We start from the raw sequence: 72089 nt of genomic DNA on the forward strand, positions 1-72089 counted from the left end.
GTGATATCATCCTACAATGCTCAAATAATATTATCAGACAATTACCAAGTAAGGAGAAAAAAGTGGGATCCAGCTTCCAAGTATAGTAGAAAAAAAGGTTTTTTTAGATTTAAAATACATTTTATTAGAAAAAACATTAAAAACTAGGACGTCACTAATAATGAGTCTGACGCGTTTCGAACCGAAGGCTTCTTGGTCGTAGCCTAGAAGGGAGTAAATGGAGATTGGACAATTACCAAGTAAGGAGAAAAAAGTGAGATCCAGCTTCCAAGTATAGTAGAAAAAAAGTTTTTTTTAGATTTAAAATACATTTTATTAGAAAAAACATTAAAAACTAGGACGTCACTAATAATGAGTCTGACGCGTTTCGAACCGGAGGCTTCTTGGTCGTAGCCTAGAAGGGAGTAAATGGAGATTGGATGAGATCACTGTGATCATGTGAGGCCATGTGGATATTGCTCTTACAAACACGAGCTCCAAATGGCTTAAACCCAAAAAAATGATTTGATGCACTTATATTAGTCTTATACACTATTTTTACATCCCTGATACACATGAGTCATATATATTGCTGTATTGTCATGTCTTTGTATACTTCATATAATTACTGACGTACTTCCGGGGGTATCAATCTCATCCGCATATGGCAAATCACCACATAAATAGCTCGTCCATTTACTCCCTTCAAGGCTACGACTAAGAACCCTCCGGTTCGAAACGCGTCAGACTCATTATTAGTGAGGTCCTAGTTTTAAATTTTTACTAATAAAATGGATTTTTAATCCCAAAAAAATTTTTTCTACTATACTTGGAAGCTGGATCCCACTTTTTTCTCTCTTTGATGACTGCTTCCCCAATCCAGACATCCGTGTTTTCCTTGTGTAGATGACAAGTGATCCAGGAGGAGAGCTGAACCCGACATAGTGTTTTTTTTCTCTACAATTACCAAATAATACCGCCATACAATAGTAATAATGCCATCCTACAGTGCCCAGATTACACTGCAGCACATTACTCACATACAACTCCTATAAACATCATTCTACAGTGCCACATAAGGGAGGTCGCCGAGTCTTTTTGTCTAATTGTCCCCTAGCAGGAAAAAACAAAGAAACATTATCTTCATTCTGAGCAGAAATATATATATTTTTTTGTTTTTTTGTATTTGCACATTTTTTGCAACTTTTTCATGCGTTCTCCGAAGCTCATGGCACATTGGCTTTGCGTCAGTTTTGAACTGAGCCTGGAGGCAGATGTTGGCGCATGATATATCCCTAATTTGCACCTAAAAAGTCTAAAAAATAAAGGTGCAATACACTCCAGCACCTAGACAAGTGCTTTGTATAGCTTGTGTCAAAAATAAAATGATCCCATAGTGCTGTTGTTTTAGTTTCTGTATTTTTAATTTGGTTAAACATGAGTTCACTGCAAAGGGGCCTACTGAGACTCTGTCGCCCAGGGGCCTACTGAAACCTGGAGCTAGCCCTGTATAATGTGTTGAAACAATGTTAGCATGTACTGCCCAAATACTACTGTCATACGGTGCTCAAAAATATTGCAAAATACTGTTGTACAGTGACATAGTAATAGTCCCATGTAATGCCAATAATAAAATAAGAATGTTAATAATAATAGAGTGCCTACTTATAATAGAGTGCTCAAATGATACTGCCACACAGTACCAATATAATGCCACCATTAAGTGTAAGCTAATAAACGATAACCTCTGCAGGACCCACAGTTATTAAAGGGGTCGGACACTTTTCAATAAATCTCTTCTATTAGATATGTCTCTGCATTTATATGTACCTGTGTATTTGTCTCCTTAAGAGAGCTTTAGCCTTTCCCTGTTGTCACCATGCTGCCCTGCATATATACAAAGCTTCCTCCCTCTTACTGCCCCAGCACGTCCTGGTGGATATCGGGTGCACAGACCTTAGTGAATCCCGACATACCCGAAGCGACGTTGAACAACGCACCGTGGGATCGCGACTGGACCAGGTAAGTAAATGAGCCCCTGTATCTTTTGTCTCATAGTCTATCCTCACTGACAGGGAGACAGGGAGAAGGGGAGGAAACAGTATGAGACATAACTTTCTGGCTACAGCTCATCCTATTCTTTAGAGCTCAGACATGTGAACAAAGAATCACAGAACGTCTGCACACAGTAAGGAAGTAAATAGCAGTGCTACTAGCAGTAAAGGCACATGAACAACTTATGTAAAAGAGTGTCCTACCCCTACAGGGCCTCAATTTCATATCCCCATAAAAGAATAGGCAACTAAATATCCAAATCTTACAAATATTCCATCTACATCCCTCATGGCTTAGGAAGTTCTGTGCATGGGTATGTGTAGGGTGTGTGTGTATGTGTGTGTGTGGGGGGTGGGGGGTATGAAAATTATGTTTACAAGCTGCCAGGCCTGGTATCAGGGCTTACAATCAGGTTTTATAGGGAAACATTATATGTTGGAGCTAAATAAATAAATGGCTTGAATAATAAAATTGTAATTTATTATGCTGTAAAAAGTAAAGCTGTTATACACCTACTATACAGCATATACAGCAATGCGAAGGCTGAGAAAGTAGAAAACTTTGCAGCTTCGGACTAACATAAAGCATAACTAGTCTACATACCTGGTATAGAGGGCATCACTATTCATACCTTACATATGATCACATTCAGTTTTCTGGCCTATTGTACCTTATAATACACAATAAAGAATACACATATTTATATTCAATGATGCTTGATCCGTATCTTCACTAGTATCTGCCATCAGGAGAAAGTCAAGAGGCACCCATATAAAATTGATGGGTGAGGACAATAGGGCAGTAAATATTTAGCTGTACATCAGATTTGCCAAGGAGGTTGTCCTAAATTTAAAGGGAACCTGTCAACAGAAAAAGATCAAATAAACCACAACCTAAATGTTGTCAAGTATCTTAACACCATCAACATTATGTTTATTTCCTGGCTCCAGAAATTCAGCTTTGAAGTGAGCTGTAAATTAGTCGTATAAAGTCCTGGAGCTGTAGAATTTATCACTGAAGTCAAGCTCTCCCTCCCAAGAACACCCCTCTGGTATGATTGGCATCGTGCACCAGACTTCAATAGTGCCAGTTAGGAGGAGAGCTTGACTTCAGTACAATGCACTAAACCTCTTATCCTTCGTGGCTTTATACTAACAATTTACATCTCCCTACAAATTTGGTTTTCTGGATGATTCCACCACGCTGGCCCATGAAAGAAACATGTATTGAAAGGTGTAAATCTGCTGGAAAACATACTGTAGGCTGTCTTTTTGGTCAATTGCTGCTGACAGGTTACAAAGAAAAATACATGTTCTCAAGTCCCTGTGAACTAGTCCCTGATACATCCAGTTGTCGGACTGAGAGTCATAACATCATGTTAATTGCGTACATGATCACTGAGCCAGTCTCAGTTATATTCCATCCAACTACATGACTACTGAGGCTTGGCTCAGTGATAAAGTCTACATTGAAGTTCATGACTTCACGTCATGACTTCCAATGCAATGTATACTGTAGCGCCAAAGCAGTGTGTGCAGAACTTTCAGAAAACGGTAGTCCAGTTTACACCCATGAGGAGGGGAATTTTTCTGGACATCATATGAAAAGTATTGTTCATTTTCTAGCAGCTTTTCTCTCTTCAGTCTCTGTGAATTTGAAAACCCTCTCTGTGAAGACCTAGCTGCTGTGACTCACTTCTCCCCCTCCCCTCTGCATAGACTTCTAACTAATCTGACACCTCGGTGACCTTCTGTCCATCTTGCTAGCACAATGGAATTCAGCAGAAATCTGAAAGTGAACAACAGATTAGGAAGGAAGAAGGGAGGATGATAAGAGCAAAAGTAAGTGCAGAAAGAAGCACTTTTCTAAGATACAATAAATTACAAATTGTCTTGCATTTATTTGTATTTTATGGAAAAATAATGTGAATTCCTACCCACTTCGCGGCAGCAAATGTTATTCGAAATGATAAAAAATAATAATAATTAGTATTTTATGTTTGAAAATTTAGAGATCGCTAAAGATTCTGCCTTGCCCCCATTTTTTCATCAAAAAATCGATGTAAGTAAAGTGTTAAATTAAGGAAATTTGCCCAAATAACAAATAGCTACACACGCTTTCCTATACCGGCGATCCCCTACTTACAGACGACCCAACTTACAGACGACCCCTAGGTAAAGACTGACCCCTCAGTCCCCTGTGACCTCTGGTGAAGCTCTCTGGATGTTACTATAGTCCCAGACTGCAATGATCAGCTGTAAGGTGTCTGTAATGAAGCTTTATTGATAATCCATGGTCCAATTACAGCAAAAAAAATTTTGAAACTCCAATTGTCACTGGGGCAAAAAAAATTTTTTTGCCTGGATCTACAATGATAAAATATACAGTTTCGACTTACATACAAATTCAAGAACAAACCTATGGAACTTTGTATATAACCCGGGGACTGCCTGTAAAAGGTCACAAAAGGCATCGTAAGTTGGGCGGTAACTTTGCGCGGCGGCGCGTGCACCTGCGTGTAATATACGTGTACGCTCTGCTTCTCCACCACTCCGTTTTACAATAGCATTAAATGAGCAGTAAAACTCATACGAGCTGCCAAAAGAATCTGAAATGACTTGACAGGAAAATCTCTAGGCTACAGAATGCTATTATAAGTGGAATATTCTCATTAAAAACTCTGTGCTTTCTTTCCTCCCAGAGGGCAGAGTCCTCGTGAGACTGTCCCTCTGGCATAACATGTGATAGAGCTAATCTGTCTTCACTTGGACTGCGCTCTGGATATGCAAACCCAGGTGGCACTAATAGGTTTACTGTAATAACTGTGGAATTGGATACAGTATGTTACACAGAGAGAAATTCCCACAGATCCTTTCTGTCTGCGGAAAAAAAAAAACTTTAACCACCAGGCAAAGCTGTTTCACAAAAAATGAATGGAAAATGTGTCCACACTGCGCTCCATGTAGAAGGGGCCATAATATAAAGACATCCTTGTAGATAGTATACAGTAGAACAGCAGATATAACGGCTCCTTTAAGAGTCTAATTCGCATCTTCCTTGTGATCATCTTGTGATATAGGCCTTGGGGGTTGTAGGCTACATGGAAAATAAAATATGCAAATATCTGTGTGTTTATTGTATGCGGCTCCCAGCAGCCGTGTATAATGTATAGATGCCATAAAATATCTCTATAGATCTAAAGTTCATGTAAGGTGAAGTATGGCTTTTTAACATGAGAAAATAACCCACAGGGGGCAACAGTTTTTTCCCTTTTGGGTATATACTTTATTAAATTTTCAATATTTTACACAAAAAAAACAGATCTACATTTGTACATTCCTCAAATACAATAAGAATATTTCCACAGTAGCATATATTCTCCCCCTATTCCCTACCCAACCCACACCCATGAGGGGGAGGACACTAAAAGGATAGAGGAGGGCAAAAAGAGAGAAAAAAGAAAAGAAAATATGGATTAATCACTTATTTGGAAAACCCCTATTTCAGTGGCAGCTCATTGGTTTCCAGGGCTTCCAATCATGTTGGACAAGAAGTCACATCTAGTGTGCACATGAGCCAATCACCTTAGCAGTCACATGATAACAGCATTTGACCAATCAAGCTGTCATGTGACAGGACCAAAATTTGTGGAAAAACAGCTTTTTTTTCTCATTTCATACTATGGGAGTAATATATCATACGCTGGCACATAGTGCATCAGCGTATGATGTTCTTCCCAAAACTCCGGCACAGTGGATACACCAGGAGGCCCTGAGCTGTGTCCATAAGAATTGCGTCTTAGCTTGTGCAAATTCAGGGTGCAGGCAACAGTTAGGCGGCCAACTCCACCACCAAACACTTCATTTTCCAGGTGCTGGCAATAGCTAGGTGCCCACTCCACCGCCAAGCACTCCCGTTCCAGGGTGCAGGCAATAGCTAGGTGGCCCACTCCACCGCCAAGCAATCCCCTACCAGGATGCAGGCAATAGCTAGGTGGCCCACTCCACTGCCAAGCACTGTCCTTCCAGGGTGCAGGCAATGGCTAGGTGGCCCACTCCACTGCCAAGCACTGTCCTTCCAGGGTGCAGGCAATAGCTAGGTGGCCCACTGCACCGCCAGGCACTCCCCTTCCAGGGTGCAGGCAATAGCTAGGTGGCCCACTCCACCACCAAACACTCCCCTTCCAGGGTGCAGGCGATAGCAAGAGGGCCCACTCCACCACCAAACACTCCCCTTCCAGTGTGCAGGCGATAGCTAGGGGGCCAACTCCACCACCAAACACTCCCCTTCCAGGGTGCAGGCAATAGCTAGGTGGCTCACTCCACCACCAAACACTCCCCTTCCAGGGTGCAGGCGATAGCAAGAGGGCCCACTCCACCACCAAACACTCCCCTTCCAGTGTGCAGGCGATAGCTAGGGGGCCAACTCCACCACCAAACACTCCCCTTCCAGGGTGCAGGCAATAGCTAGGTGGCACACTCCACCACCAAACACTCCTCTTCCAGGGTGCAGGCAATAGCTAGGTGGCACACTCCACCACCAAACACTCCCCTTCCAGGGTGCAGGCAATAGCTAGGTGGCTCACTCCACCACCAAACACTCCCCTTCCAGGGTGCAGGCAATAGCTAGGTGGCACACTCCACCACCAAATACTCCCCTTCCAGGGTGCAGGTAATAGCTAGGTGGCACACTCCACCACCAAATACTCCCCTTCCAGGGTGCAGGCAATAGCTAGGTGGCCCACTCCACCGCCAAGCAATCCCCTACCAGGATGCAGGCAATAGCTAGGTGGCCCACTCCACTGCCAAGCACTGTCCTTCCAGGGTGCAGGCAATGGCTAGGTGGCCCACTCCACTGCCAAGCACTGTCCTTCCAGGGTGCAGGCAATAGCTAGGTGGCCCACTGCACCGCCAGGCACTCCCCTTCCAGGGTGCAGGCGATAGCAAGAGGGCCCACTCCACCACCAAACACTCCCCTTCCAGTGTGCAGGCGATAGCTAGGGGGCCAACTCCACCACCAAACACTCCCCTTCCAGGGTGCAGGCAATAGCTAGGTGGCTCACTCCACCACCAAACACTCCCCTTCCAGGGTGCAGGCGATAGCAAGAGGGCCAACTCCACCACGAAACATTCCCCTTCCAGTGTGCAGGCGATAGCTAGGGGGCCAACTCCACCACCAAACACTCCCCTTCCAGGATGCAGGCAATAGCTAGGTGGCACACTCCACCACCAAACACTCCTCTTCCAGGGTGCAGGCAATAGCTAGGTGGCACACTCCACCACCAAACACTCCCCTTCCAGGGTGCAGGCAATAGCTAGGTGGCACACTCCACCACCAAATACTCCCCTTCCAGGGTGCAGGTAATAGCTAGGTGGCACACTCCACCACCAAATACTCCCCTTCCAGGGTGTAGGTAATAGCTAGGTGGCACACTCCACCACCAAATACTCCCCTTCCAGGGTGCAGGTAATAGCTAGGTGGCTCACTCCACCTCCAAACACTCCCTTTTCCGGCTGCAGGCAATAGCTAGGTGGCCCACTCCACCACTAAGTATGTGGAATTGAGATATTTCAGGGATAACATGCCAAAAAAATATTGTACAAGGCCTGAAAAGGAGTCTAAATCCTTACACTGATGATTTGAATGGAATGTATTTATAAAGTCGGCCAAGAGTTCCTGAACTTAATGTGAGTGGATTATAGATTATAGATAACCATTGATTGCATTGTATCAATTGTAATCAGCTGATTGAGTTGGGACCATATGTATAGGGAGCCTTGTGAGGAAACGATGTGGGGGAGGGTCACTTTTACAAGCAGGCGACCTAGATGGAAACATGTTCCAGGAGAAGTAATCAGTTTTCCTGCTCAGAAATCTTAAAAAAACATCAATATGTTTCCTACAGTTCTAATGACTGCAGTGAAAATGTTTTGTGATAACATTTCCCCCCATCCAAATAATAAAACTAAAAAAACTAAACTAAAACTGTTTGTACAGAAGGGATGTTTTTCTCCTATTGTGTAATAAGTTTTCCAAAAATATTGATAGCCATATCATATATCCACCCAGGCACCTACCTACAAATACAGCGACTATGTGCTTTTACGTCTATGCTTTTTAATATGAAATATGTTGTTGGTTTGTAATCTGTATCGTGTGTCCTGGAGCTACTCCTAAAAATGTTGTCCAAATGGTCCCCTGATTATTGGTCTTCATTGCAGGGAACCTATGTACTGTATATTCTTGGAAAAGACAGCTAACCCAGTAAACACACCAACTAAATGGACTGTCAAGGAAGTGGACAGAAGTCCAGCCAAGGTTAGGGCAGACAGAGTATGTGGATTAAGGTAGGTAGTGTAGGGTCAGGTCCAGGACAGCACGAAAAAATAATAAAAAAAAAAATGTATACCTACCTACCTGCACTCCCTGCAGCATCCTCCTAGCTCCTGTGTTCTTCTAGGGAACCGGTGGATGGTGGCGTACTCCCTATGAACCAGGCAGCGCTCTTGCCTAAGCAATGATGTTGGCAGCGCCTGGGTCACACGGAGGGTGCATGCAACGGTAACAACACTACCTGATTCCAGTAACCAGTGGTATATGCGTTTTAAATACACAAATACAGCTGATTGCTATTGAGAGCTGGGATGGCGGCACCCCAGGGTAAAAGGCGACGGTGGCACCCTAGGCAATCAATTTCCCCTCGTCCTGGCCCTTGGTCAGGTCTGATAGAGAGATCGAAGTTCAGGAAAGATAGGTAGTCCATGGACACCTTTTTGTTTATGCAACTTCCTCTGGAGAAAGCTTTTAACTTTAGGAAAACCACAGAGGGAGGAGCATGGCAGGCGCATACTGCAAGGTTATAGGTTATTTAAGGGCCGATAAACCAGGCAAGTACTGGCAAGTAAAACAGTCAGAGTGTCGAGCACCTGTCCAGCAACACGTGCAACCACAACCAGACTAGGTAAGTGGTGGCGAACTCACCCTGCGACGTCCCTGCAGGCTAAGGCCCTGCCTAAAGCAGATAAACCGCCCTGATAAGGGCAAACCCACTATCAGGAACCTAACTGACGGTCCCTGAGCAAACCTACAAGATGACAGGGAAAACTTGCTTCGTCTGGCAGCTGCTGGATGGTGGAGCGGACAGGTAACCGGAATACAGGAATAGACCAGTGTTCACACTGGTGCACAGAATACTAACACAGGACTAAAACAGGGAAAGTGGGATAACACTAGGAGGTAAACGATACTGAGGGACAAACAACAGATACAGGACTTCAGGCAGGTTATACACAGGTCAGGTCAAGATCAAGCGGGTATATACAGGTCAGGTCAAGATCAAGCGGGTACATACAGGTCAGGTAAAGATCAAGCGGGTACATACAGGTCAGGTAAAGATCAAGCGGGTACATACAGGTCAGGTTCAGATACAGGCAGACAAGTGGAGACAAACAAACCAGGTAAAAACCAAGATGGCTGCAAAGGTACAGAATCGGATACAAAACACAGAACACCAAACAAGATAACAAGAGCACTAGATACACAGGTAAGACTTGAAGAATAACCAGCAAGGTATGATGGGAATAGGCAGGTATATAAGGCAGTTCCCGGACACGCCTCCAGCAGCACACACTGGGGGAACAGTCCATCAGGCTAGTAACCCTTGCTGGGCCGGGCTGAAATGCAAGGAGCAGGGTGTGGCTCAGATAATGAAAACAAAAGCAGAAAGCCACAGTTCACACACAAATAAACATCATCTATTCTGCCAACTGCGACATTTAGGCACGAACGTTACACAGAGTCTTAACATCCAAATGCACAAGACAAATCCCTGGTCAGACCACACATGGAATATTGTGTACAGTTTTGGGCACCAGTGTATAAAAAGGATATAGTAGAGCTGGAACGGGTGCAGAGGAGAGCAACCAGGATTATTAGGGGAATGGGGGGATTAGAATACAATGACAGATTACAAAATTTGGGATTATTCAGTTTAGAAAAAAGACGACTGAGGGGAGACCTCATTACAATGTACAAATACCTGAACGGACAGTACAAGGATCTCTCCAAAGATCTTTTTATACCTCGGCCTGTGACCAGGACAAGGGGGCATCCTCTACGCCTAGAGGAGAGGCGATTCTACCATCACCATAGACAAAGGTTCTTTACTGTAAGAGCAGTGAGACTATGGAACTCTCTGCCGCAGGAGGTTGCTATGGCGGACTCTATGTACATGTTCAAGAGAAGCCTGGATGACTTTCTGGAGAGAAAAAATATCACGGGTTATGGGGATAAAACATTTATTTAATTCTTAAAGGTTGGACTTGATGGACTTGCGTCTTTTTCCAGCCTAATATACTATGATACTATGAAGACAAATTAAGCAGCTTCTAGACTGTTCCCCTAACTTAGGATCTTCTTTACCCATCGCTACCCTGCCGTTCCTTGTGTCTACTCAATAACACCTCATATTCTATATAACTGGATGTATCTATTCGCCATACCCAAAGGGACAAGGACACCAGACCTATATGACCTATATCTAGGCTATACTCAACATCACCCCACCACACACTCACATACACACTATGGCCAATGTCTGGTGCACTGCTGTTACTCTGTGTATGAAAGGGGCTTGTTACCACCCTTAATCCTCCCTTCTTACTGACAACCAACACATGCCTTGACTCTGTCAACCTTTGAAAAAATTGGTCCCTAAAACAACACAGACCCGAACCATAACAAAACATGACAGATTTACCTTGTGATTACACAGAAGTAGAGATGAGCGGATCCGATAGTCGGCGTCGGCAGTAACATGTCCCGTTCTGGTGGCCAAACCCAACCATCTGGTCTGCTAATATCTGCACCGACATTAGGCGCTAATAAATGTACTACGGGGGCTATTACATGACATAATCCCATCAAGCCAACCTCAGGTAAAACAAAATATTTTATATTTCAAAATAAAATAGTTTTTTGGTCAAATGCCAGCGCAAAATAGTCAATATTTTAACCTTCTTCAAATCGAAAAATAAATCCAACACATAAAAGAAAAAACTACCATGACCTGACATGTAATACAATCCTTATACAGAAGTACAATATGGAGATTGTACACTTCCTCAGCCCCTCGGAGATCTTCCTTTGTGCTTTATGAAGCATCATGGTGTCCAATAATATATTCCGTGCCCCGAGGGCTTTCACATCTTAAAGTGCCCTGGTCTTTCCTGATAATTTCCAGTAAATTAAATCATGCGATTAATTCATATTGGAGTGCCGAGCCAACAGGAAGTGTTTCGCTCCTGGCATATAGACTTAAAACATACCAGCCAGCACTTGTTCATGTTTTTGGAGACAAAGATAAGCAGCAGTTTTTTTCTTCTCTTTTTGTCTCATATTTTATCTTACTTTTACTATGCAATCTCCTGCTTCCCTGTGTTGCAAAATTAAAAAAAAGAAATCAGTTGTTTTTGTGAATTGTGTCAATATTATGTACAGATTAAATTTTTTTGTTTTTTAATGTAATTTACTCTTAAGCCTTTTAGGGGAGGAGTACACTTACCATCTTGTAGTAAGTGTTTGTTTTGTAAAAATAGTAAAGTCTTCTCCCCTTCTTTCGAACTTTCTTAATGGTTTTTACAATTTGAGCCTACATAATACCAACATACAGGAGCGGATTAAGACGGTCATGTGCCCTAGGCAGTATGAAAATGGTGTGCCCCACCATAAGTCTATACGTTTTTTAATGGTTTTACGCTAATTGCTTACCTATGGTACCAGAATTGGGAAAGGAAGGGGGAGGTCTCTATTGCCAGCTTTCAGTTCAGCAATTTTTAAGGATATTTGGAGTACCTTCAAAGGTCCTAAATGGCTCTCGTATACATGTATGAGGATTTCAGGGCTAGAGGTCCCTCACTTCATCTCTACAGGGCAGTATCACACTAGGTGAGTAGTTTGAGTGGCCATGGGTCCTCTAAAAGTCATGAGCCACCCAAATGCTCCATATTATAATCCACTAATGCCGCTATATTACCATGACGTGCTATGAGAACACTACCATATACAGCCAACAAAATACCAAAAAAATTAAATAAAAAATAGTATTTGACTAAAACTTGCTTAAGGAGCTGACACAGTATGGCCATATAGAGTCCAAACATGACCATAATTCAACTTCTTATTGATATGCCTATTAAATAATAGTGAAAGCTCTAATTTTGCTCCTTTGTCTCTTTTTTCAGCGGCCCCCCTATTAAACATGGGTCCTAGGCAACTGCCTAGTTGGCCACCCTCAATATATTTTACCTATGTCTTAGAATTAAAGTGGTCCTCTATCTATTGAGGTCATGTGATTAAAAGCCACAATTTATTTAGCTTTCCGTACACCAGAAGACAATTTTATGTTCTTATACCAGGTGACTAAAACTTGTGATTAACAGAACACTCATATGGAAAATCAATATGAAAGGCAGATCTGATCAAAAGGAGTTTATAATGGACATCCTAATGCAGATGTGACTTTAGCCCAATGAGTTGCTACAAAGACTGTCTTCCTTTCCGGAGAACCCTACATGTCTATACAACACAAAGATGTGAATTGTGTAATCAGAAATTGAAAAATCCAGAAAAAATGTCAAGTTAAAAATCCATTTTATGAAAGAAAAAAATTATAAAAATGGGACATCACTAGAGATGAGCGAACATGCTCGTCCGAGCTTGATGCTCGGTCGAGCATTAGGGTACTCGAAACTGCTCGTTACTCGGACGAATACTTCGCCCGCTCGAGAAAATGGCAGCTCCCGCCGTTTTGCTTTTTGGCGGCCAGAAACAGAGCCAATCACAAGCCAGGAGACTCTGCACTCCACCCAGCATGACGTGGTACCCTTACACGTCGATAGCAGTGGTTGGCTGGCCAGATCAGGTGACCCTGGGATAGACTAGCCGCTGGCCGCGCTGCTCGGATCATTCTGTCTCTGGATGCCGCTAGGGAGAGAGCTGCTGCTGCTCAGGGAAAGCGTTAGGGTGTTCTATTAGCTTACTGTTAGGCAGGAGTGATTCTCAAAGAACCCAACAGCCCTTCTTAGGGCTACAATAACGTTCTACTTTTTTTATTTTAATTTGCATCTTTTACCATTTTGTGAGGAATTAGCAGGGGGACTTGCTACCGTTGTGTTTAGCTCTTAGTGGCACACATATCCATAGCAAAGACCGAAGTGGGAAAATTCAGTAGGGGTTGGATTTCTATTAGGCAATAACTCAGTGTCATCTCATCTGGCATAGTACTGTGCTTCCTTTGATACTTGGCTAGAAAATAGCCATAGGAGAATACAAACAGCTTCTTGAAGCCTACAGTAGCGTTCTATATATTTGATTTCTGGTTGATCTGCTGGTGACTGTAGTTTCTGCAGTGCATGTACTTGCCAATTCTGAGCAATTTGTAGTGGGACTTGCGACCGCTGTGTTCTGCGCTTAGTGGCGCACATATCCATAGCAAAGGCTGAAGTGGCAAAATTCAGTAGGGGTTGGATTTCTATTAGGCAATAACTCAGTGTCATCTCATCTGGCATAGTACTGTGCTTCCTTTGATACTTGGCTAGAAAATAGCCATAGGAGAATACAAACAGCTTCTTGAAGCCTACAGTAGCGTTCTATATATTTGATTTCTGGTTGATCTGCTGGTGGCTGTAGTTTCTGCAGTGCATGTACTTGCCAATTCTGAGCAATTTGTAGTGAGACTTGCGACCGCTGTGTTCTGCGCTTAGTGGCGCACATATCCATAGCAAAGGCTGAAGTGGCAAAATTCAGTAGGGGTTGGATTTCTATTAGGCAATAACTCAGTGTCATCTCATCTGGCATAGTACTGTGCTTCCTTTGATACTTGGCTAGAAAATAGCCATAGGAGAATACAAACAGCTTCTTGAAGCCTACAGTAGCGTTCTATATATTTGATTTCTGGTTGATCTGCTGGTGACTGTAGTTTCTGCAGTGCATGTACTTGCCAATTCTGAGCAATTTGTAGTGGGACTTGCGACCGCTGTGTTCTGCGCTTAGTGGCGCACATATCCATAGCAAAGGCTGAAGTGGCAAAATTCAGTAGGGGTTGGATTTCTATTAGGCAAGAACTCAGTGTCATCTCATCTGGCATAGTACTGTGCTTCCTTTGATACTTGGCTAGAAAATAGCCATAGCAATAGGATAGCATTGTTTGGTTTTAAAAACTCAAAAAAAAACAAAAAACACAAAAAAAAAAAAAAAAACACAAAAAAAAACAAAAAAAAGTAAAAAAAAAAATAAAGTTATAACTCTCATTTTAAAAATGTTTAACCCGAGGGCTAGGGGTAGAGGACGAGGGCGGGGACGTGGGCGTCCAACTACTGCAGGGGTCAGAGGCCGTGGTCCTGGGCGGGGTGAGACACCACCTGCTGATGAGGGAGCAGGGGAACGCCGCAGAGCTACACTCCCTAGGTTCATGTCTGAAGTTACTGGGACTCGTGGTAGAGCACTGTTGAGGCCAGAACAGTGCGAACAGGTGATGTCGTGGATTGCTGACAATGCTTCGAGCAATTTGTCCACCACCAGTCAGTCTTCCACGCAGTCCACCCATGTCACCGAAATCGCCACTCCTCCAGCTCCTGCACCTCAGCCTCCTCCCCCCCAGTCTGCCCCCTCCCAGGAAAATTTGGCATTTGAACCGGCATACTCTGAGGAACTGTTTTCTGGACCCTTCCCACAGTCACAAACCACTTGTCCGGTTGCTGCTGAGCAATTTTCCGATGCCCAGGTTTTCCACCAGTCACAGTCTGTGGGTGATGATGACCTTCTTGACGTAGTGGAAGTGTGTAAAGAGGTGTCCGACGATGAGGAGACACGGTTGTCAGACAGTGGGGAAGTTGTTGTCAGGGCAGGAAGTCCGAGGGGGGAGCAGACTGAGGGATCGGAGGATGATGAGGTGACAGACCCAAGCTGGGTTGAGAGGCCGGGTGAACACAGTGCTTCTGAGACGGAGGAGAGTCCTCGACCTGAACAGGTTGGAAGAGGCAGTGGTGGGGCCAGACGGAGAGGCAGGGCCAGAGCTGGTGCATCAGCGCCACTGTCAACTAGTGAAGCTCCCGTGGTGAGGGCTCTTGCGGCGAGGGCTAGATCTTCAGAAGTGTGGAGGTTCTTTAAGGAAACACCGGATGACCGACGGACTGTGGTGTGCAACATTTGCCAAACCAGGCTCAGCAGGGGTTCCACCACTACTAGCTTAACTACCACCAGTATGCGCAGGCATATGAATGCTAAGCACCCCACTCAGTGGCAACAAGCCCGTTCACCTCCGGCCGTGCACACCACTGCTCCTTCCCCTGTGTCAGCTGCTAGTCAGCCCCCTGCCCAGGACCCTGCCACAAAAACCCCATCGTCGCCTCCACGATCCTCCACAGCATCCACCAGCGTTCAGCTCTCCATACCCCAGACGCTGGAGCGGAAACGCAAATATAGTGCAACCCACCCGCACGCCCAAGCCCTTAATGTGCACATCTCCAGATTGCTTAGCCTGGAGATGCTGCCCTATAGGCTAGTAGAGACCGAGGCCTTTCGCAACCTCATGGCGGCGGCCGCCCCTCGGTATTCGGTCCCCAGCCGCCACTACTTTTCCCGATGTGCCGTCCCAGCCCTGCACCAGCACGTGTCAGACAACATCATCCGTGCCCTGACCAACGCCGTTTCTGACAAGGTCCACCTGACCACGGACACGTGGACGAGTGCTGCCGGGCAGGGCCACTATATATCGCTGACGGCACATTGGGTTAACTTGGTGGAGGCTGGGACCGAGTCTGACCCTGGGGCTGCTCATATACTGCCGACGCCGAGGATTGCGGGGCCTACCTCGGTCCAGGTGTTTCAGGCCTACTATGCCTCCTCCTCCTCCCACCCCTCCTCCACCTCCTCCTCCGAACTACCATCCGTGGGCACGGCGCCATCAGTCGGTAGCTCTAGGCACAGCAGCAGTGCCGTCGCTAAGCGACAGCAGGCGGTGCTCAAACTGCTGAGCCTAGGCGACAAAAGGCACACCGCCCAAGAGCTATTACAGGGCATCACGGCGCAGACTGATCTGTGGCTGGCACCGCTGAACCTCAAGCCGGGAATGGTTGTGTGTGACAACGGCCGTAACCTGGTGGCGGCTCTGCAACTCGGCAGACTGACACATGTGCCATGCCTGGCCCATGTGTTAAATCTGATAGTGCAGCGTTTCCTCAAGACATACCCCAATCTGTCTGATTTGCTCACGAAGGTGCGCCGCATCTGTGCGCATTTCAGGAAGTCCAGCCCAGATGCTGCCACTCTCAGGGCAGCGCAGCGCCGCCTCCAACTGCCCGCTCACCGACTGTTGTGCGACGTGCCCACGAGGTGGAATTCAACACTGACCATGTTATCCAGAGTTTACCAGCAGCGCAGAGCGATTGTAGACTGCCAGATGTCAACTTCCACCAGAACTGGTAGTCAGGTCAGTCAGCTTCCTCAAGTCTACAATGAGGAGTGGACGTGGATGTCTGATATCTGTCAGGTGCTGAGTAACTTTGAGGAGTCAACACAGATGGTCAGTGGCGATGCCGCCATCATCAGCCTCACCATCCCGCTGCTTGGCCTGTTGAAAAACTCTCTGGTCAGCATGAAGTCGGAAGCTTTGCGCTCGTCACAAGAGACGGGGGAAGAATATTCCCTTGTTGATAGCCAAAGCACCCTGAGGTCTGTTTCTCAGCGCATATCGGAGGAGGTGGAGGTGGAGGAGGATGAGGAGGAAGAGGAGGAGAATGTTGGCGAGACACAAGAGGGGACCATTGTTGAGTCCTTCACTGTTCAGCGTGTATGGGCAGAAGAAGAGGAGTTGGAGGAGTTGGAGGAGGAGGAAATGGACAGTCAGGCCAGTGAGGGGAGTGAATTCTTACGCGTTGGTACTCTGGCGCATATGGCAGATTTCATGCTAGGCTGCCTATCCCGTGACCCTCGCGTTCAAAGAATTTATTCCAGCACCGATTACTGGGTGTTCACTCTCCTGGACCCACGGTACAAGCAAAATCTTCCCACTCTCATCCCTGGAGAGGAAAGGAGTGTGAGAATGCATGAATACCAGCAGGCCCTGGTGCACAAGCTGAAACAGTATTTCCCTTCTGACAGCGCTAGCGGCAGAGTGCGTAGTTCTGCGGGACAAGTAGCGAGGGAGAGTAGGCGAGCAGGCAGCTTGTCCAGCACTGGCAAGGGTACGCTTTACAAGGCTTTTGCCAGCTTTATGTCACCCCAGCAAGACACTGTCACCTGTCCCCAGTCTCGGCAGAGTAGGGCTGATCTTTACAGAAAGATGGTGAGGGAGTACGTAGCTGACCATACCATCGTCCTAAATGATCACACAGCTCCCTACAACTACTGGGTTTCAAAGCTGGACATGTGGCACGAACTGGCGCTGTACGCCTTGGAGGTTCTTGCCTGCCCTGCCGCTAGCGTCTTGTCCGAGCGGGTTTTCAGTGCAGCTGGTGGCATCATCACCGATAAGCGTACACGCCTGTCGACTGACAGCGCTGACAGGCTGACGCTTATTAAAATGAATAAAGGCTGGATTTCTCAGAATTTCCAATCTCCACCAGGTGAAGGAAGCTCAACCTGAATAATTGATCCACTCCTCCTCCTCCTCCTCATTTTCCTCCTTCTCCTCCTCTTTGTACAGTAAAGCAGAGGAAACTGGCTATTTTTTGACAGGGCCCACTGGCTCTTGCTATAGTACTTCATGCATTTAATTTTTCTGGAGGGCCACCTACCCGGTCCTCTGTTTGAAACAATTTTTGTGAGTGCCACATACAGGCACTCAATCTATTCCATTTTACTGCAGGGCCACCTACCTGCTCCTCTGGTTTGAACAATTTTTGGGACTGCCACATACAGGCACTCAATCTATTCCATTTTACTGCAGGGCCACCTACCTGCTCCTCTGGTTTGAACAATTTTTGGGACTGCCACATACAGGCACTCAATCTATTCCATTTTACTGCAGGGCCACCTACCTGCTCCTCTGGTTTGAAACATTTTTGGGACTGCCACATACAGGCACTCAATCTATTCCATTTTACTGCAGGGCCACCTACCTGCTCCTCTGGTTTGAAACATTTTTGGGACTGCCACATACAGGCACTCAATCTATCCCATTTTACTGGAGGGCCACCTACCTGCTCCTCTGGTTTGAAAAATGTTTGGGACTGCCACATACAGGCACTATCCAAATTAAATTGTCTCCATAGCAGCCTCCACACGTTGTCTCCATTGCTACCTCCAAAAGTCGTCCATATAGCTGCCTCCATACATCGTCCCTTTATCAAACGAGGTGTGTCAGGCAGAAATTTGGGTTGTTTTCATGGATTCCACATCAAAGTTGTTAACTTTGTCGCCACCCTGCTGTGTTATCCACAAAATATACTGGCAAACTTTTACCATTTACGGATATTATTTCAGCGCTTCTTGCGCAGATGTTTACATTCCCCTCACCCGGCATATCCTAAACTTATAAGAACGCTACTACACTTGATCTTATACAAAAGGTTCTTAGAAGTGCTGTTTGGGGAGTAGCCTAGAGACAGGGGCTTGGATTGGCGAAAGCTCGCCTGGCAGCGGAACGCCAGCTCCATGCGCATCATGCGCTTCTTGCGCATCTGTTTACATTCCCCTCACCCGCCATATCCCAAACTTATGAGAACGCTACTACACTTAACTTGGTGCAGGCTGGGACCGAGTCTGACCCTGGGGCTGGTCATATACTGCCGACGCAGAGAATTGCGGGGCCTACCTCGGTCCAGGTCTCAAAGGCCTACTATACCTCCTCCCACCCCTCCTCCTCCTCCGAATTACCATCCGTGGGCATGGCGCCATCAGTCGGTAGCTCTAGGCACAGCAGCAGTGCCGTCGCTAAGCGACAGCAGGCGGTGCTGAAACTGCTGAGCCTAGGCGATAAAAGGCACACCGCCCAAGAGCTATTACAGGGCATTCCACATCAAAGTTGTTAACTTTGTCGCCACCCTGCTGTGTAATCCCCAAAATATACTTGCAAACTTTTACCATTTAGGGATATTATTTCAGCGCTTCTTGCGCATCTGTTTACATTCCCCTCACCCGGCATATCCTAAACTTATAAGAACGCTACTACACTTGATCTTATACAAAAGGTTCTTAGAAGTGCTGTTTGGGGAGTAGCCTAGAGACACGGGCTTGGATTGGCGAAAGCTCGCCTGGCAGCGGAGCGCCAGCTCCATGCCAAGATCCAACTAACATAGTTTTAACTGCAGCACCTTTAATCTACTACTAGTTCACTGCCTCCATACATGGTCCCCTTATCAAACGAGCTGTGTCAGGCAGAATTTTGGGTTGTTTTCATGGCTTCCATGTTAACTTTGTCGCCACCCTGCTGTGTAATCCACAAAATATACTGGCAAACTTTTATCATGTACCGATATTATTTGAGCGCTTCTTGCTCACCTCCTTTGGTTCCTCTCTGCTACCCATTGGTTTGAAGCCTGAGTCCATTTAGGGTATGTCGCCATGCCACTCTCTAGCCTGCCGCTGCTGCCGCTGCCTCTGCATGCCGTCCCCTATAGTGTCAGGGTCAATTATTGGATGTTTTAGATGCTATCTAGCTTCATTCTGTCACTCTGTCATGGCCATGCTGTTGCCCATAATTTTGGCATAATGGTGCGATTATGCAGCCTCAGAGGCATCCATGCATGCTGCCCCTGCTGTTTCCTGTCCATTTCCGTGGTGTTTCCATCCTTTTCTGAGGTTCCCAGGTGTTTGGCCAAGCTTCCCTGTGCAGAGCCTTGGTCCCCTTGAAAAATGCTCGAGTCTCCCATTGACTTCAATGGGGTTCGTTATTCGAGACGAGCACTCGAGCATCGGGAAAAGTTCGTCTCGAATAACGAGTACCCGAGCATTTTAGTGTTCGCTCATCTCTAGACATCACCAATGAGTCTGACGCGCTTCGAACTCGTAGGTTCATTGTCATAGCCTAAAGGTTCTTAGCCGTAGAGTGAATTGTGTAATGCTTCTTTTCCCCAGTGGTGGCGCTGCAGTTAAACTGAACACGCCCTGCCAGGTTTAATTCTAATATCAAAATGTCCATTAATGACAAGCAAAATAAATGGAGATAATAATTTTTTTTTCCCATAATGTCGGGTTCACTTTAAACCTTATCTATAATGTCTGGGAAGGATGGAATTTATTTCATTTTAGAAATACTACAGAATATGCCGGCCAGGAATAATAAGAAATGGAAACTGACAAGTAGGGGAATAAGGAACCTTAGAAGGGTTTGCAGGCAGGCGGCTATCTCTCGAGACAGAGACTTCTAATGAAAGAGCGGACGTGCAGGGCCCAAGTGCCAGCCGGGAGAAGGAAACATAAAGAATTCTCTGGCATTTTCTCAAAGGGTATTCTTCTTCTGAAAACAAACGTGAACTTCTCCGAGATGAGGAAGCATATGCACTAGAGAGGAAACTCTGATAATGATTCGAGGTATACACCTGTCACAACCTAATGCCATGCGCAGGGTTTATTAAGTCGTAAAATATTACTATTCGGCAGGTGACAGCATAAATTCTCTGTTTGTTAGTAAATTAAAACAACGAGTGGAGACATATCTCATATCTCCATCTGGAAGGGGTCTCTGCGGTGCAGCCAGCGCTCTGCTACGTTTCCCGGTGCAACGTGTTGCGCTATGACCATGTGGTTTGGTTGTTAGCGAGGCCCAGTTTTTAAATCTCTTTTTACAGGATTTGTCATCCATAGGGAAAATCTTCTTCCCAGAAATAGTCTTAGTAAATGGAGATCTTTTAATATGGAACTGTCAGATCCAGTCGCTAGTGGGACGTTTTTCTCTCCAGATTTGCCCTAGATATATTGCATTTTCAGCTTGTATTTTTTTTCCTAAATTGTGCTTAAATATAGAAAATGGAAATGAGTAGTGACACATTTTCCTGAGTAGAAACAGGGGACATTTGTTCTACTATAAGAATTGTATATATAATATATATAGTAACATCTGTGCCTGTTCAGGCTTCAGCACCATCCTTGGTCCATAAAGTATGGAAGTGAATACGCTGCTGACTTTGATTTTGTACTTATTTTGCATTCTGCACCTGTCTGAAAGCCGTCCTATTTCACTCCCGCCACACCCATCTGTCTTCTGCTGATTTTGTTCTGGGCTGCAGACAGTTAAACTAATTGTAATAGACAGATGCTTTTTACCTGTTGTGAGTAGTTCTCTAGGTTGTCACCCATATTGGTGCAGCCTCCCTCCTGTGTTTTGTTTTGTCCTGTTTATATCTCTGTGTTTCACTTTAGAACAGGAAAACATAGTTACCAAGATGTCACCTACCATCTAGGGTTGGATTGGCAAGTAGGTAGGGACAGCTGGGTGGTTTTACCATTAGAGCTCACTGTTTTTGTCTTCCCTTACTTTTTTCCCTTGGTTGTATATCTTCTATAAGCACCATTACATATATACTACACTATATTATTATCACAAAGTGCCTTAATCTGTGTATAAATATATATTTTAAAGGTGTGCCATTATAGAATCTTTTTTTCTGTTAATACCTTGAGTGGTTATGCTCAGCTGATTCTCAATCTCATTATTAACTAGCAATGGCGCTTCCTTTGGACTGGCATTCCCTGCCACTGATTTGGTAACCAACCTATTTGTTTCATTAAACTTGATCACAATTGATCAACTTCGTCAATGTTTTCTGACCACGCTTCACCTTATGATTTGGTACAAATTTGCCTTCTGTTTGTGGATTCAGTGTGCAACTCAGACCATGATTTTGCCTCTGACATACTCTCTCTGTTGGACTCGGCTTGCCAACCTTGACTTTGGTTTTCCCTTCTCTCCATCTCTCACATTACTCAATTTAGGAAATGTTGTTCAGTTCAGGGTCATCAGCTAGGGTGTTTGTCAAACAGGCAGCGACTTTGTGAGGGATTTATAGAAGTTTTAGGGGTTTTGCACAATTTTGGAAGCCAAAATAAGAAATACTATAGAGGACGATCATTTAGGTTCAATTATATGTTTCGGGTATTGTTGACGCAGTTTTCTAAAGCCTATGTCAGGAGAAGACAAGCATAATTCAGAGAGGAGCATTATTCCTCCGTGACTTTTAACCTTATATGATCAACATCTAAGTTTTGCTTCAAAAATTGCATCAAAAAGGCATATAGATGCTAGCTCACACCCAAGTGATGGTGGGTTAACTATCCAACTAAATATAGGAAGCCAGCGGCACAAGACTATAGCATGATGCACATTACATCCTGGTTCCACAGATATGACACGCCATCAGCTATTGACATGAATGGTGTCTCTTTTGTCCAGTATCCTACTTCAGACTCACCGCTTTGACCCTAGCACAATCTAATCAACCTACGAGAATGTTTTGGAGTGTGGGAGGAAACCCATGCAAACATGGAGAGAACATACAAACTTTTTTCATATGTTGACCTGGATGGGACTTGAACCCAGGTTCCCAGTACTGCAAGGCTGTAATGCTAACCACTAAGCCACCATGCCTCCCTATAAAGAAAAAGACACAAACAAGGGCAATTGTTTTAACCTTCTCCAAGGTAAATCACAAATAGAAGATGTCTCTCTCTACAATCTCTGGATTTGAATGAGAACCTAAATCAACCCTATATTACTTCTATCATTATCACTGATTGTATCACTAGTCTCTTGATGAAACTAATTGTGGAGAGTGGAAAGACTTTTGGGAGATGATCATTTTAGGCAACGGGGCCAGAAAATATGCCAGATGTATATTTCAGGCTTCATTGACTATGGAGATGTTTATGTGTCTATAAAAGCCAATGGCTCCACTGACTGCTATTGGATCATGTTGACTTGCTCCGTAATTGGTCTGAAGTACAATAGTTTATTTTTGAATGTTTTTTCTTCCTTCATTCTCCTGCCTATAATACTGTAATGTTTTCTCCCAGGTCGCAGACCTTCCCATGCCATGGGATGTTTAATACCTCGCTTTTCAAAATGGAAAAATTATGTAGGTTACTCCGCTATTTTCTGCTCTAAATAATAGTGTAGCACGAAGAACATAGATGAATGAATGCTTCAAATTTTTGAACATAATTGTGCTTTTTCTTGCTTTTTGCTACATATGGCCATCGCCATATCGCCAATTTCTCGGTCCACCATTGGTAACCTGTTGCCCGATACCCCAGATGGAGGTCTACCTGCAAGAAGCTGCACACATTTTGCTTACCAAAGAACAAATAAAAAGCAAATAAGGAAGTAAAAATGTGTAGAAAATCAAGGTTTATGTTCATGTTGTTGTAGAAGATTGTAACTATTTCATGTGACAAGCAAAAAGGCAAAAGATCACTACAAATGTCATCTAAGACAAATGTTCAACATAAGCAATGAAAGCCAAAAAAAATGTCAAATGTCAACAATCTCCTGTGTTAAGGCTCAAGGCTGAAATTGCTTCAATTTGCAGGTAAGTTCACAGCATGGGGTATATCAGGAGCTCAATATCAAAGCACTGAGTATCCGACTAGGAATGAGAAACTACTCGTTCCTGGTGAGCTACATTCCTATGACTTTTAGTTTATCTAAAGACAACTTGTTTCCACCCCTGATATCCTGACATTGCTGAGAAAATACTTGACATAACAATTCTGGATCCTCTTATATCTCTGTGCTGTCCCGTCCTGTTATCCCTCCAGGATATAAGTGACAATTGGGTGATGCTGTTTTTGGGGGGAGGGGGGACCCTACACACTCTAATTAGTTCTACTTGCCATATTTGGGTTGCGGAAGGTATTTGACCCTACTTTGGGCCATTTAGCATCAACCTTGTAAGGTGTTTTACTCTCTTCTGGATCATAAGGTTGAACTTGATGGCCATGTCTTTTTTTTAACCTTATCTACTATGATGCTGTCCAATCAGGGCAGGGTTTTTCCCTCGCAGGTGTACAATCTTATTCATATGGCCGTGTACTTGGCTGAAACCAGATCCCGGGCATAGCACATGGCCAGGTGGAGAAGAGAGGAGACGTGAGAACTCCTCACCCCTCCCCTCTACAGTGAAAGCCGAGCGGCCTCCCGACTCAGTTCCGGTGCGGTGAGACACCTTTTGCTCCCAGCACCATGATCACAATTTGTGCGGTCAGATTACGGGCACAAATATGGTTGTGTTAATGTTAATAAGGCCTTAACGTGTAAAGTGGCTGTGCTTAGTATTGTAGATCAACCCCAGAGATACGGCATACCCAGATCACCACTGGGTGATTAGTGGAATTTTTAAACCCCCAAAAATCTGGTTTTCTCACAATATTCTATATATAAATCATATACATGTCTTATATGAAGATACAAATTTTAAGATTTTTTTTTATGTAATATAAGATAGAGAACTGATGTGTAATTTAATAGATTTTTCACCTTTCTCTTGTCTTAGTTTGAGAAGTAACTTACAGCCACTTTCCACACAAAAAAGTGAAAATGCCAATGCCCCATTACATTACCCTTAGTCCTCCAGCCTTATCCTTAACTGCTAAACTGTTAAATACATGAAGACTTTGAAGAACAAGATGCAATTATACTTAATACAACGCGTTATGTCAATGGTTATCATTCATTATAATGACTGCTCGTACGTAATGAGCGGGGCGCTGACGTCTGACACTGAATCGTGCTATTGTGTCGCTGGTGGAGCTGATCTCAGGTCAGATGTTGCAACCCTGAAATGTATCAGGGCTGCAGAGTGAGTGAGCGGGTACGTCGCCTTCATTGGGGAACTACTGCACTTCAATGGAAGGACATACTAGAGCAGCGTTTCAGGGATAGAAACGGTTAAATTTAATGTTTTGTCTATTTTACTAATAAAAAAAGATAAGTTATTTGCTTGTGTATTATAATTATTTTATTGTTATGTGTTTTTGTGTCACTGGAGCCAAGATGTCAGAGGGGAGTTTTGTAATGTGAAATTATAAATTTTGTTGGTCAATAAATATTTACTGTGTCCCCAATATAAAAAATATATGTTTGGGGGTTTTATTATAGAAGTTTAGGTAACATTGTAGACGACCGATCAAGTAGTACCTGCAACTGAATTCTTCTGGTTCATTCTTAAAAATCTGCACTTGCTTCAGGGCCTGGTAGATATCGCAGCTTATAATCGACACAAGAATGACAGCTACATATCACAGACGTCCTCTTAACTAGAAACAAGGAAATATAGTTAAGGAAAAAAGGAAAGTTGTAGTGTAGTAACTAAGAAAATACCAGTTTTATCTTCAAAGGGAATTTGTCAGTATTTTGACCATACAAAGCATCCAAAATATTGGCCCCAGAGATCTAATAATAATAATAATCATTCCTTTTTTCTATATAGTGCTCACAGATTACGCAGCTCTGCATAGAGTTTGCCAAATCAGTCCCTGTCCCCAGTGGGGCTCACAATCTAAACAACCAACCAGTATGTTTTGGAGTGTGGGAGGAAACTGGAGGACCCGGAGAAAACCCACGCAAACACAGAGAGAACATACAAACTCTTTGCAGATGTTGACTGGGACTTGAACCCAAGTCCCCGGCTCTGCAAGGCTGTAATTCTAACCACTAAGCCACCATACTGCCCTGTGTAATCATAACTTTGTGTGTGTAGTAGCAGCAGGGATGTGAAAAATTCATTTTGATTAATAACTGCTTTAACTGCTATAGTATTAAAACAGAAGCCTGTTATAGCAGTGACTAAGAGCAGCGTGGAGGTGCTGTGCTAGGTGCACCAGAGGGCTCTATATCCAACTACAATTCTGATATATAAATGCTTTTTTTAACATTTCTGCCGGCGGCTACTAACAACAAACACAAGGGTATGAATACCCAGAGCTCAAGGACTGCTACCTGACACTGTCTGCAGCTTTGTACTGTACAGTCATTATTACTGACAGCTTGCATTAAAAGGGAGGCTAGGGCTCCCTAATGACCAAAGAGTAGAACCAGCTTCATAACTGCACCTGATACAATATTCTGACAATCCTTTGGTTTTGTCCCTTTGGTTTGTAATCTGACAACCTCTTACTAGCAAGATAGAATTCAGCAGAGCGAAAAGCAAGTAAGTGTAGAAAGAGGCTGGCAAAGTCACCAGAGGCATTGAAATCACTGTGGCCATGTGCACCAGCATGAGCATGCCATCAGCGGCGGGTGTCACCATTTTTGTAAGGATCGTTGCTCCCAGGTGACGTCATCTTAGTGTTGGAGCACAGCGGCAGCAAACTGAATGCTTCTGGCGACTCTGTCAACAGGATTTAAACAATTAACACCTGCCATAATAATAATAAGAATTCCTTTAATTATACAGCGCCTACAGATTACACAGCACTGCACAAAGTTTGCCAAATTGGTCCCTGTTCACAATGGGGCTCACAATCTAATCAACCTACCAGTATGTTTTGGAGTGTGAGAGGAAACCGGAGGACCCAGAGAAAACTCTTGCAAACACGTAGAGAATATACAAACTCTTTGCAGATGTTGACCCTTGGACTTGGACCCAGTTCCCCAGCGCTGCAAGTCTGTAATGCTAACCGCTAAGCTGCCAAGTCAGTGCTGGTGCCACTGGTGGGGGGGGGGGGGGGTCAGGTTTGGTACCTGGACCTGAACAGATTTTTATAGCTTTAAGTTATCACTATCACTAATAACAAACTTTATTGTGATTGATTTATGTAAAGTTTGGTGAAAAGTTAGTTACTCATGAATGTTCATTAATTCGTCCACACGGTCCATTTTTCAGATGCCGTTTTTGAAGCCAAAAGCAGGTGTGGATGATAATGGGTTGCAGAGAAATAATTGAAAGGTTCTGCTCCTCCTCCTACTTTTAATGCATTCCTGGTTTGGACATCAAAAACTGCATCTGAAAAACTGAACGTGTGGTCCCACCCTAAAGGTGCATTCTGCAGTACACAGACAACACAGAGAGACATCTATGTTACATGTGAGCTCATGCAGGTGTCTGGCTAGTGAAGGCTGATCAATGTGGCTCTGGCACTGATCATCCCAACCGATGGTGCGGCCACACATTCAGTTTTTCAGAACCAGGAATGGAGTAAAAGTAGGAGGAGAAGCAGCATCTTTTAATTATTTGTTTCAACCCATTATCATCCACACCTATGTTTAGCTCCAAATACTGCATCTGCAGATGTCCTCCTGCTGTAGGTCTCCATCTAATCAATATACAGTAAGGGTGATGTCACACATGGCGTTTTTAGGCCATTTTTGGGATGTTTTTAGTTAAGTTTAGTGCGTTTTCAGATTGTAAAAAATGCTGGCGTTAAAAAACACGTCGGTTTTTTAAAAATGCATGCGTTTTTGTCCGTTTTTCACATTCGGAAAACCGGACAAAAATGCATGCGTTTTCAAAAACCGCATGCGTTTTTTTTAAAACAGATGCGTTTTTTTAACGCATGCATTTTTTACAATCTGAAAACGCACAAACTAAAAACGCCATGTGTGACATCACCCTAACAGTTTCTGATCTGGCTCATCCCTCCATTTTCACTAATAGATGTTCATTCTGTTCTCTATATACCCAATGAAAGGTACTGATCCCAGCAACCATTCAACCCTAAATGACTTGGCACCTTCCAAACCCAGTCTCAGCGGCTAACCTACACCGGGTTACACCCTTCTCTGTTCCCGGATGAGCCTTTTAATTTGCTAAATGTTCATCCATATTTTCCTGATTTTTGTAGAATCTCTTTGTTCTGGACTTTTGGATTTTTTGCACTGGCGAATGATGGATTCAAGTAAAAGTACTAGTTTAGCTTGAAGTTGGATATGTTTGACTCTTCATCTTGGAGACACGTCAGCCTTGTATGTGACAGTATCCTGAGGAGGAGTATATTGTATGGACGTCTAATCTGTGCTCACAGTGACCCGGCATCTTGCGTCCATTATCAGGTATGGGCGCGTTCATACGTCTGGGTGACACGACGCAGACATATGTTCTGCTATTCTCCTACTTCTGGAGTGATTAGTCAAGCTGCACAAACAGTTTTTTTTTTTTTCCTTTTTCCTCTAACAAAGTGGAGGTGTGATTTTCTCAGGTTCGGTGAGAATATACACACATATTTTTACAAACCAATCTGTTTCTCTGTAGATGAATGTCCGCAGGGTCTGTGAGCCAATGTGAGGTGTCAGAGTTATACCATGAGATTCTGAAAGCAGGGAAAGAAGAAAGTACGAGAGGGTGGAAAGCGAATGTCAGGCCTCTTATATAGGAAGGGATAGTCTACACATCCAACAGGCTATGTTATGGTAGCAGCAGGGACTGCCAGCTATAACTCTAATGGACTCTAATGAGTTGTAATACCTGTCAGTGAGAACACTATGGATGTCATTGCCAAGGTTTGCTGTTTATTGTTTTTCCCCATTTTTGGTCCTTCAGCAGAAGATCTAAGTAATGGGAGACAGACTGGATGCTGAGGATCGGCTGCTTCTTATCTCTATGAAAGTTGTACTTGTTAGGGAGTGTATCCTTAGATATCCTGGACAATAAATTAGTTTAGTTATAATCCGCACTCAGTGATCTCCGACAGCTCCATAGAGATTAAAAGAAATCTACCATTTGATTTGATGCATTATGAACTAAACATACCTTGAGAATGCTGTAGCTACACTGATGCAGGATCATATCTTGGTTAATCCCTGAGTTGAGTGGTTTTGCTGAAAAACAAATATAATATTCAGGACCTTGGGAAAGCTGGGTCAGCATGGATGCCAAGATAAATGTATTACACAAGGGAGCTTGGAATTATAAATGGAGGTTAGTCAAGCATGACTAATCAACCTGAGCTGGATCACTTATACTCAGCAGCTGGGGGATGGTGCAGCAATTGATTATTCTGTCTGGCAGGGAGAAAAGTAATTGCATCATCATCTCCTGCAGAGAAAAACTCACATACTAGGAGACGCGTGGAAGCAAGCGCTGAAGGAGCCATAGAAGGGGCAGAGCTTCATTATCATAATGTTAGATCTGTTTTGTCAGCACAGGGATTAACCAAGCTACAGCATTCTCAATGTATGTTTTCTTCATAATGCATCACATCAAATGGTAGTTTTCTTTTAATGGAGCAGAATGGTCATGCATGGCCGTCCGCTCCATTAGGCTGACAGAGCCGCGAGGGGTCAGCAGTGAGACCCACACTAATCAGCAAGTTAGGCCCTATTCCGTGGATAGGGCCTAACTTTAGTTTGCTGGAAAACCCCTTTAAGCTGGATGGATTTGCTAATGATCACCAGTTCCACCTTCCATCTAACATGTAATGGTATGGTAGGATGGGGTCTACCATACCTATTAACATGTTTTGGGAGAGATAAGGATTAGGCAGTTGCATTTTAGCTGTCCAATCTCTTTAGTCCTTACCACTCCTTACTCTTCCAGTTAAGTGCAGATACACTTTTAAGCCACGATGTAAACATCCGACCACCGCCATGGTTTTGGCATTTGTGATGGCCAAGGCAAAGTTAAGTCTTGCCAGGCCCGGTTTCCAGTTTCCGCTTCCTCCTTTTGATTGTCTTTATTTATTCCTTTCCAACATGAGATTTCAGGGAGGAGTTAGAAGCAAAAACATGAAGAGCATGAAGAGGAGAGCACGTTTCGAGGTGTTCTGGGTCACACTGTTATTTGAGTAACAGCTCTGGTGAACCGTAATCGATGTTCAGACCCAAATAATTATGGGTTCGCTCATCTCTACAAGATTGGAGCGATGTGGAGTGTCTAAAGACCAGAAGAGTGGGTCCTCTGGTCTTTAGGCGCTCCACATCTCTCCAATCCTGTAGAGATGAGCGAACCCATAATTATTTGGGTCTGGTGGGTCTGAACATCGATTACGGTTGTTAACCCTTCAAATGGGTCCATTCACCCACTGGTAACAGTGCTGGCAAAGATTGTGGTTGTTATCCTTTACATGCCACAAGCAAAACCATCACAATGAGTGATAGGATCCCTGCCAAAATGGTGGAAGCTACAACCTCAGCTGGCTTTGACCACAGCATATGAAGGATAACACTCACAATCGAGGCCAGCGCAGCTTGCGGGTATTACCATGGGAAGGGGTGTGATCCGAGCCCAGACTTCTGACTGAAGTATGGGTTTGTGTTCTGAGGACCCAAACGTTTGGTACAAATCTGATCGCTGTGGTTTTAAATTACTATTTAATGGCAAATCTTCCCTTAACCACCAAGTGTTTGGTGGGATGCAGTGTAGTAAGGATCAGGTTGTCTCCTTCATATATTTCAGATGGTGAAAGGATCCAAATACTGATCAAATTCCCAAGTAAATGTGGTCCTTCAAGATATGAAAGATTATACACCAGCTCCAAATCAAGGTTGAAAAACAGCTTTAATAACATATCTGCATTTTACAGATTTAAAATACTGTGATGGCCACAAAACTGTCTAGAAACATAACAAGCATTAATCAGTGTGTGGCCAGTATCATCCCCAGCATAGACCTGTGCATAGGTCATAGGACTGTTTTGACCATGAAAACCCCTTTAACATACAATTAAAAGATCAGACTACAAATGCTTTGTTTGTAGTCTGTAACCATGGAGATATAATTAAAAAATTCAATAATTTCATATTATTAGTCACCATTGTGAACAATGTTATGTATTTTCAGAGCATTGTTCATGTGTTCTGAAAAATATCGAAATAACAGGAATTTGGACTCGAATGACGGATCTGACACCTCCTCCCATCCCCCACAGAAGTCAGATGTGTTCACTAATCAAATCCAAGGCGGCTGCTATAGAAGTCCTAAAAATTAGGCATCTTCCTGATTAGATTTCAAGGTGTCTGGAGCAGATATGTTCCTCCTTGCGTGGCTGCTTGGTGCGATGCAGCCTCCATGTCATGTAATATTACTTCATTGCTTCTACAGCACTTGTACAGGGAGATTTAATTTTCCATCTGCACATTTTCCACAAGAGCAGATACTTCTTTCTCGTTCATATCTGATAAACAAGTTGATGAAAGTCTTCTTGCCCCCAGTGCACCTGTTATCACATCCTGCATTCCTGCTACTCCAATCTCCGAATGAGTCATGGAAGCAAACAAGACAAAAATATTGAAATCAAAGGTATCTGTGAAGCGCTTCTTAAATAAATGTCTTAGAGGAAAGTACAGCGTAGCAATGCGAGTCGCTAAGATGGATTAAAGTGCACACCTGTCAAAGATTCAGGATACCCAGAAAAATGTATAGGCGTATCCCATATAGATTATTCAGGCTAAAAGAAAATTTGTTGTCAGGTTTGACCGTTTGAAGTTGTAGACACTGTTAGGTATTGGCCCTGGAGATCTGTGCAACCATATGAGTGCGTGTATGTGTTGTTAGTAGCAGCAGAACTGTAAAAAAAGGAAAAATAGTTATATTCCAGATTTGTAGCTGGACTTGGAGCACTTGAGTTGGCTGGTATGTGAGATCTCGTAGTACAACCCCCTGCTGTAGCAACACTTGTGATGACACAGAAGCATTACTTGATATAAAGCCACCTGTGATGTCATAACACCTTTCCTAACTGAAGCAGTAGTGATGTCATAGGATCCTATTATTCCAAAGCCATTGCTTAGTGGGAATAAAAAAAAAATAAAGTTAAAACCAAAAACATAGCACAGTTACTAATAAACAAAAAGTGTAAAAAAAAAAAAATATTAAGGAAAAGAAAATTTCATCACTTCCATTCCTTAATATGGATGTTTTGAGGACCTGAAGCCCGGCCCTGGTAAAAGTGCACCCATATTTATCAGGGCTAGCACTTGTGATTATTAAGCCCAATCCGCCACCTTCACGCCAGTGCATATCTATCTATCTATCTTAAATAATTTGTTTATTTATATAACGCACAAAGATTAAGCGCACAATCTAATCTAATTAGGGTGTGGAAGGAAACCGGAGGACCCAGAGGAAACCCACACAAACACGGAGAGAATATACAAACTCTTTGCAGATGTTGACCTGGATGGGACTTGAACCCAGGACCTCAGCGCTGCAAGGTTGTAGTGCTAACCACTGCGTATCTTCTACCTATCTCTAAATATGACATCAACATGTAGCCAGTAAATCTACCATCATGACATGATATGTGCCCTAAATGCTATTCTGTGCTACACTACCTTGGGCTCTTATGAAAAAGGAAAACCCCTAGACTTCAGGAAGACTTGGAAGATCAAATCTTTTGAGGGATCCAGAAGATTCACAAAAAGTCAGAGGGCTGAAATATTGTGTCATAAGATGTAGCTCTAGAGCAGGGGTCCCCAAACTTTTTACATAGGGGGCCGTTCACTGTCCCCCTCAGACCATTGGAGGGCCGGAATAAAGTTTAAAAATAAATAGCAGTACATGTGACCGCATCCATAATACACTGGCACCTCCCTCAATTAATTATTTAATATACTGCACCCCCTTGTGAACTATTTTATATATTGGGCCAATTAATTATTAAATATACTGGGACTCCTCTCCATTAATTATTGAATATGTTGCCCTCCCCCACAACATTAATTACTTGACTGCCCCTCATAATTAATTATTTCCTATACCCCCACCATTATTTCCTATGCTGCCCCACACCACTAATTATTTCCTATGCTGCCCCCCATCATTAATTATTTCCTATTCTTCCCTCCACCATTAATTATTTCATATAATGCCCCCCACCATTAATTATTTCTTATGCTGCCCCTCATAATTAATTATTTCATATAATGCCCCCCACCATTAATTATTTCTTATGCTGCCCCTCATAATTAATTATTTCCTATGCTGCCTCTCACAATTAATTATTTCCTATGCTGCCCCTCATAATTATTTCCTATGTGGCCCTCATAATTAATTATTTCCTATGCTGCCCCCCATAATTAATTATTTCCTATACTGCCCCTCACAATTAATTATTTCCTATGCTGCCCCTCATAATTATTTCCTATACTGCCCCTCACAATTAATTATTTCCTATGCTGCCCCCCCACTATTAATTATTTCCTATGCTGCCCCTCATAATTATTTCCTATACTGCCCCTCACAATTAATTATTTCCTATGCTGCCCCCCCCCACTATTAATCATTTCCTATGCTGCCCCTCATAATTAATTATTTACTATACTGCCCCTCATAATTAATTATTTCCTATGCTGCCCCTCATAACTAACTATTGGCCCCCAGCCGCCACAATCTTTTTATTGCCCTTTTTAATAAAAAATAAAAACCTTGTACTCACCTAAGTCTCCCACCGCGCGTCTCCTATCTTCTTGCCGCGTCCGGGCAGGAAGGGGTACGCGGCCGCGTGATGACGTCATCGCGCAGCCGCGCATCCTAGTTCATGGAGCAATGTGCGCCGGGGTTGTCTTCCAGCCACATCGCTCCAGTAATAGTGCTCGAGCGGCCGTTTCCAGCCACATCGCTCCAGTAATAGTGCTCGAGCGGCCGTTTCCAGCCACATCGAGCACTATACAATGACGGTCAGGAGCTTCCGGTCCGGATGGACGGAGGCTCCTGCCCGACTGTCAAAGGCCACAGGGGCCGGATCGAAACCGCGGGCCGTAGTTTGGGGAACCCTGCTCTAGAGGCAGACACATGTAGGAGGTGGTCCACAGCAGTAAATCTGGATGGGGTTGGTAAAAGAGAAGATGGCTTTTGAGGGTCTTGTCTAAAGTAAACAATTGTCTACCTTTGTGGTCGTTGACTGGTCCAAACATGGTCATGGTGCCTACATACCCAAAAAGATATGGCTGTGACTATGACTGTAGGACAGTAGAGGATGTACCACTCATATACCACATCACGTTGAAGAGATGTACACAATTGGTCTGAAAATCTAACAAATGTACAGTTTTGGATCTTTGCTGCTGATTCCTCGTCTTAGATCATCTCCACTGAGGACAGGATGATTACCAGGAGGACACATGAAGAAGAACAGCCAGGGATGACATAGCAGAATCATCCATTTCGTGTAGATTTACAGGTAGCTGTAAATTGCCGTAGACATTTAGAGGTCTCTTTGATGCTGGGACATATATTTTCATGCTGTTTGTGGTCGCTGTTTGTCACCACACTGTTAATATATGATGACTATTCCCTCATTAGGTTCTGCACAGGAGTCTGAGTCAATCATAGCGATGATTTTCGGCCTGGGAGCAATAACTCTTTTTGTGGTTGTGTTTCTTACTTTGGGGTTTCACCACAAATCTTCCTAATTACTGTCTTGTCCTGGTATGGGAGCCGACTTGATTTACTGATCTCCACAGTCAGCAGAAGGAACCATGAGGGGATGCTCAAAAACTTTCCTAAATGTCACTAATGGCCGTAAACTTCTACTTGAGAACATGGAAAGCACAAAATCACGGGCAAGTCATTTGTCATGTTGTGATATCCTGAGTTCTGCTGCAGAAGCAAATATGGGATTATTTATACTCGAAAAGTTTGTGTAATATATTAACAATGTACAAAAAGTTACAGCAAAACATTCAGTAATATGTGTGTGAGACCCCTCTCACAATAGCAACATGGCTTCCAGTGTCAGGATAGGATAGATCCCAATGTTCCCAATTTATTCAATGGATCTAAGATTGCAGAGTGGAAAAAAAATTTTTTTTACTTAATAATTATGGAATTTTTTTTACAAATAACTGAAACAACAAGATTGGAAACATGCTGAAAAATGTACTGTAGTATATGAATAAGCAGTAGAGCATGATGTATGTGCACTTTGTGGCTGCTGCAATAAAAGTAAGTTACTTAATTCGTAGCCTAAGTCACTTGTTTTACAATTTACCCAAAGGTATCTGGTGGGTGTTTCCAGAGCCCCTCCGTGCTGTTACACTGTTACACTGAACAGAGCAGGTCTCCCCTTTCCCTGCTCTTCCTGCTGCTGCTACATTACTCAGGCAAAGGGAGGAGAGAGAGAGCAGGGGATTGGGTGAGACATTTTCTCATTGTAACAACTTGGGAATCTGCAGCACGCAGGGGCTCTGGTAACACCATCAGAGCCCTTCTGGCTCATTAACATAATAAACAAAATTATATATATATATATTTGTGTGTGTTTTTATATATTGTGAACCAAACATACCTTGAGAATGCTGAAGCTACACTGATGCAGAAACATACCGTATCTTTTTTAATCCCTGAATTTAGTATTTTTGCTCAAAAAACAATTATAAAATTCAGGACCTTAGGAAAGCTGTGTCCATTCTGGCTGCCATACATAAACACATTACTTCCACATACACAGGAGCTGCCTCAACTGTCCAGACAGAACTAATCAACCTGAGCTGGATGACTCATACATAACAGCTGGGGGATGGTGCAGCGATTGATTACTTCTGCCTGTCAGGGACAACACATTGATTATATATTCTCAGCAGGACAAGGCTGGAGCAGTCCATAATTAGGGTGAGGAGAGCCACAGGAGCGACAGGACCTCATTAAAATAATTTTATAATTGTTTTTTCAGCAAAACCACTCAGCTCAGGGATTAAACATCAGTGCAGCTACAGCATTCTCAAGGGATGTTTGTTCATTATGCATAAAAGCAAATGGTAGATTTCCTTTAAAAAGAATCTGATATGGGATCTTGAACCAACTACTGGTCCTTATGGACCTGGGGTTTAGGTTCCCAAAGCTACTTTTTTGAAGCCTGTACATTGAGAAAAATTTAAAATAAACTTTTATACTTACCTAGATGTGAGGTATATAGGACTCACATTAGAAGATCCTGCACCGGTGTCTCCTTTTATGATCCAGCAAACAAAGTGGCCTAATGCCCTGGGCTCATTGCACATGCGCTTTATATACGGCGCTCGTGCAGAAGAAAAGAAGAGTGTACTACACTCGCGCATGCACCGAGGGAATGAGTGTCGAAGTAAGTATAAAGTTTTTTTGTTTGTTTTTTAAACCACAGACAAAAAATACTACAGGGTGCGATTTGAGACACTAAACCACCAGTCTGTAAGGACCTGTAGGTGGTTAAGTGTCCCAAATCGCCATGACAGGTTCTAAGAAGCCTCAAAAAACTAGCTTTTGACTCTATAGGAAAGTATTAAGAAGTTAAAAATACAAAAAAGGAAGTATCCAACCATTGGTCATTGGTAAAGATTCCTCCCAAATATATATATATATATAGTCTACTACATATATAGTCTATATATATATTGTCTACTAAAGACTTACATCTATTTCTTGCTGATTAAGACGCAAATGAGGTTGAGTTCATACGTCTAATTGTTCCGTCACAGGAACACGAAAATGGAAAGAATGATAAAGACGGATCCAACGATGGATAGCATGAAATGCTAAGGGACCCCCCTCTACTATAATAGGGTCCCTCTAGTATCCATTATTGTGCTCCTTATTCAAGACTTTTTTGTTTGTAATTTTTGAAGGACTTTGCAATTGTGCACCAAACCCCTGACGTGGATGTGAAAATAGCCTCAGATTTATTACATCTAGTTTCTATATTGTACAGGAAATTAATTGCACAGTATGGGGCACATTTAATAATAGTCACGGATCGCACTTTTGTCGGACTGTTCACCGTTTTCGGGGGTTGTGTGGCTTGAACAGGTATTTAACGGGTCTTTTGGTTGGGATTGTGGGGCGTGTCGTTGGATGATCCGACTGATTCGGACTGAGCACGGGATTTAACTTTCAAAGACAATGCACTTACATGCACCGGGAAGAAGAAGGTGAACTGTGTCGGACCTGAGCGGGGAAGCGACACATGCAGGATATCGGGCGCACGATCTTAGTGAATCGCGGCACAGTGCATTATAGTCGGACAATGCACTTTCGGTGAACTCTACCGGCCGTGTAAGTAAATGTGCCCTAATGTCTATTTCTGCAAATAATTCCTGTTCTATTCATGTCCTATATATTCTTGTGACTATGGATCATACTTCATTGTGACTAGTCTCTTAATAACTGCACTCAACTGGCGATCCCTTTATCCCTACAATGTACCACCTCTCTATATACGGAAGTCATTTTTAGTAGAGCATTGTAGCACATGTAGTCCACCAACATCATAATCTGCATCTTAATCCAGTACATAAATCCATTTCAGGGTAGTAAAAATTTATATAAATGTCAAAATAGAAATGCTTGATTTTCAATCCCTGACCAGACAGTAGTTTACGGAAGAAGATGTTAATCCTATGTGTCACTTATAGCACTTTTGTTTCCATAGAACAAGCTGTAGGATGACACTTGTACTTCCCTCTATTTATGTAAAGGACTTCCAGTTCCCACACTATTTGAGTTTTCTCATAAATTTATCTTCTCTTCTCTTTTTTTCAGTAAATGTTACCTCTAACATAATAAGAAGTACACAGATGTCCACCCACTCATGTTCCTTAAAGTGGACCAGTCAAATACAAGCAATGGAGCAAGGGTTAAACCAAAACCCACCTGCATACATAGAATATGTGTCCACATGACCATACAACAACCACTGACAAAGTTTGGAAGATGCTATGTGCCAGGGTGGTAGTCTGTTGGGCAAAAAGTTGGGGTCTAGGGGCAGGTGGACCCCAGCTTTTGGACTATACAACTGCTTCCTGCTTGTTTCAAACATGTCTTCTGGTTTCTTTTAAATAAAGTTTGACCCATTCCCCGATTTATTATTCCAATGATCCTTTACACCGTTTTTTTTATTTTATTGTGTTGGGTTTTAAGCCTCCATGAGGGTTGTGCAAAACCAATATTGAACCGTCCCAACAGAGTGTCAGAGGATCCTCCATTGAACCTGAGCTCTAACCCAATAGAATAACCCAGGAGAGAAAGAACAGAGGAGAAAGGAGAATCCATTTTAGAGATCACTGGATTCTTTTTCTATGGGTTAATAGAGGGTATGCCCCCACCATTTCATCTGGTGGGCCCAAAGAACCCAAACCGTACTCTTATTATGGCATTCAATTTTTGAGACAACCCTAACATCACCAACCATGACTAGTATAATGGTGAACTCTGGGGTACAAAAGATGTACAAATCCATCATATGATGTATTTAGAAAACAATGGGTCCCTAATAATCAGGTTAAGGCGTTAGCAGTTTATTCACCTCCAGTGTGTCAATTTAGGAAATCTGATCCTTGCAGCCAGTCACCCAAGAAATCTTCTCAAAGACCATACTGAAACACCTAGTACATCACCCTGTAATTTATGTCTATTCATATAGTCCATAAGTATCTGGTTATTTGACCTTGCACTGCTATAAATGCTGTCTTTAACCATGGCATACTTGTAAAATATGGAATTTATTTAGAATATTGAGTATAGAATATTTGTGGAGCATAAAACATGCCTTCTAGGGCAGTGATCCCCAACTAGTGTCTCTGGGACCATGTGTTTCTCATGTTGGTGGTACATGTATCCCCATATTTTGATCCCACAGTTTCACCTAATATTTCAGAAATGTCATTGGCACGCTTGGGTCGAAACCCATATCACTGGGTCATATTTTGAGTGGACCATATGTCACAGTTGAAAGTAACTCTCAACCTAGTAAAATTCTTGCTTTTGGCTTGGCTCACCTCCTCATCATGGTCATATCTTTTAATCTTCAGATGTTCTAAGTGTTCAGCGCCATCTTAGAAGAATAAAAAGAAGAAGAATATAAAGTTTGTTAGGGGATTGCTCAAGCTTTGCAACAAAGTCCTTCTGAATCCCCCTATGAATAAATATCTTGTTCCCGGCAGCCCTATAGAAGCCAATGCAACATCTCTTACTACGTTCACAGAGAAGATCCAGTGGATCGTGGATCCCCGTTCTCCTAATTTTTGGGGGTACTTGTGGTCAGACCCATCTTCTATCCTGTGGACATTAAAACTTCCCTTTAAAACATGCACCAAATGTGTTAAACATCATGCAAAACCGATGTTAAGAATTTGGAAGTGCCATATGATGAAAGAATTTATTATTTGCTGTATAATAAGGGTTTTAGGACTGTAAGAAGCAGATCTAAAAATCAATGTTCTATTATTGTCTGACATATTTATACACAGGGCACTTCCCAAACACTTGTTAGTTCTCGCTATGACATCACCATGTATCTTCCCCTTCTTGCCTTTAGCCACCGGTCGCCACCAACTTCTCTATTTCTAGTGAAAACACAGACATCTCTCGACTCTCAGGGAGAAATTCTTGTTCTTATTGAGAAAAAGCGGCCACAGACATTTGGCTTAGTTATAACATTATAATCCCATTGCACTACACTTCAAGAGAATTCACCAGTGCAATTAGCTACCACAGGGCTTAAAGGGGTTGTCCCACAAATTAAGAGAGAACCAAGAGAGAAATATAATATTTCCTTTTACATGATGTCTAACTTTGTAACAAAGTCTGAAACATGTAATAGTACAAGTGAATAAAAGAAATTGAAATATATCAGAGTAAAAAACATCTTTCTCCACTTAACTGGCTCATTCCGTCCTCCTAGCTGCTAAACTGAAATGAATCTAATTATATTTGCTTAATATGTCTTGGTCTCCGAAGATAAATTACAGCTCACTGATGTGTCAAATTCCAACGTGTAAGTCTATGGAGAGCAAACAGGGAGTACATAGATACTGCTGGAGCTAATAGTAAGTTTTGTATCTCATGTTTAGAATGAGTATATGATTTCTGTGTGGATCAGAGAAAGAGAGGAAGAGGGGTTCTTTTCCTGTGTGCTCTCTATGGAAGACATCATAATAGGTAGTCTCTGCCCATAGCTCATAGCCGGCTAAGAATTAAACATCTCATATATTTATATTAACTTTCCCATTACAAGGGACTGTTTCTTCCCTTTTGTGGTGTTTTTCCCTCCTTTATTGTTAAAGCTTTTATTTTTAAAACCTTATAACCCGGCATGATAATGTGTTTAAGAGGGAACGGTCTGTCAGATGAATCTGATCAGCTTCTATAAGGTACTAGTTTCTAGACTAGAGGATATAGTGGCCATGAAGTCTTACTGCAGCTTGAGGTAAATGACCGCAATCTCATATTCTAAAGGGTCATCAATATGCCCGGAAAACCCCTTTAAACATTGCGCAATATGTTGCGGCTATATAAATAAAAACTATTAATACCACTCTGGTTGTCAATATTAAACACTCATATGGCAAATATCATTTAGACACATAATCAGAATTTTACAGCAACAAAATGACTAGTTTTCACATTGCATCGCTCCCAGTTTTGCCCAAGGCTGATCCGATGTAAGCCTACGCCTGGATAAACTTGTACAAATGATATCATTAAAATTATGAAGAAGCAATAAAAATATGTTTAAATCACGCCCTCATTGAAGCCCCCGTAATATTTTATGATAGTAGAAAAATGTTTTATGATCCATTTTTGGGTGTGTACTAATTGCTTGCACATCATGGGCACAATATTACGTATATTTGCATTTTTTGCTTATTCATACAGAATGCTTTTTGGAAAATGTAAAAAATTACATATCCAAAAACAACCCCAAAAAGCAAAAATGCAAAAATAATCTGTGATAACAAAATAAAGCAACCCAATTTATTGAACAGGTAATAGTTGATGAAATACTATGTGAAGAATATTACAATTAAATGACTAAGAATCAGGTCAACAGTATGCGGTGCCAACTTATAATCTTACATTGGCATGGCGTGCCAAATGATAACATGTGCCATTATAAAAATGGATCATGCGTATGTGTAAGCGCTAATACGAGGAGGAGGAGATGCCTAAGTGTTCTCATAATGTTTAATGGCTATTTTGCTGTGAACGCTAAGAGTTTCCACACCTACATCCTCCAAATTCTACCAAATTACTTACAATCAGTAGTGGATTATAATATAAGCGGTTTGGGTGACTGCCCGAGGCCCAAGGCTCCTAAGGGGCCATAACCACCTGAATCAATCGCTAAGCCCTGTAGAGATAATAAAAGAAGGATAAACTAAAAGTGAACAGAGGGAACCCCATCTACTATCCCAAGTAGCCTAATTCTAGCACCTTATGAAGGACCAAATGCCATTAAAAAATTTAATAACGGACCACAATTTTTAGACAGCCCAAGGCCCATGGCCGTCATAATCTGCCCCTACAATGGTAAGCTGTGGTTACCCCACTTGGCCATAAATATAGAACATATGTCTTCTCCCTGCTTTATTGTGATTTCTAACACTAGAGGCAATAGCTAATCGATAAGGTGACAGATGTTGAACCTGAACCGATTCCAAGGAATGGTCACCAATATCTATTAACCTGGAAAAACCTCTTAAAGGAGACCTGACTGGTCATATAGAAACACTAAACTGTCAGCAAGTCTTAAGCTTGGGTTTAGGGTTCCAAACATTTGCAGTTCATCACTAGAGGTCATCGGAATCTGGAGATAACAGAGGAAAAATGTCTTGTGGTCTCTTCTGGGTTGTGTCTACTTAAAGGGGTATTCTCATCTGGGCATTCACATTCAGTTTCATTAATCTGCCATGTATAAACATTTCTTCAATTGGATGTTATTAAAAAAAATGTTCCTCTGTGAAGAAAATTTCTCATTAATGTAGCCATGTTGTCTCTTAGAAACGAGATAGCTTCCTCGGTTACGACCACATCACACTCCAGGAGCAGTGGCCAGACATGTGCTATTCAGTACTGCCTGACCTCCTGGATTCAGCGATCATTACTACAGGACGGCTACAGAACACGCAGTAACTCCCGGACATTTTGTATACAAAAACTTTTTGTTTATTTGTGCAATCCCTCCAGCAGACGTAGTCGTATCTAGGGACACAGTCTTGTTTCTAGGGACCATATTACTACACTTATGAGAAATTATCTTCACACAGGAACATTTTTTTTTAATAACATCTAATTGAAGAAATGTTTATATATGGTAGATTAATTAATCTGGATGTGAATGTCCAGACGAGAATACCCCTTTAAGTCCTCTGACACATTGGCCTGGTCAGTGCAACATGTTTGACTGTACAGGTTTTGTTCGTAGGGCACATGTGCGGTGAAGCGAGGTTTCTTGAACCAAGCTTTACCAGACACAATACAGGCGGTCCCCTACTTAAGAACACTCGACTTACATACGACCCCTAGTTACAAACGTACCTCTGGATATTGGTAATTTATTCTACTTTATTCCTAGGCTACAATGATCAGCTATAGCAGTTATCACAGGTGTCTGTAATGAAGCTTTAGTGTTAATCCTGGTTCTTATGACAACCCAACATTTTTAAAATCCAATTGTCACAGAGACCAAAAAAGTTATGGCTGCGATTACAATGATAAAATATACAGTTCCGACTTACATACAAATTCAACTTAAGAACAAACCTACAGACCCTATCTTGTATGTAACCCGGGGACTGCCTGTACATAGGAGGTGGAGATCTACAGCAGCCTCAAGTCAGCAGGCCCCAGAACATCTCCAAATGTTGGAACCTGATGATGAGAAGAGTAAGATGGCAAGTTCTCTTTAATAAATATTTCATTCTGATTTATTCCATTATATTCAGCAGGGGAATCATATACAATATATATACTTAGAAATTAAAGGATCTGACTGAAGTTCTTATAGTCCACCCGAGGAAATAATGAAGAGGACCAACCCACCACCAAGACATATCAGGCCATAACTTGAAAAAGTTAAACTGTAGAGTTTACTTGGAAAAAGTAAACTCTACAGATCTTTGGACCCTTTATGTTACCAACATATGTTAATATTTTAGATCCTAGGTCCACTGTACTCTGTTGGGCTAAAACATCCCTATCATAGTGTGTATTTTTTTTAGATATCTGTTATATTTTTCATTGGAGACGTGGATACTCTAAGACACAATTAATTTCGAATGTGAACAAATTTTTTATTGGAAAAAGTAGTGGATTTCACGGCAGCATTCAGCAAAACAGTCATCAACCGGGAGTGGTTGTGCAGTAGAAACAGTAACAGTGGAGTAAAATAGCATGAACCTGTTGACAAAAGTAAAAGAGGAAACAAGGGCAAAACCATTGTCAAGGGCAAGGTGGAAGATATACCCAGGTTCTTGAGTTGTAACTCAGGGTCACAAGATCAGTAAGACAAGAACAAGTGTCCTGGCAAAATAGATACCTAAATGAAGGTGATAAACCTACAGTAGTCCTCCTTTACATCAACAGATACAAGCGGTCGTAATGGCAACCCAACCTGGCTGGTGGATCGGAGCAGGAAGTGGCTAATGTGTCTATGGTTCAATGGCTGGAGGGATGGCCACTCATTGGGATGTGTCTCCGGACCAGGTGAGATGAGTTATAACAGTGGTGGCTAACCTATGGCACTGGTGCCAGAGGTGGCACTCAGAGCCCTTTCTGTGGGCACTCAGGCCATCACCAGAGATGACTCCAGGCATCTTCCTGCAGTCCCAGACAGACCAGGACTTGCTGTGCACAGAGCTATATTAAAGTGACAGTGCTATCTGTGACTACTGGAGGAGTGGGAAGATGTGGACAGATCTGGATTATCATCATAGCTCCTGCTCCGGCCCTGATAATTCTTCCTGTTTATGGGACCCTGGAGGGAAGCTACAATGATCATCCAAATCTCTCCTATTTTCTGCTTTATTGGTGTCCTCAGGTGCTGATATGAATGAAAGATGTGACAGAACAGGGAGTATAAATCACTAATTAGATTTCTTTGTTGGCACTTTGCGATAAATAAGTGGGACTTGGTTGTAGTTTGGGCACTTGGTCTCTAAAAGGTTCGCCATCGCTGAGTTATAATATCTCTCCTTGTGACAAATCTTCTTTCAGCATTGAGTTTCACCAAAGCATGATATCCGTCAGTAAGTGTTTGAATGTTATTTTGACTCCAGCTGATATCTCTTCAGTTTTGAAGAGCATCTGAAACATGAAAGTTTGGGTTCCAATACAATATCTGGACCCAAGCCCCCACCTACCACATGCCATGATAATACCGGGTGTCATATAGGTGATAAGACAGTACATACACTATGGACATACAATATATGGAACATGATAAAATGATACCACATTCATATCCAAAATATCTACGCAGATATGTTAACCCTTCCATTCTAATGAAATCAGGTGCAGAGACCCTACAAACCACATCATGTCAGCTTTTTTCCCTAAGAAAAGGGACTTTATGCTTTATTGGAAGAGGAAGCAGATGTTAACGCCTTGCCTGCAGATGTATAGCACTCATAGAGGAAGAAAGAAGGTGCTGTCCCCATTGAAGAAAAACTTTGCTGACTACTAAAAGGCAAAATCTATGACTCACAGACATAACTGGTCTTTGTGTGTTTCTTTTATTCATTCAGTTTCAGCTAATTGGGAGGCTATTAAAGGGGTTGACCAACTTAAAGCAACGGAACTCACACACATTACCACTTGAATGCACTGACCAATCACACGACTCGGTGGTGACCTCCAATTGAAAAACCTGTCACTGCTGAGCTTAGTCAGTGAAGTCTCATGTGTGCTCGAGAACCATTGTGCGGGAATATACTCCAAGGATCGGTTATCATCCAAGAAGTTGGACCCAAACCAATTATAAAGTTATGCATATGATATATATGATATAAATATTGTAGTTCTGTTATACTGTTCTTTAAATGACAATATCTTTGGACCGGCTTTAACTCTAATTTATTATTGGAATTAGCAGAGAAATGCCAAAAAATCTGAAAACGTTTTTTATTGAGTAGTAACAATTAATAATCATTTAAAATAATATGTACAGTGTCAATATGTCCCTATTCCTCGGGTTGAGATACATATGCAGTGTAAATGTACTTCTGTATACTGTCAGCTCTGTCTCCCTGCAGCTCCTCCAACATTCTGCCTACAGCTGACAAGCCGGTGGTTATATCTATAAATGCAGTTCTGGTGTCATATTAAAGATGAGAATCCCCCCTTTAATGTAATTGTTCTCTTTTCTGGGAATGAAAGGGGAGTTTGCTTCTAACTGCAGGGCCCCCCACTGATGTAAAGGATATTGATGACATGTGTTTAAGTAAGATGATCCATAAATAAATCTCAGTTCCAAGTCTTTACTTTTTAGCATCTATTGTGCCTACTCAGTGTCACTCATGGATCCATACCTTTAGCTAGCAAACTTAAAGGAAATCTACCATATGTTTTTATGCATTATGAAGCAAACATACTTTGAGAATGCTGTAGCTACACTGATGCAGAAACATATCTTGTCTAATCCCTGAAATTAGTTGTTTTGCTCAAAAAGCAATTATAAAATTCAGGTCCTTGGGAAAGCTGGGTGCCTACATAAACATATTACACACGGAGCTTCCTGAACTGTCCAGACAGGAATAATCAACCTGAGCTGAATCAACTTTTTACGCAAAACACGGCCATGCACCAAAATGAACAACTTTTTTTTTTATTTTACACCAAAGACTATCCTTAAATGTATAATACATTCTTTAGTTTATTCGATTTTTAAAAAAAATAGAAAAGGCACAATTATTGGGCCTGTCGTTTTCTGGCTGAGCAGATGTGGGCGGGTGACAGACTTACTACAATTTGTGCCAAAAACTGTGGTTAATAATAGCTGAACTTAATGTCAGGAGGACTCATCTGGCATCAGTGGTTGCACATGGACTTCACCTTATGCGCCAAAAATACACTGCTGTGTAATATTTTCCAGCATAGACAGTCTTGGTAAAGGGTTAAAAGGGTTGTTTGGGATGTGAATTTTTTTTTATGAGCACAAGATGGTGTAAAAATACCAAACTTTTACCTCAGTCATTACCTCTGCTGTAGGGTATTGTCGCCCCTCATCACAGGTTTTTATTGGTATACAGACGCTCATCATGGAGATCTTATTCAAATGTACACCAGGGTGTATCAGGGTGTATCGGGTGCATGCTACGGATGGAACGTCACCACTGAGCTTTAAGATACCAATCAGCAGAGACGGGAGGTGCTCCAATGGATCAGAGGTAAATACTGAGGTAAAAGTTCAATCCCTTCCCCACAGGGGTTCAATGCTTCCCCTCACTACAGGCTTCTATTGCTATACAGACATCCATTGTTGCGGTAATTCCAACAGCACCCATCCACTACAGCCTGTAGCTGGTGTATTGGGTTATTGCTGTCGATGTGATGTCACCACTAAGCTTTGGTATAGAGAGTAGCAGTGATGGGAGGCACTGCATTGTACCAGAGGTAAAAACTGAGGTAAAAGTTTGTCATTTTTATAGAACTTCTTTCTTATTTTTACACCAATCGGGACCCCAAAAATGTTTTTGTTTCAGAACTACAACTCCAAGCAACACCTATGGCCCCTGAATGGCTACCACCGGCCTGTAGAAGGAGGAGCTTCCTCTGAAACATCACACACAGGCTGGGCATGTGTTGTCTCGGTGAGAGCCATGAAGACTTAGTATGAATCTTATTAACACATGGGGGCACATTTACTAAGAGTCCACGGACCGCATTTCCAGCAGGTTTCCCATATTTTTCCGTTTTGCGCCACATTTAACTGGAGTTTTTGGGGCACGTGATCGGATTTTGCTGCATCGGCGCCGGATTTCACGCGACACAAATCGGGGGGCGTGGCCACCAGACGATCCGATGGTGTCACAAGGCAATGCACTCACATACACCAGGAAGAAGAAGGGGAACTCCGGCGGACCTCAGCGGGGAAGCGACACATGCAGGATCTCGGGTGCACGATCTTGGTGAATCGCGCCGGACTTCATCTTCGTCGGACCGTGCGGATCGGGGATCCCGACAGTACCGGGTAAGTAAATATGCCCCTATGGCTTATTCAGCCGAAAAATGGTGATGGACATGTCTATGAAATATTAATATTTTTTCGGATTGAATTACCACCGGCCTGTATTCTCAGACTCTTCAAATCATTTTAGACAGTCCTTGAAAAGTGACTACAAGTAAAACTTCATAAACTTTGCCCTTAAATCTAAATCTGGTAATCTAAAACTACAACGCACTTAAAAAAAAAATGCATCCATAAAAATGAACGCAGCCCTTTTTTTGCCACATTTTTTTTTTTTTTACAATCATGGGAAAGCAGCCCACGGGGGTCAGGTGACTCAATGACCAAGATCCAGGTGTACGGAGCAGGGGGTCCATAATATGATTTCGCTTTTTACGGTCTCCTAATAAATCAAAAAAGTTATTGGCAGGCGCTCGGCGCCGGAGAGGTTAATCCTTTACATAAACAGAACAAGACTATTAAAAAAAGTGAGAAGTTCATGAAACTTTTTTTTGCTTTTTCTCAACTGTACATTCCAGTGGGACACAAAGCCCCAGTAACGTGGAGGAGGGGGGCGAGCCAAACCTGCAGACAGAAATGTGTGCCATCTCCCACACAGCCCGCCAAAAAAGTTTTATGGCATTTTTGTTCATTGGTGATTGCTATAGAGATCCCAGCATTGCAAGTGGCAGGAGCGTCTCAAGTGCTGAGCTGTTTCAGAAGAGCAGATTTTCTTGATTCATAACAAAGGGTTTTGTTGGGATCGGAGCTGTTTCCCACCATTTCTATGCAGTCCCAGCAACACAAACTGTGTTCATTAGCATTTCAAGGAGCTTCATAATAGTGATGCTAAGAAAGGCCACTCTCGATGGGTGAAATCCATTTTGTCCTCTCTGGTGACATCTGTTCTAACTTTTAAAGCCAGAAAGGAAGCCAGATAATGCCAGCGAAGCCTTTTGATTTACTGTATTGGCACTTGTAAGGATTCTCCTGCATCTTGCACATAAAGACGGCTAACCTCAGTGTGTACACATGAATGTGTAAGTGTAAACATCCCGCTATTCCCACAATAAGCCGAGTGCTGGAATCTTTACCTTTCCGCTGGGAAGCTGTAATCATTCCAATGGGCATCATACCCCGACACATGACAATAGCCGTGCAACGCAAAAGAATAATGTTCTGTGCTCGGGGCGCTCTTAAGCCAGAAGATTATGGCTGCCCATTTATTTGTCCCATTGAAGATGAAGGGAACATATTGTTTAGACACCTGTGTAGGATTGGCGAGGGAGTATAGAAAGGATATACAGATAGATCTCTACTCTGCTCATTAGGTCGGCTGGAGACGAATGTGATCAGCCCATGGTAACGGCCCTGGTAACAGGACATTGCACAGGATAGGAATCCTTGCATCATACAGAAATACGATGCAAGGACTCCCCACGATGGAGCCTCCACACTGTAACACTTCTTACAGCGCTGCAGTTCAGCTGATAAACAAGGAGTCCTTGCATCGTATTTCTGTATGATGCAAGGACTCCTGTCCAGTGCAATGCATGCGGGCTGTGGGACCGGCGATCAGTTGCCACGAGCTGAATATGTTTGCGTGCAGCTGACCTAACACATGGGGGAAGATAATGAATTAATTAGTGTCAAATGCATTTCTGAAAAATGCATTGCATCGAACATCACCAGCTCTGAATAGTGTAGAGAAAAGCAGTCAACCAGAAGGTTGCATGCGTATCAACTTTTTGATTTGTCTACTGTTAAAGTCAACCTGTCATCAGGTTTTCACATTTAAAGGAAATCTACCATAAAATCAAGCATGGATAAACCAAGGACACTTACTGATAAATCCAGGCACAGTAAATAATGGTAATCTTTTTATGTTTATTATCCCTAATAAAAAAGGAGTATTACCAAACCCCCTCTTGGTTGCAGCTTCACAGGCTGTTACACTGTCCCCCTCCTGCTTGCTCCAACAGCACTTCCCCCTTCCTCTGCCTGATGTAATCTCACAGCAGCAAAGGAAGTTTCAGCACACAGTGGGGAAAGTGCTCCTTGCACAGTGTAACAACCTGTGAAGTTACTACATGGAAGGGTTATGGTAACACCCCTAGGAGCCCTTCTGGTTCATTAGCATAATTTATAGAGGCCATGGATAACAAATGTAAGAAGATTACCACAGTCATTGTGCCTGGATCTATGAGTAGGACCTGGGTCAGTTGTGACGTAAAAAAAAAATAAATACTTTCTTTGCTTTTGCACATCCGATGGGACATTGGGGCTTATTCACTAAGGGTCTGCGGCGTTTTCGGGTTTTGCACGGCTGGGACAGGTATTTAAAAGGGGATTGTGTTGCACACGGTCAGAAATCGAGGTGTGTGCCGTCAGACGAACTGAGCGCAGGATTTAACTTTAAAATTGTGTCGCAAGACAATGCACTTACATACAACGGGAAGAAGAAGGTGAACTCCGGCGGACCTCAGCGGGGAAGCGACACATGCAGGAAATCGGGCGCACGATCTAAGTGAATCGCGGAGTTCTTTATCGTCGGACATTCTGGATCGGGGAACGTGCCAGGGACGGGTAAGTAAATGTGCTCCATTGTGTTGGTGTACTGAACACACAGGGGCACATTTACTTACCTGGTCCGGAGAAGTTCCTGAAAGTACATTGTCCGGCTACAATGCTTTCTGCCGCAATTCACCGAGATCATGTGCCCGATTTCCGAGTTCACCATCTTCCTACCGGTGTATGTAAGTGCATGTCTTGCGACACAATTTTAAGTTAAATCCTGCGGTTTGTCTTAATCCGTTGGATCGCCCGGCAGCCCACTCCCCGATTGCTCCAAAATCCGATCGTTTGCGACACAATCGCCTGCTAAATACCTGTCCCAGTGGCGCGATCCCCAAAAACGCCGGAAAACCTGACAGAAATGCGATCCACAGACCCTTAGTAGATAAGCCCCATAATCTAACATCACATATGACATGGTTATGCTAAAAGGAATAGCCCTGTTACAGGGAATCTGTCAGTATTGACCACACAAAGCTGCAGGCAGTGTTAGGTATTAGTCATGGAGATCTGTGTTACCTTTGTGTGTGTTGTTAGTAGCAGCAGGACCATTAAAAGGGATTTCAATTCCAGGATTGTAGCTAGACATGGAAAACTGGTGGGGTGTCCACACACTGCTGTGCACTCAGCACTCTGCATTAAAAGAAATCTACCATCAAAATCCATCATGATAAACCAGGGACACTTCCTTATAGATCCAGGCACCGTGACTGTGGGAATCTTCTTATATATGTTATCCATGGCCTCCTTAATCTTAAATCAACTTTTTAATTATGCTAATGAGTTAAACGTGCTATAAGGGGCTTTACCAGAGCCATTTCCTGATGTAGATTCACAGGTTGTTACACTGTGCTGAAGTACTTTCCCCTCCCACCGTGTCCTTAAATTCCCTGCTGCCATGAGATTACATCAGAGGGAGGGGAAGTGAGACATGCTCTTGCAAAGTGTAACAGCCTGTGAAGCTACAGCATGGAGTACCTTTGTGTATAGCATCAAAGGTTGTTATACTGTATCGGAGGACTTCCACTTCTCACAGGATGAAATTACAGCAGGTAGAGGGAGGGTAGCAGTGCAGAGAGAACAGGAGAACAGAGGAGCCTGTGAAGATACAGCATGGAGGGGCTCTGGTAACACCCCCATGCACTTCCGGCATATTATCTGGCGACAGATAACACATATAAGAAGATTACCACAGTCTCAGTGCCTGGATCTATGAGTAAATGTCTCATGATAGATTTTGATGGTGACTCCTATAACTTACCTGTTTGCCTTCTTCTCTTGTGCAATAAACCATTTTTACCACATCCCAAAACGGTTGTAAAAAACGTTGTAAAAAATATAAAAATATGCAAATGAGCCAGAGGCGCTCAGGTTTACATCACCGGAGAGCCTCCTGGTTCCCAGGGCTGTTAATTTATTCTCATTAGCATATTTTATATAACTGTAAAAATTAATAACAAAATACAAAGTAAACAAACAAAAGAGAAATAAAAGTTAGATTAAGATGTGGTGTAAATGCTCTTTGCCTTCAGAAAAGCATTGGTTCCCATGGAAACACTTACATAAAGTTTTAGAATTCACCCGGTGGGGAGGTTGTTCCGCACATCCTGGAGAACTAAGCGAAGATCTTTTGTGGGAGTAGGCTTACTCTTCATGTAATCCCAGAGAGACTCGGCGAAAGGGCTATGTGAGGCTTTGTATAATAACCTCCAGGACTCACTTAGAATGAAGATGGTTATTAAAGGGGTTGTCCACTTTCAGAAAATAATTGATATTATTTGTGTAATTAAAAGTTATACAATTTTTGAATATACTTTTTGTATCAATTCCTCATGGTTTTCTAGATCTCTGCTCGCTGTCCTTCTATAGGCAGTCTCATTGTTTACTTCCTGTGGATAAAACCTGGTCCCCGGTCATGTTATGTGTCAAAAGCCCTGCACCTGTGTGACATCACGTGACCAGGTATATAACGAGTTGTGCACCTGTGTGGCATCACATGACCAGGGATATAAAAAGCCTTTTGCTTATGTGACATTACATGACCAGGGATATAATGAGTCGTGCATCTGTGTGACATCACATGACCAAGTATATAACGAGCCCTGCACCTGTGTGACATTACATGACCAGGGATATAACGAGTCGTGCACCTGTGTGACATCACATGACCAGGGATATAACAAGCAGTGCGCCCATGTGACTTTACATGACCAGGGATATAATGAGTTGTGCACTTGTGTGACATCACATGACCAGGGATATAACGAGCCGTGCACCTGTGTGACATCACATGACCAGGTATATAATGAGCCGTGCACTTGTGTGACATCACATAACCAGGGATATAACAAACCGTTCACCTGTGTAACATCACATGACCAGGGACCAGTTTTATCCACAGGAAGTTAACAATTTTCTAAGTTCCCTGTTGTATGACAGCAAGCAGAGATCTAGAAAACTGTGAGGAATTGATACAGAAAGTACAATGGAAAACTGTATAACTTTTCATTATACAAACAATATCAAATATTTGCAGACAGTGGACGACCCCTGGATGTTCGGGATTGTTGTCCTGCTGAGAAATTCTTTCATCACTTCAATTTCTGGATATTTCCACATCTGCCAAAAAAACTTGGCTTACCGGTAGCTCTGTATGCAGGATTTGTTAAATTCCCATGCACTATGATACATCTATAAATTCACACAGGTCAGAATCCCATCCTTGGCAACCTCTAGAGTGTCCCTGTCATTTGTCTTCTGCAGGATTATTCACCCAGCTTTTCCATGACTCCTCAATGAAATCTTCCATAGTATCTGCAAATTATGATATAATGGAGAAATATCTTCATAGATTTATATTACCGTATATACTCGAGTATAAACCGACCCGAGTATAACCTGAGACCCCTAATTTTACCACCAAAAACTGGGAAAACCTATTGACTCGAGTATAAGCCGAGGGTGGGAAATGGATTGGTCACCCGAAGTCCGCGCGGCTCGTCTTCTGGCTTCCGCGCCCGTCTTCTGTACATCGCGCTAGGCACCGCCATTGCTCTCTCCCGGCGCCTAGTATGACGTCAGCAGCGGCGCCCGGGAGAGATCAATGGCGGCACCCAGCGCGATGTACAGAAGAAAGAAGACGGCGCGGAAGCCAGAAGAGGACCCGCGCGGACATCGGGGGAGCAGCGCTGCGCATCGGGGCCACCGGAGGGTGAGTATATGAGTTTATTATTTTTAAAGTATTTTTTACTTATTTTGTGACTCGTGTATAAGCCGAGGGGACGTTTTTCAGCACATTTTTTCTGCTGTAAAACTCGGCTTATACACGAGTATATACGGTACTTTATATTATTTTGGAAGAAAAAAAAAACAACTTGGATTTACTATGTATTTTTTCTTAATTTTTTTATGTTTTTCATTGATGCTGACTCCTAAAAGCCTTTCCAATGAGACACTCACAAAGATTCTGAAATTCAGCCGCGGTTTTACCAGGATTCCTCTGTGATTCTTTGCTTTCAAGAAAAAAAAAAGTTACAGAAGATGTACTTCTCCGAGCTGCAACAAAAAGAAATCACAACCAGGCGAGATTAAAAAGCAAAGTAAATCCTGCCAGTTTGTACCACTTCAGGCCATCTGTGCAGGATCGTTCCTGGGTCTTTTACACTGGTCATCTTGAGAACAAAGTGGAAACCAGATTCCAGCAGTTTTTTCAATTCACTATTCATTGAGGGTCTCATCGACTCCATATGGATCCAGCCAACTGCTGTGTTAAATCAGGACCTTTTCCCAGAATTGACATGGTAATGAAGTCATGGTATTACTCGCAGAAAAGACCTCCGTAGGTATTCCCTTTTCTTACAAATCCAGCCTTTTCACCCCATTCACTCCCGAAAATTATCTCATATCATTACAACATCTGTGGGCAGTGTTTTTCTTTCCTTTATGTTGTTTTTTTTCTTTTTTGGGGAAAGTAAGGGGGGGTTAGTGTTTGGCATGGTTTATTGCTCTCTTACGCCTTACAAACGAGTTAAGAGTGGGGGGGGGGGGGCACGGGACCCTGACACAACAATTATATATAAAAAATTTTAAGAAATAGGCCCCCTCCTGGCCCATAATCACTCTCCGCTCTCCATTTACATTTAGCATTCATTACAAATTCTCTGCTTTGTTCTTAATAGGCTTTTAAATGGCTACCTTTCACTCCGCTAAAACAGTGTCTTTCACTTAGTGCAGCAGGACTTAAAGGGATATTTCAATTTGCATGGCACCATGGCGTCCATAGACCTTTCTATTATTTACAACCATTTAATAACGGTTTAGTATACAGGCAGCCCCCGGGTTACATACAAGATAGGGTCCGTAGGTTTGTTCTTAAGTTGAATTTGTATGTGAGTCGAAACTGTATATTTAATCATTGTAACCCCAGACAAAATATTTTCTTTGCCCTAGTGACAATTGACAGTTTCAAAAAAAATTTCTGTAATGAGACAAAGGATTATCAGTAAAGCTTCATTACAGACACCTTACAGCTGATCATTGCAGTCTGGGACTATAGTAACATCCAGAGAGGTCACCAGAGGTCACAGGGGGCAGAGGGGTCCTTCTTTAACTAGAGATCGTCAGAAAGTCTGGTATCCTTAAGTAGGGGATCGCCGGTACTGCCGAAACATCAAAAATGTCACAAATGTTGCTTTGGATATTAGAATTTTTAGATAATAATAGGTAGGCTCTGATTGGTTGCCAGAATTAGATAAAGAGAATATTATATTTTCTCAAGGTAGATACTTATGCCCTATCAACAAGTAACTAAATGCTGGAGATCTAACCACTGAGACCCATAGAGGTCAGGAAAAGAGAAAACCAAAAGTTCCCAGAACTTCCTCATACAAAAAGTCCCATAGAAATGAATATATTGCAGTAAACTCTATTACACATAAGAAAATTCTGGGGACTTTCGGCCTCCTGTACTGTAGCTTACTGGAGGTCCCATCAGTAGGGGGGGGGCTACAAAACACGCCCACCATGTTTTATACTGCCCCATAGAGATAATCCAGAAATCTTCATACAGGTGTGCCAGCTCTTGACCCAACACCTTTGGGAAGAATTGTTACCCTATTATAGATATTGATCCCATAAAACATTTTTAAAAACAATTTCAAGCTTTATCTGTGTTTCCTCAAACTTTGACACAGATAATATTGTAAATTGTTTTATAAACATATATTTGACGTTTTTTTTTATTAGTGATAAGTGGACCGGAACTGCAAAGTTCAGCCTTGCCTCAAACTTTACAGATATGGGTCCCTCATACCGTGACCGGTCCTGGGTTCGGCTCAACCCTCACCCCCCCCCCCCCAACTTTGACACCAAAATCAAAACCTTCCCGTGGCACCGCACAAGCAGCTCTCACTCACTTCTTCTATAGAAATATAACGAGGTAGTTTATAACATTTGATAAGCGGGTGTGCCAAGTGTTGCACCCCCATCGGTCAACTACAAATGATCTATCCTAAAGAAAGGTCATTAGCTGAGAAACCCCCTTCAAGCCTTCAGCTTGATACACCACCAATAAATAACATACCCCTTATCGAGTGGTTATTATATTCATGGATGACCTTCTTTAACTCTTTTTGAGTCGTGTGACTCCCCAACCTTCTCTCTAGTTATAGTAATTTAACAGAATTTCCTTTTTTAGCTGTCTTTTCCTAAATCAATCATTAAAATGCATCAACTTTGATGTCTGGTTTGTGTCTGAACAGAGGATAGACATCATATGCTGTAATAAAAAGCATTACCAGGAGTGGTGTGTCTCGTTAGTATGACCTTCTATGATAATATAGAAACATCTTCATACATATATAGTCTGATAGAGCCGTATAACCTTTGTACATTCCATATATGACTCAAAGGATCTTCCTGCCGTCCCAGGCCGGGACAAATGGAAAGGGCCAGATTAACTTTGGTGGTCCACCTTCCGGCCTCCACGTTTCTACCTGTACAGGGGGACCCTGGAGAAAAGCTACAATGATAGTTAAAAATTGCCCTTTTTCTTTCAACTGTATTGGCATCCTCCAGAGGCCGATACGATTGATGGTTGTGGCAGAACAAGTAGCGATCAGTTTAGATTTCTGTGTGATAAATAAGTGGGTTCTGGTTGTAATTTGGGCACTCAGTTTTTAAAAGGTTCGTCATCGCTGCTTTAGGGTCAGCAGTGTGCATTAGCTTGTCCCATGCCGCAACCGGGTCTAATATAAACAGGAAGAAGTCTGCATGGGATTTGTATCTTCTTCCAATGTTTTTGTAGGTTTACATCAAGTTCCAACAACATAAGGTACAGCAAGGAGTCTCCTGATAATACACTGACCCTTTCCTACACCTTGAGTGAGTCTTGGCTGGGAAGTGAGCAGTCACAATGTGGCTGATACAGTCAGTCAACAAGGCCCCTAATTACTCATTACTATTGTTTGGATGTGACCACCTACTGGGAACAGCCCTAACCCCTACAATCTAGTGATTCCTGCCATATGTCTAGACTTGTACCAACAAATGACTGGATTTACCAACTGCACATAGGCTAAAACTACCACATTGCGGATAATAGGAGTCATATTACCTGGTAATTTTGGTTTATAGGGAGAGTAAACTTCACTTATTGCAGTTATTGCAGGTAAAGTACAATACATTTTCCTATGGGGGAAAAAAATTACCATGTTAAGTCATTAAAGGGGAATTTACATAATAGATGCATGTATTCTCTAGATGTCGATGATGTCTATGAATGGAATTTTCATTTAAGTCATCCGAGTCTCAATGATTGATGAGTTTTGTGTTCAACTAATAAAGAGTTTTGACAACCAACAAGGCCATGAATATAGTTTTTACTGGGGTTGTCATCCCAAAGTACCAAGTTATGAAGCAAAATGGTATATATGGATATATCACACAATGGGGCAGATTTATCAAGTGTCTGAAAGTCAGAATATTTCCAGTTGCCCATGGCAACCAATCACAGCTCAGCTTTCATTTTACCAGTGCTCATGAATATTTTAAAGGGGAGCTGTGATTGGTTGCCATGAGCAACAGGAAATATTCTGACTTTCAGACACTTGATAAATCTGCCCTAATATTGTAAAGATTTTGTCATACGGGAGTTCAGTAGACTGGGAGACAACTGTAGAGGCCATTGTTTTGGTCCCCTGAATACCTCAACTTCAAGGGCCAAATCAAGAAATGAATGTTAGTTGGAAATGTCTTTAGGGCTACGGTTACAAGGCATCATGGTGTTTTATATTGCAATGTTTTGTTATAGCATCGCTAATGTTGGTCTGTGGGTTGTGTTACTGGGTCGAGGTTACTGTTTAACATTAGTCTACTGCAACATTCTTCTCTGTGGTCTTCTCTCTAACACCCCTCAGATCCTCTGCTGCCCAGCTTATCCATCTCCGTCCACATTTGTCCTCTGCTTCTCCTCTCTGTCAGTCCCTCCATGGGTTACCTATTACACAACAAATTCAGTTTTCACTACTAACCATGACTTACAAAGCCGTCCACAAACTGTCTCCTCCATACACTTCTGATCTAATCCCCCAATACTGTCCACATATAAACTCTGATCCTCACAGGACCTTCTGCTTCCCTCTCCTACTATCTGATCTTCTCACAACCATCTCCAGGACTTCTCCAGTGCTTCCCCCATACTTTGGAACTCTCTACCAAAACATGTCAGACTGTTCCCCCAAACCTTCGAACATAACTGGAGAACCCATCTGTTTAGATCACCTACAACGCGCCGTAACTGCATTGCTCCTCTCCATCGCCTTCGGTCTTCTTCTACCCTCCAATATAGATTTGTGCCCTCTAAGGACAAGGATTTTTTTTCTATTACATTTGTATTCACTGATCCTTCACCTCACTATATGACCAGGCCAAAAAAACTGAATGTGGCTTGTTTGCCTCCCCCCCTGTCGCAGTTCAAAGGGTGTACTAATCTGTTCTCAGTGAGTGAAAACACTAGAACTCAGCACATGCTATGGACTCCCTCACAAGGCAGGACAAAGTCACATCACTGGCTGTGACCCCTGGGCCAAAGCATTTGTAAACCATCAATTTCTGCCAAGTAAGGAATAGCTGGCGGTAGGATCCTACAATCCCACCACGACATTATTCAAATGAGTGCAATTGTCAGATTGGTGTCCATTGATTCAACATAAACGGGAGATCTACTACATTTCACTGACCCGACCCGACCTGACCTGTATTGTCCATGGCCCAAGATGCTTGTAGGTCTCCATATAAACAATACATTAAGATGTGATGGAGATAATAGGTTTAAACTTATCGTTCTTACAATTTAAAATTTTTCTGTAAAAAACTAGTGTAAAATACACAAAGATGGGAATCAACCTTCACTAACGACATCTGCTCCCCAGAAGAGGGTCTCTTTTCCCCTATACCCAAATGTAAAACATCACTCCCACCTCTGGGGCCCCCCAGCTCCTGGTAATCTTTAATTGTAATTGAAAGACAGACAGGACAAATCACTTTCCAATTAGCAGCACAGACAAGCGTAGGAGCAAGTTAAGGAACACAGAATGACCCTAAATAAAGCATAGCCTTGCGGGTAAAGAGGTTTTTTTGGAGATGCAAATACCCATGGTCCATCTCATCATGAGGAACAACTTTGCCTTACATCTTAAAGGGGTTGTGTACAGTGTAATCTAAGCATGGAAAAAATGGTAGGTCACTGCACTAAACTCCAAAAATCAGAAATACCCCAATACAGAATATTCCTCGTAGTTTTATATATAAAGATAAAAGCTGGGGATACACAGAGAAAATTCTGCAGAGGAGGACATCAGGCCAGGAAGAATCAATATCAGCCATAACTAATGATAATTCCCATAAGACATTGTGAAAGCGCTGCAGACCTTGCTCCAGAAAAGCAAATATTTAGCAGTAAAACGGTAGCGCGCTCAGATTTATGGCTTCAAAACTGCATGTGCACTAAAGATGGAAAATATAGACATATCTCATACAACGTCATCTCTATTCAACCGCATCCATTTTTTTTACAGTTTTCTTCCAATCCAGTGATCTGTCTATACAGGGATATAGGGCAAATCTGCTGTAAAAATTCTATCTACTCGTACTACTGTGGTAATTTCAACACTTATAGTAACATTCCAGAATAGTGTCGGAGTGGCCCACCAGAGCATCAGTGGGTCGTCCGATGGGCCGAAACTCTAACCCAATATTGGACACCGAAGACACTGCAGAAGACAACCTGATTTGGAGACTTGTAGTGTATTTCCTGGTTGGGCCCAAGGAACCCCATTCCAAAATAACATTCTTGTCTCAAGTAATTATTTCACTACAATGCACATAATCAATTTATAGTACAATTACCTGGTGCACTCCTTTTTAAAAAACAAATATATAGTGACCATGACAGGGAACTGCAGCTAGGTTTTCATTGACTAGAATTGGAATGGAGTTGCCACTATACTATAAACTGAACTTTCTTTTTCTGGTTCCATTTACTGCACCTAGAGGCAGCAGGAACAGAGCATATGGAGTCGGACCCCCACAGTTTACACACTATTGAGCTATCCCAAGGATAGACCATTAATCCATGCCATGTTTGGAGGAGGTCAGACAATATGGCTTATTTATTAAGGGTCCGCGGACGCACTTTTGACAGATTTTCCAACGTTTTCGGGGATTGTATGGCTGTGACAGGTATTTAGATGGGGATTGTGACACACGCGATTGGATTTTGCTGCTTTCATACGACTGAAATTGTGGGGCGTGCCATCCGAAGATCCAACAGATTCAGACTGAGCGCGGGAATTAACATTCAAATTGTGTCGCAAGATCAAGCACTTACATGCACCAGGAAGAAGAAGGTGAACTCCGGTGGACCTGAGCGGGGAAGCGACACATGCAGGATATCGGGCGCAGGATCTTAGTGAATTGCAGCACACTGCATGATCATTGGAAAATGCACTTTAGGTGAACTCCTTCGGACAGGTAAGTAAATGTCCCCCTATATGTTGTCTACAAATAGATGTGATTGTAGCCTAACCCTGTCTCCTGGTCCACCACCGCTTCTGCTGCCGTTTCACTAGGGGAGACCATTGTTATCTCTTATTTTTAGTCACATTTTTTATCTCCTCCCTCCTGGCTTCACACCTATGAGACCTGCCACTGTAAGACACAAATCGTCACACAAATCACACAATATGCTGCACCAATGTTGGAGCTCCCGGATATGTCCATGAGATAATTATTTTAATTACGTGTTACCAAAGTACAATTCTAGACGTCTGTCCTCTATGGTGTGGATTAGGGATTGTTGTACTTTGTGGAGACCTCTCCCTTTAAGTGATGCTGTGCAACTATAACATTTATTCAAATAGTTTGGTAAAGTCTTTCATATGTCTTCTTATGGGAACATTGCTTTTTTATCATTTGTAGCACTTTATAAAAACACATGCGACGTAAGCCTCATTTTCGACCATTTCCTCAGAAGCGTGTTCTTCACCAATGTGACTGATTATATGAAGCAGATGTGAACAAAAGGACAAAAAAAAAACCTCAAATCTTCCACAACTGATAAAATCTTAAATCCATCATGAAATCTCTTTGAAGACCACAGTCTAAGTTTCCCCCTCAGATTAACTTTGTAGCTCAGTTTGAGATTGCAGACCGAGGTTACATGGTATTTACATTACATAGATAACAATGCCACCTGCAAACACTGGACAAAGAGCACCCGCTCACTGAGATCCTCATCATCATATTCACCAGGCCAGACCCAATCACAAATCTGGAATACCCTAGTACAGTGGCGGCAAACCTTTTAGACACCAAGTGTCCAAACTACAACCAAAACCGACATATTTTTCGCAAAGTGCCGATGCAACAATTTAAGCAGTAACTTATTACTCCCTGGTCTGTCATAGGTTTAAATTGTATAGGACCCCGAGGACACCAATACAGTAGAAAGAAGGAGAAGAAGTTTGGATCATTATTGTAGCTTCCTTATAGGGTCCTGCCTGTGATTGCAAGAGGCCTTGAGTCCTGTCTGGCGAACTCTGAGGTGGGGTGATGGCAAGGGTGCCCATGTAGAGGGCTCTGAGTGCCACCTCTGGCACCCGTGCCATAGGTTCGCCACCACTGCCCTAGTAAACTGACCATGTACATTACACATGAAGGAGCTGAGCATGCATGTATCATCAATGAGGAAAATGGAATAAGCTGCTCAGAGACACTTCTGGAGGACTTTTATCTTCCCTGAGGAAAAAATGACTGAAAATGTACATGTCAATCCTTCTTCCCCCAACAACTGCCAGAGGAGAGTCAGGAAAGTGGTTTTGGGTAACCTTTCTTTTAGGTCTGAACCTACACTCTCTATGAAACAGTGCAACCCTCTTTTCTCAAGTGTGAGGAGACACTATTTTAAGGGGGTTGTCCAAGAGCTAAAAAAAAAAAGATATGGGGCCGGGAGGGAGCTGCTTAAAAAAATAAACATTTACTTACCTCCACGGTCCCTCCCAGTATCCAACGCCACTCTCTCTCCGGCCTGAGCCCTTGTTTGTTTACAGGGGCACGGGAGCTGCGCTGAGAACAGTTTATGACCTTGCCGAGGTGGTCGGCCACACCCACCCGCCCCCATATCTCAGCACTGTATCTTGTTCTTTGTTATGGGGACGGGAGGGCGTGGCCCACCTGATACTGCCCACTACCTTCATGCGGACATTTTCATAATTTAGGAAACACCCTAAACATTGGCAGCCTATCACTGGCTGCTGCCGATGTTCACTCCTCTTCCCGCTTTCAGGCAGGAGAGGGCTTGAACAAGATGACATATCTTACCGTATGAGCTTACAGTGTTATACTGAAGATACAAAATGTCATCCAACAACATGCTGCACCAATGTGTGGGCTCCCGGATATGTCCCTAAGCCAACTGTTTTAATTATGTGTTACCAAAGAACTGTCGTGAAGCATCCAGACTGGATCATTAGCATAATTTTATAAGTTGATTTTTAGAGGAAGGATAACAAATATAAGTGTCCCAAGTTTATCCTGCTTCACTTTGAGGGTAGATTACCTTTGACTAGTGTATGTTCTAATGAAAGAGTAAAGAGCTTTTCATGGATGAAGGTTGGTGAGCGCCAGGAAAAAAGTTTGCAGCAATGATGTCACTAATGAGTTTTATCAACTTCATTGCGGTTTCATTGTTTTTCTGGGAAAAAAGCTTAAAATGGCTTTAGATACTAAAAAAAAATATACTTCCAGTAAAAAAAAAAAGTGCTTTTCTCCAAAAACTAAATAATTCATAACAGAGATGAATTTGGCTATTTTTCAGCTTTTCTCAAGTCTCGTGCAGAGCCCATTGCCCACCTTGAAAGAAGCAATTAAAAAGAAATATGTTCAAAGAATGACATTTATTGGTTTTTAAAAGCCACAGTGAAACACAGGGAAAAGCATGACTTTTTGGGTTAAGAAGCCCTCCATCAGCCTAATTCCTTAATTGCCACTTTCATGGTGTGCACCTGGCTCTCACAATGTTGTTCATCTCCAAATGCAGAAATGATTTTTCACTGTTAAGTCTTTCAGGGCAGATGACATGATATATGTCTCCACTGTCAGGAGGTGTTCATTTACTGTGGCTGGGGGGTGAACGTGGAAGACTACGATGTTTAGCTTATGGCATACCATTCAGCGGCTCCCTAATAGTAGCGGCACATTCACTGACACTATCTATTACCCTCCATCTGATCTGCTTTATATAAGAATTGACATTATTTAGCAAACCAGGGTAACTCTATTTCATGCATATTGAAGGTGTAATGGCTTACAGACAAAGCAAAATAACCTATGACATGCAAAGGCCCCAATACACAACTAGTATCTCTCCTGACTCTATCATAAACATTTAGTAAACGATTACCTCCGGTGAAAGAGTATGTACATTGTATAGAGAGACCCAACCTGTCCCCAATCCTTATTTCCCTGATATCTGCATTAGAAGAGAGTTAGGAGGTACCCAGGGCTGGCGAAAGGGCATGGCAAAATGGGCTACTGCCCGGGGCCCCCATCCTAAAAGGGTCACCTTCCAATGGACTTCTGAAAGGAGAGGTTTTAACTTCTCCGTTGAATGCCAGGGTAAGGATGCACTTTTCTGCGGCATCAGAAGATCGATCCTGTCCGTGCTGTCTCTCTTCCTCCTGCACTTACTCCTCCAGTGCTGAAGGGGGCAGTGTCATACTATAGATTTTGCCAGCAGCCATCTTGCTTCCTCTCCTTCCCTGTGTTGATTGAACAATAGGAAAAGCCATCCATGACAAACAGTTTACGTTTTTCAGTCTTCGCAGAGTCCTTAATCATAACACGATAGCTAACTTTTAAGAAGATACCTTGGATTACTTTGGTCCTTCTTGAGAGACACTCTATTTTAAAAGAACTGAGCCGGTTTGGACTTTTTTCCTTTTTTCTAGTATACGCATTAGATGGTAAGGTTATGTCTATCTAAAAGTTTTTTTCTAGGGAGTAAATTCTATAGAGTATAGTATAACTTCTATAGAGTACAAATAACAGAAGTAGTGATATAATACTTCCCAGCCCAAACATAGACTTCACATGTTGACTTCAGTTGAGCAGTTCTACATTCGGCCTCGTAAATCGCACAGATACATGGAGTGATATTTTCAGAACAAACTGGGTTATGTATAACCTCTATACCAAATCACCTTTCTGCCCATCGACCTTTCATAGATGCATAGATTATAGATAAAAAATTATTTACTCTGGCAAATGCAAGACACACACAATATATGGAAAACTACAAGGATACTATGGGTCAGTGTCTGGGATCCACTGGTGCTCACTGTAGAATTTATTATGGGAGCTAACTTCTTACATCGAAATGCGAAAATCATAGCCAATGCATATATCTTGGATTCCCTGTCAGTAACCAGCTGACTGGCTCTTGCCTCAAAGAGTAAGTCCTCCGAACTGTGAACATTGGGGCACATTTACTAAGGGCTTTGCGCTGCACTTTTTCCATACTGTGCACATTCTTCTAGGCTAAAACTGGCTGGCTTCCATGCATCACAAATCAGGGGGGGTGCCATCGGTCGATCTGACTTATTTGGACCGAGCGCCATATTTAACTTGCAAATTGTGTTGCAAGCCCAAAGGTGCACCACAAAAAAGATGGTGAACTCTATAAGGCCAGTCCAGGAAAACGCTGGATTCATGGTTTTTGGCACACAATCTTAATAAATCGCTGCACCCAGCATTATACACAGGCAGAGCACTTTTAGTGCAATTTCCAATGTGCCCCATTGTGTGTTTTCAGGCCGCAAACCATGTCAATGATATTTGTGGTCTCCTTACACACCAATGACAGTAGAGAAAGACTGCAAAAGGAAGTAAACTTGGGCAACAATAGGACCTGCTTTATAATCTGGGGCCTTGGCAGTCAGTTCATATGTGTGACTGAGGAAATCACAGCCATGGGCATGAGCTCATAGAAAGACACAGGGGGGTGTATTAGCCACAAAACAATGGCTAGCACAAAACCCCCAAAAAATGATGCATGAGACCTAGAAATACTCATCAGAGTACGGCTCATACAGGGGCAGGGGGCTCCCTGGTGGATTCACCGGGTCACCTGTGGGTGATTACGAGCCTGCTTTGGGCCCAAGAAGAGGAGAATAGGGTGTTAGAAAAAATTCTAAAATATTTTATCACTTAAGCAGAAAAATGTAGGTAATCAGCATGAGAAAGTAAAGACTATTTTTTTGTAACTGATCAGGTGGTAGGAAAGAGATCCCAAAAGATATCTGAACAAAATTAGTAAAAGCCTACAACATGATGTGCCCAAAATAGGTCATTAAGGGGAAAGAATCTGATAATAAAATATAAAAAAGCTATTTATATCAGTGTTATCTGAACACATTTACCAACCACAAAACCTGTGTACGTGCAGTGTGTAGATCCTCAGTCTTACGCCAGCCATCGAAGGGTGTGCAAAGAAATGCACCAACACCTCGCCAAAAACATGTGTGGTTCTTGCAATGTCAGGACTGTGATACTTCCCCTAATTGGCGAGCAGACACAGTTCACTTTACTGCACAGGATTTAAAGGGACACTCCAGTCAAAGCTAATTCGTTGAATAATGCAAGGTGCAGGGCCTAAAGGGAGGACTCCTGTAGTGTACCGACAGGGTACAAGAGTCATAGCTTAGCTGGGAATACCCCTTTAACTTAATTTTTTTATTTTTTGTGTGTAATATCATGACTCAGCATGTCAGCCAATTTAAATGTGGCTACTAAAAGGGGTTGTCCTACTAATCTGGAGGTGACTTTTTCCAGCCCTCCCAGTCTCTAGTGCCGTCATCCTTCGGAGTCGACAAGTTCCCCCTGACTTGCACATCCACCCGTCCCCTGCCCCAGGCACCTGGGACAGGGGACAGGTGGGCGTGCGAAGCGTGTCTGCTGTAGGGAGATGTGTCTGCTGCTCAACTAAAATCCAACCTTGGGGGCATTACTATGTGCTGTAGATTTACAGACTGTTACACTGTCTCCCCCTCTCCCTGCTCTCTCAGCGGCACCTGCCTCTGCTTGCTGTAATCGCAAATAGTAAGAAGGGAGAAGTGCTTCAGCATAGTGTAACAGCCTGTGAAGCTACAGTATGGATGGGCTGTGGTAACACCCCCAGGAGTCTTTCAGGCTCATTAGAATAATTTTAAAAATTAATTTTAGAATTTAGGAGGTCATGAATAACAAATATCAGAAAATTACCATAGTCACAGTGCTTGCATTTATGAATAAGTTTATCATGCTTGATTTTGATGGTAAATTTCCTTTAAATCTGTAAAAAAAAAAAAACGGAAGCACAATGAATCTGCTATTTAAATACAGTAGGATTGTTTTTCATAGTACCCATGTACCCAGCACATCCGACATGTTTCATCTCATCAGTAAATGAGCAGCATCAGATGATGTGAATGATCCTGACACACAGTTACGTCGGCTGATAGGTGTATAATTTGCCGGGATTTATCAGAATATCTCACTATTTCCCTCCATATTTCCGTCATTTACAAGAAGAGCCTTAATAAAGAACTGAAGGGAATAATATGCTCTCAACCTCGTTGTCGTGATTGAGTTTGACGCCCGAGCGAACGCTGAGATAAGAAGTGGCGACAAAAGTATCTAATACTTCTTAATTACACAAGCTGCCAGCGGTATCATATGACTAATTAAATCCGACTATGTGGAGGATAGGCGGAATCACAGAGCTTATGGCAAGTCCTCAATAATTATCCACATGCAGGTGGTGAGGAAGCTCTTGTGTAATTGGTAGCGTTGATCCACCTGACGGTCACTTGAAGATAAATGGAGAGGATTGGTCTTCAAAATGGAAGATTATACAATAAGCTTATAATGTTTAGAGGAGAACCTATATCGTATTAATTCATAGTCTTAGGAAAAGATTTATAGGGGGCCTACCAACTCTACATTCACCCCACACGTAAAAATATCTTTGTGCAAGCCCTTTAGACATCTCTTTAGGTCCCATTCACACAACTGTATCGGGGACCAAGATCTGCCAGCACAATTTTTGGCCAGATCACAGCTACCTAGAGGTCTATGGCACCCGAACACGCACCTCGACCGAGCCACCCTGCTCAGCTTTCAATGGAGACTGGAGGGGCGAGGAGTGCTCACTCACTTCTAAATCCTGGCGTGTGCTACACCCCGGGATCCAGTTTGTGTAAATGAGGCCTCAGGTGAGCTTATATTTATACAAACGAGCTAATCAGGGGGACCAAGGGCTTGGCCAAGCTTCCATGTGCATTGGTATATTCTTCTACTTGCAGTATAAATCATTTGTATGTCCCCATATGGCTGTAATGACATCCAGCCAATGATTGGTCAATGATAAGTAATGAGTAGTGATGAGTAGACTAAACCACAATCTTTGAGTCTATGCCAAACATTTCGGTTTCTGGTCTCCGAACCCAAGCTTCAGCCACAAGTTAGTCCCCCTAGTAAGACTACACTAGACTTAATAAGATTAGTAAGGTGTTGAATCTTTAAATACCACCAGTCTGTGTGGGAAAATGGCGGTGCCCACACAACAGTCCCCCTTGTTGGCGGCATTTAAGGGGTAACACGGTTTAAAAGGTAAGAAGCTAACACTGATTGACGGAGTTCCTTCTGGTGGTTCGACCCCAATCCGAACAAATCCACGCATCCCTAGTAATGCACTTTTTAAGGAACATACATTCCCAAATTACTACAGAGATTGATGACCCATGTGAAGGGATCCCTCTTTATTGGTCTATTAAACCAATTCCAGATGTCACTTTATCCAAACAATCATTCCATGACATAAGGTGGGCAGAGATAACTTACTGTCCTCAGGAGAGACACTTCTAAGCACCTTGGGATGAAGATGAGCCATCTTTGGATTTACAGGGAGGCGCTTATCCCATTATCCCATACTTTTATCCTGAATTGACAAACATCAATCTGAGCCTTTTGATGTTTCCAGGTGACACTCCTAGATGACATCTAAGTAACTCATTGACAAGCTTTGTAGAGGGCAGAGCATGTTTTTACAGCAACGTATTAAAATGACATCACTTTAATTAAGTATATATTGAATGAATTGTATAGATCACCAGAAGACCACTGTTTTGAGAAGACCACCCAGATCCAAACAATATTTTCAAGGAAAATTTTCACATCAAACCTCTGCTTTAAGTGGAAAATACTTGTGTTCTTAGGCTTCGTAGAGCTACCTCCCTCCCACCACCCCATGTTTGAGATGCAAAGCTTCCTCTCTCTACCACCATCCATAGGGTTAGGGATATGTGTCTGATAACTGGGGGTCCAAAAACAAGAGACAGCCATCCGGGATAATCCATGACTGGAGTACAGATGGGATGTTGATCAAGTCTCCATTCATACGTGGTCCCGTCAATCCGTCTCCTGGCAATTACACAATTACCCCTTCTCCTGTGGATAGAGGATGTTTCTTGCATGGCATAAACCCTTAAAACGTGATTATTACCATCTGAAGGTGGGGAAACAGTGTAAAAGTCTTTACTGATTTGGGAACACAGGAATTTTTTTAGGGGTAGGAACAGGGGAGGAGGGAGGAATGTATTTATTCTCCTCCAGGAAAACACTGAAGTGGGTCTACCATGATCTCCCAGCACTTCCAGTCAGGGGAAGGTGCTAAATACCAGAAGTACCAACATAAAGCTGGAACCGGGCAGGGAAAATACACTCTGCTTTATTTTTCCTCACTCCTGTCCTGGCCCCCCTAGGGCAGTGGTGGCAAACCTATGGCATGGGTGCCAGAGGTGGCACTCAGAGCCCTTTCTGTGGGAACCCAGGCCTTCACCCCAGGACAGAGTTCACCAAACAGGACCAAACCCATCAAATGTTCCTGCTGTCCCAGGCAACTTGGAGAGAACCTATAATGAGAGTCTGAATTTGCCCTACTTCTTTCAACTGTATTGGTGGCCTCAGGCGGCCGATACAATTGAAAGAAGTGGAAGAACAGGTAGCAGTAAGTTACTGCTTAAAGTGCCACGTTGGCACTTAACGGTAAATAAGTGGATTTTGGTTGTAGTTTGGGCACTTTGTCTCTAAAAGGTTCACCATCACTGCCCTAGGGGGTTCCTGGAATCTCAGAAGAGGTTTTCAGGCCCCAAAATATTAATTTTTAAACATTTAAAGTTGATTCATGAGGGTGTGATAACTAACACCCCAAACAATTATTTTTGTGTACAGGCGATCCCCTACTTAAGGACACCCGACTTACAGACAACCCATAGTTACAGACGGACCCCTCTGCCCACTGTGACCTCTGGTGAAGCTCTCTGGATGCTTTACTATAGTCCCAGACTGCAATGATCAGCTGTAAGATGTCTGTAATGAAGCTTTATTGATAATTTTTGGTCCAATTACACCAAAAATTTTGAAACTCCGATTGTCACTGGGGCAAAAGAAAAAAAATTGTCTAGAACTTCCATTATAAAATATACAGTTTCGACTTACATACAAATTCAACTTAAGAACAAACCTCCAGACCCTATCTTGTATGTAACCCGGGGACTGCCTGTATTGTCTTACACTCAAATCCTTACCTAAAGATCGTGTCCCTGTTTATAGTATATTAGCTGTATGTTCACATTGCAGACGCAATCCTCATTAGCTTAAATTGGAGAGGAGCCTGTAGTGTGATGGGACAGCCACCACGCCATTGATGGAGCCATCATGTTCTGGCCACCACAGTCGTGTGAAAGGGCATAGGTAACCAATCACCTATTAATGACCTTTCCTTGGAAAGGTCATAAAGGAAACCTACCAGTACAAATGGTAGGGGTAAGCTGTTAATACCGAGCACCAGCTCAGGGTGAGCTGTGCCTGAGCTTACTTTCCTTAGTGTTAGAAATCGGTGCATCCCGGTTTAAACACTTTTTAATGTTTATAGCTGTAGCTGCTTCGGCGCTTGGTGCACACATCGTCTCTGGCATTTCCTATGTAGGCGCGTGCACGGTTGCGTGCAGCTCCGAAGCAGCTACAGCTATAAACATTAAAAAGTGTTTAAACCGGGATGCACCGATTTATAACACTAACGAAAGTAAGCTCACCCTGAGCTGGTGCTCGGTATTTACAGCTTACCCCTACCATTTGTACTGGTAGGTTTCCTTTAATAGTTTGCGGCTGGAAAACCCTTTGCCTCTACCATATTACATGCATAATCAGCCTCATGTGCATACACGCGTACATGCATATTCCATTTATTTCTCTGCTCTGTGCTGCCTTACAGAATACAAAACATTTTCTACAAGAATAGGACAATATAGGACAAAGCTCAGTGGCAGGCGAGTGAAGAGGTTGGTGGCAGATGTTGCGTGTCAACAGGCGACATAACGGAGGCTGCTTCTGTCCTAGTAGCTATAATTATACCACTACCCTACATTACTTAACAGTCACGTATAACAACATCTAAGTGCTGCGTCGCCCTCATACTGTACTCTTAAACCATTCGGCACGTCAAAGCCATTAGCATAGATTTGTCTCTACATGGTAGAGATCCCCGACAGGGGTAAATTAAGTTCTTCTTCATCAACTCATCCCGTAGTGAAATCATTGGCCTTGCTGCACCTTCTATACAGGAGACGGCACCAACATCTGGTTGTGATAAAGTAGGCCGCCGTGTTATGCTAAGCAGCCAATTACCGGCCTACAGGAGGTAATCTGCGTAAGTAGGAACCAGTGGATGCACTCTGTGACTTTTGTACATGAGAAATAGCAAGGCTCCATTTTCTTTCTAATAATAGTTGAAAGTGGAAAAAAAACCCTCTCCAAGTCCCCCGTCTCCTGTCTGCATCTCTGCTCTGTAAGCAATCAGCTACCATCTTGCTAATATTGAGCTGTCTGCAGATGTTACCAGGGAGGAAATGTGTCAGCACCTGAGAACAGGACACGTTCTGACGGAAACAAGCTAGCAAATTGCAGACCGAGATAACTTGGATCAAGTGCACATGTCAGAGGATGCATTGTCTCTTTTAACTCTTCCAAGGAAAGACTGCGTGGTCTTTGTTCTTCCCTCCGTCTTACAGTTGACATAACATTTTTGTTCTCGAATATTATTCATTGATTCTCGAATGGGGAATTTTACATTTTCTATATTCTCCTTTCAGGCATGTTCTGCATACTGGCTCAGCCTGTCCTTGGGAGATAGTTGTGTTCCAAAATATCTCTCTACTTGCATCATCCATGGTCCTTCCCATTCATCTGAAACAGGATCAGTTCTACTTTTTGCCTTTTATAGCTTAGCTTTAGAGAAAAATGTCTTTTTATACAAATGAGCCTCAGGGGCTCCTGACTACTTTACATAAATCTTTTCTGGCTCAAACGTCTGCTAATTATTTACTCTTCCATTACGTCATTTCTGCCAACCTCCTTCCTCCCCAGCCAGACAGCCGAATGGAGGCGTAAATAATAAGCAGACAACTGAGACGGAAGGGGCTTCTGTGACATAGCCAGGAGTCCCTGAGTATCATTTACATAATTTTAAAAGATGGTTTTCTCAAAAATGGATCTTGTTTCAGGAGGAACACACAAGCATGTAAGTGGTCTTGGTTTTGAAGCACTTCATCCATGTGGTAGACTCCTTTTATATAATGAATGAATAACAAATCACCTGCTTGCCATTCCCAATTTTGAGGTGTCTATTGCACAAATCTCACCTGCTTTCAAGACAAACTACATAGGAGTGTTCCTGACAACAATCCTGCCAAATTCAATTTGTTTGGCAACTAGGATTTAGAGGGAGGGAAATGGTGTTCAGTTGTGGTATAAGGGGTATATATGAAATATCCTGGAGCACAGTGTGGTCAGTTTTGGTATGAGGGGTATATATGAAATATATGGGAGCACAGTGTGGTCAGTTGTGGTATGAGGGGTATATATGAAATATATGGGAGCACAGTGTGGTCAGTTGTGGTATGAGGGGTATATATGAAATATATGGGGCGCACAGTGTGGTCAGTTGTGGTATGAGGGGTATATATGAAATATATGGGGCGCACAGTGTGGTCAGTTGTGGTATGAGGGGTATATATAAAATATATTTGAGGGAAGAATGTGGCCAGTTATGGTGTTAGAGGTATAAATAATATATGTAGGGGCACAGTGAGTTTATTTGTGGTACGAGGGGTATAAATGAAATATATGGGGCGCACAGTATGGTCAGTTGTAGTATTAGGGGAATATATGATATATATGTAATCGGTTATGGTGTTAGATGTTTATATAATATTGTGGTCAGTTGTGGCATGACAGGTATATTTGTCCCACCATAGGTTCAGACATAATTGTTGTCCAGAAGACACTTTACTGCAAGAGACTTTGATGTTTTTTGGGGTGTAGTGTGGAGATGTGATACAAGGGGCTGAAGACACACCTAAGACCCCATTCAATACAATTCCATTTTACTGTATGAAAAATGTCTTCCTGCAAGACTTTATAATGGTATCTGTGACTGAGGATATTAAAGAAGCCTCCAACAAAGATATGAAGATAAATAACTGTTGTCTTACATCGCTAATAATATCATGCTCCCTCCACATTGTTTGCTGTCGGACATATAATAGTATTTACTCTATATATTTTTTCTTCTCCGCATAGTGGAATATGTGTTGACTAAAGTTCAGCAAGAAAACTTCATTATAGTAAATTGACTGTATTGCTGTCAGCCACACCAAGACACGCACACTATGACACATCGCTACTCGTGGCAAATAATGCCGGCTCCATGACACTGACGCCTTTGTGTCATGGCCATGACTAATGTCACTCAATTGTAGCTTTGTCATCTATAGCACATATTTCATCTTTCATGTTTTCTAAATCAGATGTTTACAGACTTCTCCAGAGGTGCAGATTGTGCAGGGGCTTTTTGGTCTCTTCAGGCGTAATTGGTGCCTCTGTATCATCTATAGCTACAGACCAGGACTGGTCCTACCTGCCCTTGCTACTGGGAATGTCATACTGCACTCACCCTACCATCCAATGTATTTCTCTGCACTAGTGAAACATTATGGGGCAAATACATTACAGTGGTTCCGTATTTACCAGCCCAAAAATTGTAA

This window comes from Engystomops pustulosus, chromosome 3 (genome assembly GCF_040894005.1).
Source record: "Engystomops pustulosus chromosome 3, aEngPut4.maternal, whole genome shotgun sequence".
NCBI classification, from domain to species: Eukaryota; Metazoa; Chordata; class Amphibia; order Anura; family Leptodactylidae; genus Engystomops; species Engystomops pustulosus.